Source organism: Nicotiana tabacum, chromosome 9 (assembly GCF_000715075.1).
Source record: "Nicotiana tabacum cultivar K326 chromosome 9, ASM71507v2, whole genome shotgun sequence".
NCBI classification, from domain to species: Eukaryota; Viridiplantae; Streptophyta; class Magnoliopsida; order Solanales; family Solanaceae; genus Nicotiana; species Nicotiana tabacum.
The window spans coordinates 112,606,669-112,678,757 of record NC_134088.1 but is presented as its reverse complement, the minus strand read 5'-3'; the positions used below and the strand labels follow the sequence as shown (position 1 = coordinate 112,678,757).

Sequence of the window (72,089 nt, the reverse complement as noted above, 5' to 3'; positions counted from 1 at the left end):
AGTCTTTCTTGGTGTGGATTCTTAAAACGATGTAAGAATTTCTACCTTTTATTTTCTTTTTTTTCTTTTTTTTGATGGTAGGAATGTGACACTAACTAGTAGAAAGCTAGAGACGAAAGGTTAGTTATTGACTATATTGTGTTCAACTTAGGCTATCATTCTCAACCTTGTCATTTTCTTTGGGAATGACTAGACTAAAAAAGGAAAAAGAAAGTAATAGGAGAAAAAAAATGTTTCGGCTAAATTGGCCTTCAATACTCACGAAGAACTTCTAGAATAGCTAGGCAACTTTCATGTCACCATTTTAGTCAATTTCCTTATAAAGAACTCTTATTTTAGGACGATTTTGGATATACATTTCACGACCATGTCAAATTTCTTTAAATGCCAATAAAATAATTGTGTTTCACGACTTATATTTCTTTTCAAATTCATTTTGAGTGGTAGCAGGGGTGTTTCTGATAAATCACTAATAATAACAAGTAATAATAAGTCGAACTTTTCTTGCACTCGTATCACCATCGATTCTCTACCTCTTAAAATTATATTATGCTAATTAATAGGGAATTTATAATTGCCTTCAATTTCAACAGTCCATCGATCAAGTTTCAATTTATTTGTGCTTCAGATAATGAATCAACTCAAAAATTATATATATCTTGATTCAAGTAAGAGAAACAAAATCTTATGAACCTAATGCATGTCACATTAATTTTTGGAAGAAAGAGACGAATTAAGAAATTAAACATGATAGATTTATCTATCTGTACCTCAATCCTCTGCTTGCTACTTACAACCCCGTTTCAACCGCCCATCCAAAAAAAATGCAAGTTGGAAGGGAAAAAAACTAAGAAGTGGAAAGCAGCTTTTAGAAATCAAAATTTAAGTTATACACTATTAATGTAATTTAACAAGTTATTTCTCCATCTTTTAAGTCGTCAGATCAGACTTGATTTGAAAATTATATATTTTATTGGTTAACTTAATCTAATAGTGTAAACAATTTCAAAATGTTGTATACAGAACATAAACTCATCAAAATTATAAAGAAAAAATATTGTAAATTAACATGACTCTAAGCTAACACTTAATTGTGGTCTAATTAAGTGTAGCTGATATATGTTAGCGGTTTCAATGGGAAACTGACTTCATCATCACCGTGCCTTTTTGCTTAAAACTCAAAAACGTGTGGACTTTCTTCCTTTTCTTCTTTCATTTTTTAAATTTTTTGCTGCAAATTATTTCAAAAAAAAGAAAAAGGAATTTAGATAGCAGCTATAGATCCTTTGTTAATTAATTCCAGTGAGTTGACAACTTAGTGGATTTTTTATTTTCTTTTGGGAAAAAGAAGAGAAAATGTTTGTAAACGAGTCTTGGTATGCATCTAGGATTTTGATGGAAATGAATATATTAACGATTACTATGAAGTAATTAGACCGTACGTTGTGAAGAAAGATACACCTAGAAAAAGAGATATAATTTTTAAAAATAAATTATACATGTAGTTTCTTTGCTGTTGTGGGGAAAAAAATCGATGCGATTAATTAATTATTTGAAATAATGGCAGATTTAGAATTAAGTGTCTTATTTTAGATTTAAAATGTCATTTTGAAATATATATTTAAATCCTATTTATACTTGCTTTTCACAAATATACAATTTCGAGTCAATCGTGAATTCTACTGAACTCGTGACTTTTAAATTAGATCCGCCGTTGAATCCTTGCGTCAAATACAATAATGAAGAGCTTAGACAATTTCATACGTAAGATGATACGTATTTGACATGAAATTAAAAGGCTCTAGAAATTAAACCCGACAGAATGGAAAATTTTCTGTATGAAGTGGAAGATGACTAGCTAATATTTGTAGGGGTCGTTTGGTTATCGTAATAAGAATATTAATCTCGCTATAAAATTTTGGATGATAGTTATTCAATATTTGGTTGTAGGTATTAATTAACTAATACCAATATAACTTTTTACCAAATTAAAATGATGATATTAACTATCTCATATATGAGGTGTATCATATATAACCATGGGTTATTTCAAAATTATAATCCCGTGGGTTATACCAGAACTGGACCAAACGACCCCTTAAAAGTATTAATGGAGTATTAATTGGTCTCTCTACACAGTATTAATTAGGTACACAGCTTAGCTTGAACTAATTGATAGTGATCATAATAACTATATATAGTCAAGAATGTTCGGTCTTAGCCATTGTCGTACACAAAATACTTTTCATTTTTCCACATTTAATACTTGATGATGCTTCACCTAATTAGAAAATAATAATTACATATAGTACAAATATACGACAAGTAAAGGGAGAAAATTGTATTCCTTTAATTTGGTCAATGCATTATTGTAGATTAAGACCGTATGCTAGCACTATATTAATTGAGTGTGCAGCCTAGTCGCTGTTTTTATTTGTTAAATAAATTTTGAATTCAGTTCTTGATGAAAAGAGAAAGGTTAGCAAAATATAATGTTTGGATTATAAACTACCAAAAAATTTCTTTTTTTGGTCTTTAAATTGTTTAGTGTCCCACAAAGATAATATTATGAGATTCATTATGATCAGCATTCGGGGCTTATTTGCTATTATTAATTCTTAATATTATTGTTTTTGTGTTATAGTTATTGTATATTGTTTTTTGAGATTAATAGATGATGTCATTAACTAAATTCTATATTGCATGAGAAAGAAAAATGATACGATTGTGATAAGTTTCTAACCTAGTAATTTCATGTATGTTAAAAATGAGATAAAACAATAAATTTAATTCAATTAAGATAATGCGGAAACTAAATATATACTTTCTCAAGAAAGAAAGTTGCCAAACTTTGACTATAAACTAGACCAGGAAAATGGTAAAATTGAGGATTTACAGAAAAAAGGTAAACACAAGCTGAAAGGAAATTGTTTTTCTACTTGCCATGATAAATTTCTACATTTTCAGTTTGACACATCTTCTCTTAACTCTTAAGATGCAAAAGAGTACTTGCAGCAAACTTTTGGACTAAAATAATTTTTAAAAGATAAAAATAAATTGGAAGGGGGGAATAATTAACGTCCCTATAATACAATAATATTAAAGTTGGCTTTGATATAAGTAGAGAAGACTCACGTATATGCAGGAGAGTGTGGAGGTCGATGATAGAGTTTAACAGGGAATCGAGCGTTTCCATTCCAGCAGTTTAGTATTATTTTGGTATTTTTTTATTCTTAGATTTTTATTACTACCTGATGTTGTTTATGCTTGGTTCTATTATTGCTACTATATTTCTTCTTTTTTACTGTTATGATTTTGGTTATCTTGAACTGAGAGTTTATCGAAAATAACTATTCTATCTATACAAGATAAGGGTAATATCTGCATAAATACTTTCAGACCACACTCGTAAAATTTCACTAGGTATGTCATTATTATTATTGTATTTACATATGCAGTACGTCATTCTAGTAGGAAATAGCAAAGTCTACTTGAAAGAAAAATTAAGTACAAAAACGAAGACATTCGTGTAAATAAGGCATTTGGTCCACAATCTCATGATATGGTGGCCTCCACTGTATTTTAGTTCTTGACCATTCTCTCTTAAGATTTTCAAGTCTACACTTCCGGATTTTTCTTTTCTATTTAGTTTTGAGTTTAATTAATTTGAAATCCAACTGCAAGAAACTATCTGAACCAGGAAACGCATTAAAAGTTAAGGTATACCCCCAAATCGATTAATGTAGTTGTCTAAAATTTAAATCTCAGAAAGTCAATCAAAATATATATCTGTTATTTAAAAAATATACACATATACATACATACATACATACATACATACATATTTTTGAAAGTTACTGGGAACCAATGATCGCCTATCCAAAAGAGTAGGCCCGCATCTGGTCCCAAGTAAGTATGGATAAATAACCTAAACGCATAATACCACATTATTCCTTAAATTTTGGTACAATTTATACAGTACACACCTGAACTTTTTATAGTCCTAATTACCTTCTATACTTCGCTATTTGATAGTCTTGACACTGCTGAACAATCTCATTTGATGGACATGAGAGCCACATGCTGCCATGTGGAATTTTTTGTATATATCCGCTAGCTAAAAATTATATATATATATATATATATATATATATATATATATATATATATATATATTTAATTATTTTATTCGGGCCAAATTTGTAAAGAAAAAAAAAAGTAAATTTCAATGGGGTGTAAAAAAATTTCATACAATCAGTGTAATTTGATTGATTGAAGTACTCTAAAAAGTTTCACTACATTGGTCAAAAGCTCGAGAATTAAGTAATGTCTCGTACATATCAAACTATTGGAACATGTAGAATTAAACACTGAATAAGCTAAAATAATAATTATATTACACTACTTATCAGTTTATATAAAATAAATTTCTTAATTTAAAATGATCAATGTGCATTAGTATTTCTTAACTGTCATCTATATATCGTTTCTTTTTAACCAGGTCCACACGCAAAAGACTAAATTGGAGACTGCATTTTCTTTTATTTTTCTTTCCTATTTTCAATGAGAATGGAATGACAGGAGTCCAACTGCTTCCACTAAGTTAATAAAGTTTGTATTGTATATTTTTCTATAATTGGGTTGAAAAGTTAGAAATAAAAGACATACCTTTGGCTGTATGAGCTATGCATATAACATGTCCATAATATATATGTTTAATAAATAAGGCTTCTTCCAAAAACCATAGGAGGGTCAAACATCTAATATTTTTGTGTGATTTCTGATGATATATATCTTGATTCTTTTTATTTAATTTGTATATCTAAGAGCTGCATAAAAACGGCTACTAATAAGAAAAGCAATAGTTAAAAACACTCTAAAAAGGTATTTCCAAAATTAAAGTCAATTAACTCCTCATATTGTTATCAACATTACTTACCTAACAAGCTGTGTAAACAGAGCGAAATCACTTGTGAGTTCACAAGGAAAAAAACTAGCTAGCCAACAACATTCTTTTGTTTCTTTTTTCCTCCCTTTATTTGTTATTGAATAGTCTATTTCAATACCATACACTATATGATCTATTTCAATAATATCATACGTAAAATCAATTTCCGCTTATAATAATTTACCTTAGACTCCTTTATTGCTTTTCAATAATATATGCATCTTTTTCAGAAAAATAATAATAATATCATACATAGTGAAGAACTATTATTAAATGCCTAAATTTAATCCTACCTAAGTTAGGTCTGATTATATGAATTCTTATTGTTTACATCACTTTAATTTCTGTATTAATATGTGAGAATTCAAAATCAAGCCATAACCGTCCGTCTTTATTCTAGGTTAAGATCACTAATGTGAATAAGCTTTGATTATATGAATTATTATAGTTTATATCACTTTAATTTTTATATTAACATGTGAGAATTTATCATAAATTGAGCCATAACCGTCCGTCTTTATTCTAGCTTAAGATCAGTAATGTGAATAAGTTAACACAAAGAACTTCATACATTGTGAACTAATTATTAAATTAAAAAATGTTAAGAAAGGTCATAATCAGGCAAAGAAAGGGAGCTAAAATTAAGAAGGTGTTTTCTAAAGCATGTGCCACACGAGCTGACCTTTGTCTCTTGCCCCAAACACATAGCCCACCAGCCACAAGAACAATATGATATTTCTTTGTCATTCTCCATTTCTAGACACGTAGTGAAATGGTGGTTAAAGTAGTAGGAAATATGCTTCTGTCTCACTAATTGTAGCAACCCACAATGCCACCTCTTATCAATTTATCATCCTTTCGTGTATTTGTTTAATTATTTTTCATTCGGCATTCAGTTTTTGTATTGGAACTCGATTAAATTTGAATTCGTCGCAAATCTCACATAAGAAAGTAAAACATTCCGTAACAAAGGCGATTTTATACTCAAGGCTCAAACTCGAAACCTCTAATTAAAAATAAAATAGTACTCACCACTCTACCATAACCCTGATTTGTTTGTATATACTTCATTTATCCTAATTTATGTGACAGTGTTGGAATTTTAAGAGTCAAACGAGTTGTATTTTGATCATGATCTTTATGTCTTTTAAATATTTGTAGATATTAATTATTGTGACTTATAGTACTTTTGCGTAGTTTTAAAATATGTAAATCATTAGTTTAAATTTAAAGATTATATATTCAAATGCATGGTCAAAATTAAGAAGTTTGAATCAGAAAAATAAAAAGTGTTATATAAATTGGGATAGAGAAAGTATCTTTTTATTATACATATTGTCACGATTCGAAATTCCCACCTTCGGGATCGTGATGGCGCCTAACATTTCACTTGCTAGGCAAGCTAACGTTAGAATAATCTTAACTATTTTTAAACAAATTAAATTAAACGGAAGTCAATTACTAAAATAAAGTGCGGAAGACCATAACTACCGAATTATCAAAATACATCTCCGAATCTGGTGTCACAAGTGCACGAGCTACTAGAATAATATAAATAAAGATCTGAATAAAATCCAATTTGTTTGAAAGATAATACAAAGCTAAGATAAGATAGAAGAGAACTTCAGAATTGCGGACGTTGTGCAATTATACCTCAAGTCTCCTTTGGGTAGCTGAATCCGAGCAAGTCTATAGTACGCCGCTGGGACCAACTCCAAATTCTGCACAAGAAGTGCAGAGTGTAGTATGAGTACAACCGATCTCATGTACTCCGTAAGTGTCGAGCCTAACCTCGACGAAGTAGGGACGAGGCTATGACAAGATACGTACGTAAACAACATGTACCAGTATATACAAATATGAAACAACAATAACACAATAAATAATAATTTATAAATTTGGGAGGGAACATGTGAAGGGGGATGATATAATAATTTCAACAGGAGAAGTGTCACGTAGCAGCCAATTAATTCATCAACAATAAAATGAGCAGCTGGTAATATGGAAATGGCACGGCACCACCCTTCATGCTTTTAGTCTCATTCTTTCCATAAATTTATAAATAAATAATAAAATTGGCACGGCATCACCCTTCGTGCTTTTACACTTTTTGAAAATGGCACGCCATCACCCTTCGTGCTTTTATACTCTTTCTTATCATGTCAAGGATAATATAAATAATATAAATGACACGACATCACCCTTCGTGCTTTTACACTCTTCCTTACCATGAAAATAATCATATAAATTCGAAAGAATATTAAAATACGGGAATATATACTTATCAATCAATTCAATACCAGAAGGTATTCTCACCTTCCAAAATATTCAATAATAATTAAACTAGCAATAATCTCATGAAAAATAATCAAATAAACAATAATAACTTAAGCAAGAATATCTTAATTAAATGGGCAATTATTCATAATAACCAAATTTCACCTGCATGCTTTGACTCAACCACAATGCATAAATACTCGTCACCTCACATATACATTATACCCGCACATTAAATTACGTAGCAAATAGACAAATAAGTCATACTCCCTCAAGTCAAGGTTAATGATAATAGGCTATATTTATGCAATTTAGACACTATCTATACTCTAAATTAGTCGCACTTTATTGATATTTGTATGCTAAAAGATAACAAAATGCTCTAATTAAGAATTTTATGCGTTGTAGGAGCCACTCCGAGCTAGGAGGAAGCTAAAGAGTATTTTGAAATCAATATGGAGTGTGGAAGGCCAATCGAAGGTTAGCCCGGTCAAAAAGGAGCGAGAAAAGCAAGCGGTGATGTTCCCTCCAGGTGCGCGGCCGCGGAGTCGACCGCGAATTGGACCGCGCACTGGAGGCAGAACACTGGCTGAAATCCGCGGCCGGATCCGCGGTCGAATCTGCAGCCGCGGACGGAGGCCAACAACTCAGGGGCAATTATGTAATTTCTAAGGCGACTAACTTAAACCTATATGAAGCCTAATTCGCCCAGAAGAGAAAGGAGGGCTATTTTTAGGAGTTTTTGGAGGCAAGAACAAGAGAGAGAAGACGGAGAATTTCCTAAGAGTTTTCATCTTCTTCTTTTTACTTTCATTGTTGATTATGAATTGTTATAGTGAATTTTTATCCATTAGCATGAGTAGCTAAACCTATCATCTAGGGTTGATGGAAGCAATTGTTGGATGAAATTTTAACTATGTTTAGATATAATTGAGTCGTTCTTATTCTATGATTGTTCAACTATGTGTTGTGTTGTGATTAATTGAAAGGGCCCTTGATTAATCGTGTCTAGTTACCTTGTGTTGCTTGAGAAAGAACACTTGGTTAGATTGTTGTTGAACAACACCACTTTCGGGTAAGTTAAGAGATTAATTACTTGAATTTAAAAGCGGGGGTAGAGATAACGAAGCTTTGGTGGGATAATTCTGAGTTGCATAAATTGTTAACTAGAGTAGTTCGACAGAATGCTTCTAGTAAATTATCGTAATTGATCGAGAGATAATTACGGTAGCCCAAAACTCATAATCCTCATTGAGTATTACGGCGAGATTATAGCTAACGTGTCAGGAATTAGTTCTGCAATTGGGGAATTCAATAGCCCTAGATCCTTTTTACCTTTGAATTCAACCTTATTCTTAATTATTGCTAATTTCGTTGTCATTTTTCATTAGATAAATAAATTTCACTTATACTCTATTAAAAATCTTGCATCCGAAACTTGTCTGAGCTTATCATTAGCATTGTTAAAAGTTATAGTAAATAGGTTAGTTCCCTGTGGGATTCGACTCCGGACTTGAACCGGATTATATTTGCAGCGACCGCTTAGTCCTTTTTACAAGGCATAGTTGGGCTTGATTAGTTAACCACGACACTTACCTCGCTTTGCAACCAACTCAAGATTCTAATAAACCTTTGCCTCACAAATTGTTGTCTGAATGCCTCAAATCTAGTCACAAACAATTCAATATAATCAATACGAATTATAGAAACTAATTCTATATGAAAATACTAAATTTTTCAATCAAAAATCCAAAATTCAAAATCAACAGTGGGACCCAAGTCTCGGAATCCGACAAAAGTTATAAAATATGAACGCTCATTCAACCACGAGTCCAACCATATAAATTTTACCAAATTCCGACATCAACTCGACCTTCAAATCCCCAAATCTTATTTTCAAATCCCTAGGCTCAAATCCTCGAATTTCACTTCAAAAATACGTAATCTAATCGGACTAATCGATGGTAATTCAATATTATTGACTAACAATGATCACAAGTAACTTACCTCAAGTTTTTCTATGAATTCTCGCTCAAAAATCGTCTCAACCCGTATTGTAAAATGTCCAAAATGACAAAAATATTGGAACCCTCTGTTTTTGTAATCTGTCGAGTACTTTCGCACCTGCGGACACTTAACCGCATATGCGGTTCCGCTTTTGCGGAGATTGCGGTCGCTTCTGCGGACAAGAGTCCGCTTCTGCGAAGAAGCGTCCGCTTCTGCGACGCCAGGCTCGCTTCTGCGAGCTCGCACCTGCGGTCAAAAATCTGCAGGTGCGATTACACTAGAAGGCCAAAATTTCAGATTTTCCTTAAGTCCAAATTTTGATCTGTTAACCATCCGGAATCTACCAGAGGCCCCCGGGATCTCAACCAAATACACCAACAAGTCCTAAAATATCATACGGATTTAGTCAAAACCTCAAATCACATCAAACAATGCTAAAACCACAAATCATACTCCAATTCAAGTTTAAGAAACTTAAGAATTTTTTACTTCTACATTCGATGTCGAAACCTATTAAATCAAGTCCGATTGACCTCAAATTTTGCACACAAGTCATAAATGACATAACAGACCTATGAAAATTTTCAGAACTGGATTTCGACCCCGATATCAATAAAAGTCAATTTGTGGTCAAACTTTAAAATCTTTAAACTTCTAGTTTTCGTCAAATGGCGATAATTCAAGTAAGGGACTTTCGAATTTTATTCCGGTCATACGCCCAGGTCTCAAATCACGATACAGACTTACCGGAACTATCAAAATACTGATCCGGGTCTGTTTGCTCAAAATATTGACCGAAATCAATTTAAGTGAGTTTTAAAGCACTACTTCACATCTTTATTAATTTTTTACATAAAAACTTTCCGGAAAAATATACGGATTTCTCACGCAAATAGAAAAATGTAAATGGTGTTATTTGAGGCCTCAGAATACAGAAATGAATATTAAATTTAAAGATGACATTTCGTGTCATCACACATATTCATATGTATATTTCTAGTCTCAGAAATTTACATCAAGAATATAAATTTGCTACTAATCGTTTATGTTTTCATATTTGAATCAGAATATTTGAATTTTGTTTTAATAGCTAAACCGTTTTAAAAGAGATACCTAATAGTCAAGCGTACATGAAGAAGGTTAATCAAGATTTACATCGAATAATCTCCTAAACATCTATAGAGCAATTATTCTAAGAATAGAGAACATGCTTTGGAAAATTGGATCTGCACCACTAAGTCGTAATTAATTATCAATTTCACCTGCTTTCCACATTCAAATTAATTTATGTTACATGTGGCTTGATTTAATTGCAAGGGGAAAAGTTAGTGTCAAAATACTGAAGCTTGATAAGGTCTATTTTTCGACGTATTTTACTTGTCATTTCAATCAAGAAGGAAAAAGAGCCAAAAACATCCAATTTGGATTATTAGTGGGTTATAAAGTCATCGATCGTATTTTCTATGTTAAGACTAATCTTTAATTAGTCATCCTTGACTTCCTTTTGGAGCGACTGACGTCCAAGAAAGCTGGAGATTAAGAAGAAAAAAAAAACAATTTCTTCAAATCGAGTTAAAATAAATAAGCTATACATAAAACAAATCTTCATTAATGTCATAAGATTAACCAATTTAGTAGCTAGTGCAACAACCAATCACATTTTTAGAAGATTATTTTTAAACTGATCGTAAAAACTTGTGCTAAATTATTTTCTCAAAATTTCACATCGGTATCATTAGATATTGCATACAAGTTTAAATTTTATATGTGTGTGTATGTACATATATATAATATTCAAGCAATCAAAAACTTAGCCAACTATTATTTTCACAATAATGACATGTAACGTTGGAACTGATCAACTTATACTGAGAGAGTAAAAGTTTTTACAACTTAAACTTAATTAAACTCTTCTATAGATCATCACTAGCTAATACAAAAAATTAATACGAAAAGACTCATGCAAATTTTTTGTTCGCATCTTTCCATCAAAAGGTGTAAGACCCAACTTTTGATCTTTTCTTTTTCTTTCTTCTATTGTCTAATTTTCTTGCGTGTTGGTTTGTTTTTAAAAAACAATTAATTAATGTTAAACTATAGGTCTGAGTTAAAGTCATGGAATTAGCCATGAATGTTTATATCAGGGTGTAGACTCTCTACGTCACATCGCTTGAATGTGATCCTTTTCTGGACCCTGCACAAATACCAGATATTTCGTGTGCCAAATTGCCTTTTGTTTTTAAATTAATGTTAGACTAAGTTGGATCAGTCGTTAGGAAGCACTTCCATGACTTACCCCCATCTTTTATTCTCATTCCATAATCATGACTTCCCATGCAATAATTTTTCCACGATCTCGACATAATATTCATCACAAAACCAAAGTCAAGAAGAGAAATATTATTTAATTTGCCATATATGTAGGAATAACGAAGAAGAAGTTCTGATTTGTAATCTCTTTAGTGGTTCGCAACATTTTCTGGCTTGATTAATTTTTTTGCATGAGGTTGGTTTACAACAACCATTTAATTAATCCCTGATTGATTAATATAATAATTCTTTTTACCAAAAAAATATATAATAATTCTCAGAAATTGGCTAAACTACGTTCAAAGCTAGTTTTGGGGTTTTCACATGCAAAACTCAAAAAGCAACGAACTCATAGCAGTTAGTACTAGTGAAAACGGAAGATCGCCGCAACCATGCAAGCAAACAAAAACTCTTCTTTTTATTTTAAATCTTTTTTATGATTAACTTATTTTATTATATACAATTACTTACAAAATTATCTTTTATGATATAATTGTTTGAAAATTCTTAAATTCAATTAATAATTATAGAGTTTAAGTTAAATATATCGTCAGTTTATGAAACTTTTACACCATTTGTTCACCTTTATAAGTTATAAATATCTTTTAAATGACCTGATAATATAAATAAAAATTATAAAAATTATAAGAAGAAAAAAATAAAGAAAAGGTTGACGTCATTTTCTTATTTATGACATCATCCCCGTTCTCACTATATTGTTCCCTTGGCTTATAAATATATCCTTAGTTCACTCCATTTTAAAGCATCCCAAGTATTCCTTTGTTTCCTTCGCTAAACATTTACACATTTCTACAAAGAGAGAAAAAGAAAATGGTGTACTCCAGTGATACAAAGGCGACAGTCATAAGTACTTCACCATCATCTTCTCGCTCCGTCTCGCCACCGTCGTCGTCGTCTTCTTCTCCTAACTCTCCACCACCACCGCCGATGGTGGTGGTCAGCCCTTGCGCCGCCTGTAAAATATTACGGCGGAGATGTGCAGAGAAATGTGTATTGGCACCTTATTTTCCTCCCAATGATCCTATCAAATTCACTACTGCTCATCGTGTCTTTGGTGCTAGTAACATTATCAAGTTCTTGCAGGTACATCTCTATTCTAGTTACGTACCTTCTTTTTTTTCACCTTTTCTTTCTTCCCTTTTTATAAAAAATAAATTACCTAGTATACTGATTATTTCACCTTCACGAGATGTACTTCTAGTGAATTTATTCAGAGTTTTTAGTGTTTATTTTCTGATAGTTTAAACGACGTTTTACACTATTATCAGGTTAGTTAAGAGATAATTATAGTTTTAGCCGCCTATAAAAATGAAATTAGTAAAACACACAGAAAATGTAAATATATCTTGTACACTGTTAGTATTAAGTTAAATCTGATATGGAAAAAAGGGTATATAGGGGTGTATTAGTCCACAAAAATAGGATGTTTTCTTAAAAAAATTAGTCCACTGTGAATTCTGTGATGGTTATTGGGAATAATTCAAAGTTTAGGAGGACTTGTTTAGGATAACAGAGTCTAATTTAATGCTTGAACGTCGACCATTTGGACATGTAGTAGTAGTAGTATTAGGTAGTTTCTAGTTGCAATTTGAAAAGCAAGAGGCTTACGCTACTTGATTGTTGAAATGGACAGAAGAAGTTGACAGGGTAATATCCCAAATATATTGCTCTTCTTAATTATTAGTGTATGGAGTTTGTTTCTCGAGCCAATAGGTATTCAAAGAATTTAGGTATTGACATCTATGACTATAATGAGAAGCAACAACCACAACTCCTTTACTTATAATTAGGAAAAGGTCTTTTCTTTCTTGCTTTAATCCCTATAGCACTACCTTTTTTCATTTATCTACATTTTTTTTGAGTTTAAATAATATACATCATCGTGCAAGGAATTCTACACCTGTTGTGGCAAATAATCTATCTTTTTTTACAATTATAAATCTCACATTTTAAGAAGGCTTATTTATAAATATTCTTTTATAAGTGATCTCATAGTATAATATTTTTTTTATATTGATGCTGCATATAATTTAAACTCTTTCTTTTTCTTACTATTCCGGGGTTATAAGGAGTGACTTCTCTTAATATTTCAAGTTTACATCATGTCATGTTGACACCAACTATTCATGACTTCTTGAACTAAAATTAGATCAAATTAAACCCTTTCTCTCTCTTTCTCATAATTACACTAGTTATCTTGACCAGATGAATGAATCTTAGCAATTATTCTCTATCACTTTGTATTATGAAATTCTAAACATCATTAACTCTTTTTTCAATCTTGTTGTTTAATTATTAGGAATTGCCAGAATCTCAAAGAGCAGATGCTGTGAGCAGCATGGTGTATGAAGCCAATGCTAGACTGAGAGATCCAGTCTATGGTTGTGCAGGGGCAATTTGTCAACTTCAAAAGCAAGTGAATGAGTTACAAGCACAGTTAGCAAAGGCACAAGCTGAGGTTGTCAACATGCAATGTCAACAAGCTAATCTCATGGCCCTAATTTGCATGGATATGAATCAATCTTCTCCACAAGCATCACCACAACAACAATCTAATTTGGAAAGTTTCACTAATAATATCCCACATAGCTTTCAGAACAGTATGAGTTTCCTAGATGATAACAATAACTTTGGATCGGTGTGGGAGCCCATGTGGACATGACTACATATAGAGGCGGATCTAAGATTTAATTTTAACTCTACGGATTCAGGTTCTAGTGAGTTTTACATAGACAAATTCAAATTTAGGCTAAGAGTTATCAGTTCAAATGAATCCACGTCTATATTGCTAGATCCGCCCCTAACTACGGAAACATGTTTCCTCAGATCAAAGGGCTCTCTACCATTAAGTTTGTCCATTCTAACTCTTTGAGAAATTTACTAAGTCAGCTTTGAGTAAAAAATATTAAATAATCGCCAATAAAATTGACGTGACGTATATCAGAGAAAGGAAAACAAAATGTAGTATAAATTGAGCCAAATCTTCAAAGATTTGTGTTCCAATGTCTAGTTAGGTAATTTCATTATTTTTGTAATGATTCTGAGAGAGCAAATGAAATTGACGGGTCTTTTGATCCCGCCATGTTATCTAAAGGCACTCGTAGAGTGAATCACCTTTATTTGTTTTTTTAATTTTTCGCAAAGCCTTATTACTCATTACATGGTTAAGATTAGTGCCATGCTGTAATAACACTTCTTAATTTTTTGCTTAATAATTATCACGGCCCAAAATACTAACTTGTCGTGATGGTGCCTATCAGTACTAGGCAAGCCGACAACATCAATAACCCACGATTTTCTTTAAATTTAAAAACGTAACGTTTAATACAATACCAATGATTTAGCAATTTCTGATACAACACTCCCAAAACCTGGTATCACTGAGTACATAAGCATCTAATATGAGTACAAGTCTGAAAAATACGGTCTATAATAGTCTGAGACCAAATATAGTAAACAAGGAGATAGAGAAGGAGAGGCAAGATCTACGAAACACGACAGCTACCTCAAAATCTCCTGAAAATCAACTGCGCGAAATGATCAACACCCGCTATGTTCAGGAACACCTGAATCTGCACACGAAGTACAGGGTGTAGTATGAGTACAATCAACTCTGCAAATAACAATAATAACTAAGGAACTGAAGATAATGACGAGCTACACAGTCATAGTTCACTTCAGTAGTTCCAGCAAAGAATAGACATGCTTTCAAATCCGGCATTTTAAGTCAAATCAATTTTATACAGTTCAATTTCAAGTAATCCAGATATAAATTCTTTCAGAGATTTCACAACAATGACAGATAACAACCAAGTGCAACAACAAATGCAAAGCAAGTATAGCCTCTCAGGCAACATTCACTCAGCTCATCACAACAGCTCAACCACTCGGCTCTCAGCACTCACATTCAATGGGTATCCGCTCTCACTGGGGGTGTGTACAGACTCCGGAGGGGCTCCTACAGCCCAAGCGCCATAATCTGCACGGACAACTCACGTGCTGCACAGACAACTCACGTGCTATAATATCCTGCACAGACAACTCACGTGCCATAATATCCTTACCTCACCGACAGGCCCTCGGCCTTACTCAGTCCTCAACCTCTCAAGTCTCTCGGGCTCTCAGGAATCACAAAGATCAGCCCAAACAAAGATAACATAGTATATCAACAAATATCCAGAAAGACTGAGGTATAATACGCAAGAAAAATCATGATTGAGTACAAGACAACAATTAGCAAATAATTCAACAAGTACGCGACCTCTACGGGTCTCAACAGTACTATAACATAGCCTAAGCATGATTTCTAATATGATTTATAGTCAAATTTCTTCAATACATAGAGATCATATAGCTAACAATAAATTATTCAATTTTACAGTTTTCCGGGACGGACCAAATCGTAATCCCCTCGGTGCACGCCCACACGCCCATCACCTAGCATGTGCGCCACCTCCAAAGTAATCACATGATACCAAAATCCGGGGTTTCATACCCTCATGACCAGATTTATAATTGTTACTTACCTCAACCCGTGTAATTATTTATTTCGCTATGCCCTTGCCACGAGAATTGGTCTCTGAAAGCCTCATATCTAGCCACAATTAATTCGATTCAGTCTACAAATTATTGTAATTAATTCCATAAGGAAATACTAATTTTTTCAATAAAATTCGAAATTAACTCAAAAATCGTCCGTAGAGACCACGTCTCGGAACACGACAAAAGTTACAGAATATGAACGCCCATCCAACCACGAGCCAACCATATAAATTTTACCAAAATCCGACATCAAATCGACCCTCAAATCTTCAATTAAAGTCTATGAAGATTTCTACCATTTTTAACCCAATCCTTACCCATTTGAACTTAACAATTCTTCCATAACCTTATTGGTATGTATGCATAATACTCTTACACCCAAGAATCATACTATTAATCACCCATCTTTACTCCAAACCCGAAATTGAAGAATTAGGGAAAGAAATTCTTACCTCTTTGAAGCCCTAGCAAGATCCTTGTGAAATCTTCAAACCTTGAACAAGAATTGATGGATAAATGACTAATTCTTCACTTTCTCTCTCTAAAATGCTCTCACCTCTCTCTAAAATATCAGATTTTGGCTCAAAAATAAGCTTCAAGGGCTATAAATCGAAGTTGGGTCGGGTCAAAAATGAGAAAGAATGGAAGCTCCGACGCAGTTATGCGGTCGCATAACAGATATGCGGTCCGCATACCGACCGCATAATTTAGCCTCCAAAGCTGGGCGTTACTGACCCGGTCTGCGGTCATTATGCGGCCCGCATACTTGTTCTGCGGTCGTATAATGTACCGCAAAACAGGTCTGCGATCACATAGTGCACCGCATATTTTTCTCAAATCTTGCCCCTCTCCTGATCCACTTTGCGACCATTATGCGGTCTGCAGAGTGATTCTGCGACCGCATAGTGGTCGCAGAAATGATCTTTTTCTGACAAAATTTTTCTTTACACATCGGTGCATTATTCAACCTAAAAAGTCCGAGCTTTCTATAATCTTTGTACTAATTGATCTACCTCGGCACCACCAAACCTTAATTTCCTTAGCAAAATTTCTCTGGGGTCGTTACACACAAGTTAACATCCGGTCAACCTTTTCAACTTAAATTCTAAACCTTGGAACTAAGCGCTCTAAATCATTTCAAAACCTCACCGAACCCAAACCAATTACCCCGGCAAGCCAAATAACAATTGTAATTCACAATTTGAGCAGTAAATGGGGAAACCGGATTGCAATAGTCAAAACGACCGGCCGAATCGTTACAATAATAAACTTATCTGATTAGCCAAAAAAAAGCAAATTTTTGCTTAAACATTCCTAATTAAATGTCCGCTTGTTCGACTAACTTGAATTTACATTGAATAGGTCCACTAAAATGGTGTGACACTCGTACAATCAAGAGATTTTTTCCGAATCTTAAACTTGAAACGTTAGGGATGAAGAAATCTCAACTATGTGACTAAGTTCTCAATTGTTGTTAGTGAACATTGAATTGATGTTCCATGTGAATTCCCTTTCAACGGAACCTTTGACTCATCTAGTCTTTGGTTTTGGTGACTTAATTTACCTTTCAAATGGGTTGGTGTCTTTCCACACTTTAATATATTCGTGTCTTGTCAAAAAACCAACAATGTCTTGTCACAACTAACTAGCAATTTTACTTACTCTATTAATAAAAAACTTTTTATAAAAGCAAAAGGAAAATAAATAAAATCACTTACGTACTATTTATTTTTCTGATTATCTTATGAAGAACTAACCATGCGTACTTTATTTTTCGTTTCGACCTAAATTTTATGGCTACATGAAAATTAATAAGAGGATATACTACCACTTGATCGTTCTTCATCAACACTTGAACTATATAAAGCCTCCTCAATTATGTTTTGTATTCTTTTTAATCGGAAATGAAGTCCATTTCAACAGGAGAAAAAGAAAACGAAGCAAAAAAGTCGATTCATGAGAAACGTAACGTTGCTATATATGTGTTTATTAAGGTCAGTTTCTTTTGAATTAGTATTAACTGATAATTAATATTATAATCTTCACATATGGAGGTAAAAGCTCAGTTGTTGGTATCCAGAAAATACAAGTCACCCTGAAGTAGAATGGAGGTAATAACGTAGTGATTATTTTCGGAGCAATTGGTACATAATTTAGAAATTAGTTTTGCGACTTTACTGGTATAACAGATAAAATTCGATGATCTTTATTAGAAAAGAAAAGTTTTACAATTATACTAATATAATGGGTAAAATTTAGTGATCATGAGTGAAATTAACATGCATAATTACTTTCTTTTTATTATTTATGTTCTTATTAATTTGAGAAATTAATTATTAAAAGAAAAACAATCTGTTTTTGTCAGCTTCCCAGATACGTATTGTAGTTTATTTAAAACTCTGTTGTGTCAGCGACAAAGATTTGTATAGTTTGGACATATTATTTGTGGATAAAAAGGAAAAGAAGATTTTGCTGCAATCCCCATATAGAGGATACACCTCACGTGCTTGTTTCCCTTTAAACGTTAACGCGTATTACCTTTTTAGTATTTCTTTGTTTGTCTTCAAATAAATCGATGATAAAGAAGAAAGATTGTGAATATACATTGTACTAATACTTCCCACGTATATTGATTATCCTTTGGCAAAATTTACCTGTCGGCAATGACGGGCTATATGGGATCTTTCCCTTTCGGGAAAGGAAACATTTATTTTAAAGGAAAACTCACAGTTTTAACTGAATTTAACTTATATATAATGACAGTATATTTAGTGATCGACTATAGGGGTGGAGTCGAAAGCTAATATACAAGTTTGATCGAATCAAGTAGTTTTTGGTCAAACAGTGTATAATGACTAGTCAGGATTTGAAGCTTGGAGATTCTATTCTTTATAAGTTATTAGGTTTTATATTAATAATGTGTACAAACTAATAAATTTTGTTTAGAAAAATACAAAAAATTTAGATCAAAATTATCGGGTTCGGTCGAATTCATATCATCAAGACTAGCTATGTCGTCTCTGATAGTGTATTTTTGTTAATAAAATTATTTAATTAATATGTATATATTAAATTTAGAAACTAATTATGAAGTTGAAATCGTGGCTCTGTTCCTTATTGACTACGTACGTTAATATAACTAAACTTCAAGGCGCATGCACTACAAGAGCATAATTAATTAAATGCAACAAAAAAGGTAATTTGACTAACAAATGAAATAACTTAACCATAATTTGTACGTAGGGAAGCAAAATGCGAGCCAAGACATTATTGTTGAAACTTGACCTTATATATGTGATATGTCTAGACAACCACTTACTACTTTTAAGTTTTATCTCAATTATCATAATGCCTAATGGGACCAACCGATCGAAAACACAAAAATCCTTTCATGATATCTCAAAATGTCTTCAAGTTCTAGCCACTTTATATTTATTTATATATAGTTAAAGTTATGTTCATGCAATCAAATTTTGTTGGAATATATTTCATCAATTTTGCGCAGTCTTTCAGAATATCCTTTTACATTAACACCCAATACACAAAACTCATGATGTAAAACCGACATTATTTTATTAACTTACGTTGACTGTCCATGTCTTTTTTATATAGAACTTAAGCATATTTTTTGGACTACAGCTGATTATACACGAGTGTGTGTGTGTGTTTATTATTTTGGCTGTCTTCTTTTTGGGACAAGAAAAAGAAGAAATTTTGATGAAAACGTAGTACCAGAAAGTGATTACATGGTTTTAATTTGCAAAAACGCGTTATGATTAATCTCTTATAGTTTCTCTTAAGTCAACATTCTTTTGTTACTTTTTCACTTTTAGGTTTGACAATGAGTGAAAATAAAAAAAGTTTAGATGTGATCGATATAACATCTTCAGATTGTTACATCATTGTAATCATGCAATATTATTATGTCTCGGCCGCTCTTTTTATATCAGTTAAAGTTAAAAAAATTATTTTAAGAAATTTTGGTCATACCTCCAAGTGAGGAAACTAGTAAACTTAGCAAATATGATACAATGTCATTTCTCCACTAGTTTAATATGATACAATGTAAGTTTTATATGTTGTATACCTTTTCACATAATTTAATTTGTGATTCTTTGAAATCGTAAGTTCTTTTCTTTGATATATAAAATAGTTGTTGGGCTAAAAAGGAAAAGTTTTCCTCCTGAACTAAGAACTACATGACCAATCACCATTCATATATATAGGTTTATTTGGAGATTAATTTTGTATCACCCACATTAGTCGAGTATTTATAGCCATCGATGCCCAAAGGTTATGTATGCATCTTTAAAGCTACAGGTAAAGGTGTTAAACCGACCATAGGCGGGCAAAGAGACTAAGTCGGGTCTCACGCCACATTTCGCTATCTACATACTCGTCCTGTCAAACTACTGGCTGTAATACTAGTTGTTGGTCTAAAACGACCCAAAGATATTATTAATATGTTGTTATATTATTCGTTTTGGACCAAGCCCGCACGATTTTTTCCAAAAAATCACATACCATTAAGAGTATATACCACTTTATGAGTAGACTGTTTTTTTCTTTATTACTTTTCACGTGCTACTTTGTTCACACATATTCAACAGTATCAAACACTTTATCCTATGTGCTTTAGAAACTTAATAAGAACCAAAACTAGAGAAATATACAGAAATATTGAAACAACCAAATGTGAGATTTTTTTTTTGAACAATTCAAAAATGTTATACCACGTCAAGTTTCCAATGGGATCATCAAAATAAAATAAGCTAAACTATTGTGAATGATAAGATAGTAAAAGTTGGAATGTCCAATTCTTTTCTTGCTAAAAAAAATATATTTATCCAAAAGCAATTATTTGGACGATCTACTTGTTCCATATGATAATATTTAAGTTATTGAATTGTCAAAATTTCAACATTAGCTAGAAATAATGGGTCTAGAAGAATTTACAAATTTAAGGCATATGATAAAATTCAGAGATAATGGCATGTACTGCCAAATGTGTGTACGTAATGACAAAATTTTCCAGTGTATCCGAGTTCTTATCTTTCTTTCTTGTTTCTCCTATGAATTTTCAACCCTATGGAACTAAAAAAATCCGTGTCTTTTGACTTACACTCACAAAATTATTTTATTTTTACAATAAAAAGAATGATGTGACACACTTATCTCAAACTTTTACTATTTTTATTTTCCATATGAATTTTTACTTGTCATGCCTATTTCTAGTCAACTTATTCTTGTCTTTGTTATTTGCCTAACGCATCTAGAAGACTTGGAAACAGCAAGATTGAAACTTAGTCCATTAATTTAGGCATTTGTAAAAGATTCAAAACTACAGACAACACACAGATATTATATACTGAAATACTTTAATACTACTTATTATATAAGGGCTAGTTTATTGTACAATTTTAACAGTATATATTCTTGGTTTTGCAATATTAGGATTCTTCCATTTATTTTTGGTCCAGATTTAATCCATATTGAAATGCTAAGTTTAAGGAATTCTTCCCTTAATTTTAGGTCCAGATTTAATAGAGATACATTTTCAATTAAAACTTTAAGTTTAATAGATTCCTTCCTTTCCAGATTTAAAAGAGATTTTGATGGATTTTGAAGATTAGACATAGGATGTAATTAGTTTATCATTACTTGATATAATCACATTAGCTGGGATAAACGTTGTAAAGGAATCTTATATATGGTATAATTATGAAAATTACCCTGGATTTCATTTGGATCCAATTTAGAATATTTTGGCCCACATTGTTCAGGTGGGAAGTAGTAGTAGGGGATCTTTATACAAATAGCCGGTCATATTCAATATTTAGTTTTTCTAACTATATACATAGATTATACATTGATTATATACAGTTATACATATATAATACATAAATTATGCATATATTATATTTCGCCGGCTATTTTTAGTTTAAGCGGTTGAGTGAGTGGTTATTTGGGTTAATTCCTCTATCTTTACATAAATAACCGGTCGACATTGTTTACTCTCTCTCTCTCTCTCTCTCTCTCTCTCTCTCTCTCTATATATATATATATATATATATATATATATATATATATATATATATATACACACACACACACACACACACACACACACACACACACACACACACACAATTATGCATATTTTATACCTCCATCAGTTATTTTTAGTTTAAGCGATTGAGTGGGTGGGCCTCGCCTTACTATTGGGCTCAACGTACTATTCGTCCGCCACCTCTGAGACTTTTCCCTACAACATGGGCCTCACCTTACTAGTCGGCCCATACTTCTGATTTTTTTTTTATTTTTTTTTTCTGAATTCATTAACTATCATTGCAAATGAATTAGCTTCATTTTTTCTTTTTCTTTTTTGTTGAAGGAATGTTCTAATGATTTAAAGTAATATAAGTTTCTCTTCGCGTCAAAAAGAATATAGATGCTTTTATGGTTGGTCAAGTTAAAGTACTCATTCCCTCAATGAATAGCTCACCTTTTATTTTTTATTTCTATAACATTTGAAAAAAGATTGATAACGATGAATAATCCAAAATATAAAGATGCCAATATCAAGACATCTTGCTTAAACATCAATTCGCAAGGATGTATTGCATGCCTCTATGACACGAGCAATCTCATCAACATAATTAGTCAAGTTATTTCTATTAAACAGCTATAGAAAATAAAATCCTAGACACAAAGGAGGAAAAATCGGAAAAGAAAAAACATTATTGAGAGAATAAAAAGAGAGAGATAGCGCCCTTGACAGGCACTTCAAAACTCGCCAACACTCATAAAAATCTGGGTCGGTCAGTCCTGAGGTAGGAATAACAAGGCCACTTTCACTATATATCTTCTAATAGAAATAGAAATTAATTATTATCTGAACTCAGGGTATTAAAACACATTAATTGTTTTAAGAAAGGGGACACCAACTGTTTGACAAATTTCTACCCAATGACAACCAATTACGATTCTCAGTTACATAGGATATCATGTCTTAAAGCAATCTATGTGAACTTGTTTCATCTAAATTAATAACAATTAGAACTATTACGTTCCTTTTACTAATATTTCACTTCGAATAGTTTTCCTTCAACACTGATAATTTAAGCATCAAAATAGGCTAAATCATGACCCACGATCTAAGGCATTGTATCGGGTAAAATATGTCACGGTATGTGGCCATCGAAGAAGGGGACACATGGAATCTAAGCTGGGAGGACGAAAAACCGGGCACATCTATCTCGCGTGTCACCGAGAAAGGCAAGTCCATAAAAGCATTGAGCATGTTGTGTCCGGTAGCATTCAATGAAGAATATTCTATAGCATTAAAGAATAACGACCCATTACAGGAATTTGGGCATTTATGTTTACCGTTAGGTTTTCATTATCGCACTTTAATAATTGACATTAGTGATGGGCCCGACCATAAATAATAGGCTCAACTATCATTGTAAGACACAATTTTCTAGGCATAAAAGAACATATTCTAATACAATATCTCAATATTATTTCTCTCTCTAGCTTGTTGTTCTTATCGTGCCCGAAAACCCTGTTCCTGAGCTCTCCAAATCTATCGTTCTATATGCATTTGAGCTAAGTATCTTGTACGAAAATTGATTAATTCATTATCTTTTGGGGTCAAATTGATTCATTTGTTTAGAAATCACGAACAAATTCAACTGTACCATTTTTTCGGATAAACATTTGGCGCCCACCGTGGGGCCTAGGCAGTCGTATGTTTAAGTTGATCCTTACCTCCTTCACTCACAAGCTTTGATCGTTCTTGACTTAGCAAAATCACAAAGAATGACAAACAATACCATTAACAACACTCACAATCCTGAGGTTCAAGAGGAACACCCCCATTTTGAGGACTCAATCAGCGACACTCGCAATGAGGGGGAAGATGCCATGCCGGTGTATCACGGGCGGTACCCCAGACGAGTACGAAAAGCGACCCCAGATGATGCTGACCAGGGGCACGTAGCAGACACGGTGAAGATCTTGCAAGAACAACAGGCAATCATCTTAGGCCACCTCACGCGACAAGATCAGGTTATGACGGAGTTAAAACAGGTGCTATCGGACGCTTCAAATAATGCAAATAGGCTAGATCTAGTTCCTCCTGTTGTTCCTACAAACCAAACAACGCAGAGAGTCGACAACAACACTCCTAGGGGCGAAGCTGGTTCCGACAAGACTGGGGGGAGTAGATATGGCCTCAACAGCGATAACAATCTGTTCAAGAAGGAACTCTTGCGGTTCATGAAGGAAGTAAATTCCCGCATGGATAAAATCCTGAGAGCACCCCCGGTATTGAAAGGCCCGAGCTCGAAGAAGTACATCCAATTACCATACAAACCGAGTGCGGCCCCGAAATTAATCCCAAAGCGATTCAGAATGCCTGAAGTGCCGAAATACGATGGGACCTCACATCCACAGGAACACATTACCACCTACACAACGACGGTGAAAGGAAATGATCTAGCTCCTCACGAAATCGAGTCCGTGTTATTGAAGAAATTCGGTGAGACTTTCACGGGGGGATCCTTGACATGGTACTCATTATTGCCCGAGCATTCCATAGATCTCGCGGATTCGTTTATCAAGGCCCATGCCGGCACTAAAAAGGTACAAGCCCGAAAGACCAATATATTCAGGATCGCATAGTGAGAATCTGAGCTATTACGAAGGTTCGTTAGCTGATTCCAGAAGGAAAGGATGTTGTTACCAGCCGTCCTGGACGAATGGGCAGCTGAAGTGTTCACTAAGGGTTTGAACATGAGGAGTTCATATGCTTCCCGAAAGTTGAAGGAAAGTCTACTTGAGTTTCAAGCAACAACTTGGGCGGATGTCCACAATCGGTACGAGTCAATAATAAGGATCGAAGACGATCAGGTTGACTTCCCGTCATCAACAAAGGGACGGGAGAAGAACAAAGAAAAATAAAGGACGATGTCGACTCACATAGACAACTTTCAAGGGGCCGGTTTCTGCCCTACGAGCGGACAAAAGGTCGTGACAGGATCTTCCGGACATCTGACAAGTTCACCGTTGACAGGAGGACCGGTCGTGGGCGGAACAACTGTTACACCCTGTGCATCTCAAGGTGACGTAATGAATATAAGACTTGTTAATCATAATTTAAATAATTTTAAAGTCATAATATGGCTATATGTGATGTTTGGATAGAAAATATGAAGTTTGGGAAAAATCGGATTAAAGTTGCAGAAAAACCGACTAAGGATTTGCCTTGTAACACAGCTTTTTGAGAAATAAATTTTGTGTTCTATATGAGGGTTTTTTGGGACATATTATATATCAAATTGAAGCTATTGGAATATAGTTTTTAACTCTCTTAACCGTTCGTTCATACGACACCCGAATAAAATGTTATAAGCGTTGGAAGAAGGGTCAATCATAGGGTGCCAAGTAGCACCTTTTTGACTTTTTAAAAAAATAGGATATTTACATCTCATCTCATCTCTTTCTCCATTTTTTCAGAGAACACACCCAAATAACACCCCCTAACTTTACTCTTAAGCTCTATGCAAGAGCTTCAAACTAGATTATCATCCCGGGCACAGAATCAAGAAGCGTTAACATTTAAATGATCCCTATGATGTAAGTATCGCTATATCGCCTCTCGTTTTCTTTGTAGTTTGAGTTTTGGAAGGTATTTCAGAGTTAGGAAAATGTGTACTTTCTGTATTTAAGTGTTTAAATATCAAGGAATGTTGATAAATTCGTTTCCTAATAGTTAGAACTCACGGGACGGTAATCGGAAGTCGTGAGTTCGAGTTATTTGACTTGTAGTGGGCTGTTTTGTGGGCTGTTTCATGTTGCCTTTGGGCTGTATATTTTGCTACTATTTAACGGAGTTTTAGAGGACAAATGGTGTATAGAAACACCACATAATGACGGAATGGTGGACTGGTCGTTCGTAGTTATATTATTTTAGGTAGTTTGACACTACTTTAGTTGTCGTTTTATGTATGAAATGATTAGGGTGTGTGAGCTGTTTTGTGATATATTGTGATGGAGATAAGATTGGAAAATGATACTTGCATGTTGTTATTGTTGTGTTCTTGTTGTTGTTGGTATATGGTAATTGGAGGAAGGCCTAGTTACAGGGAAGATGCTGCCCAAATTTACGTAAACGAGCTACTAGTTTAAGTTGCGGACTTAGCCTTTACCCAGCACTGATTTTGAATCTCCTTATGCTTTGGTAGAGTGAGTTGAGTTGTTTGAAGAATTTATTGGAAGGTATTAAGGACTCAGCGGAGTTAAGGTATGTTAAGGCTATCCATCCTTTCCTTTTTGCATGATCTGTACGATACAAACGAAACGAGCAAATGCACAACTTTCATAAATGACTCTATTCATAGAAGTATTAGAGATGCCTACAATCTTGATTCCCCATGTGAATTATTATTATATCTTTTGTTCATGGGTCTCAGAAAAATACGTAGTAGATAAAGTTTATTCGAAAGGTATATTGATCTTATTAACGTATTTCTTATGCATTTCATTCATTTATACATGTACATTGACTCATGACCAGATAGCATTATATACACATATATTAAATATATATGGGATATGGGAAAAGTTTACGGCATTATATACGCACCACCACTTGATCAGCTGGTATACATTGATGATTTTGCCCATAGTGGCAGAGATGATATGATGGGATGTCCTCAGATGCTTGATGATGTTATGTACGCATATACTTATGCATGGTATGGAATTTATATGCACATGCATGACATTATAAATTTTTTCATGATTCACAGAGTTATTCAGACTTACAGGTTGAGTTCTTTACTCCATGCTTCTTTCATGCCTTACATACTCGGTACTTTATTTGTACTGACGTCCCTTTTGCCTGGGGATGCTGCGTTTCATGCCCGCAGGTCCCGATAGACAGGTTGAGAGTTCTCCAAGTAGGCTATCAGCTCAACGAAAGATGTTGGTGCGCTCCATTTGCTCCGGAGTTGCTTATTTGGTCAGTATCATTTGGACGTGTATTGTTTAGTATGGCGGGGCCCTGTCGCGACCTTTATAGTATTTATCTACTCTTAGAGGCTTGTAGACATATGCCATGTACGTAAAAGATTGTATGAACTTGTCGGCCTATGTTTAGTGTATGAGTAATCATTTTGGTCTTATAAGCCCAAGTTGGTATTACATGTTTTATTCTAGTTATCCTACGACAACCTTTTCGTCTCATTTACCTATGATAGCATGATACAAAAAGATATGTTATGTTCGTATTCGGTTGAGTAAGGTATCGGGTGCCCATCGTGGCCCATCGGTTTGGGTCGTGACAACAACATATCGCTGCAGGATAGAGAAATCTCGGGACCACGAGGTTCTTCTTATCCAAAGTTATCAGAGTATAATTTCAACGTCAGCGTGGTGGAGTTAGTGTCGGTCATGAGAGATATCAAAGAGGCACGATTCCCGAGACCTATGAGGTTTGATCCCTGCCAGAGGGACCCAAATCTATGGTGTGAATATCACGGCACTAATGGCCAACGGACTAGAGACTGCCGGTACCTTCGGGAAGAAGTGGCAACGCTGTTGAAGAATGGTCACCTCAGAGAACTATTGAGTGACCGAGCCAAAAATAATTATGGTCGGGACAGGGGCGACCCGCAAACCTCGAATGTAGGAGAAGAACCTCCACGTCAAACGATCAACATGATCTTCGGAGGGGACGAGATTAATGGGGTCACTTTCTCGGCCGCAAAGAAGAATAAAGTATCGACAACCTATAGTAAGGGATTCCGGGAGGATGATATCACGTTCACGGATGAAGACGCGGATGGATTACTACTACCGCACAATGACGCACTGGTAATTTTATTAAATATGTTAAATTTTAAAATAAAACATATTTTAGTGGATCCAAGAAGTTTCGCCAATATCATACAATGGAGAGTTCTGGATCAAGCTAAACTCATCGGGAACATCGTCCCGGTAACAAAGCTCCTTGTCGGACTCAACCTCGCAAACGTGACAACCCGAGGGGAAATTTTACTGCTTACGGATGCCGAGGGCGTAACAAAGATAGCTCTCTTCGAAGTAGTAGATGGTGACATGGGATATAATATCATCCTGGGAAGGCCATGGCTGCACGAGATGAAAGTTGTTCCTTCAACGTACCACCAATTGCTGAAATTCCCGACACCCGAGGGGATCAAACGGATAAGAGGTGATTAACCGGCAGCAAGAGAGATGAATGCGATCTCAGTCTCTCATAGCAAGGGAAATGAACATGCGGCATAGTAGTTATCGAAATCGGCTGCCGACCTCGAACCAGAGGAAGTTTACCTGGGGGTAGGAAAGTCGAAGCAATATCAGAAAGGAAACTAGAGCAGGTTGCATTGTTTGAAAAATTCACGGCAGAAGAACTAGAGCAGGTTGCATTATTTGAAAAATTCTTAGAAAGGATATTCCATTTGGGAACAGGACTATACCCAGAACTCAGGTCAGATTTTATTGAATTCCTTAAAATTAATGCTGATTGTTTTGCATGGTCCCACGAGGATATGACAGGAATCCCAACAGAAATAGCCGTACACAAGTTAAGCTTGGACCCAAGCATACCTCCGGTAAGGCAAAATAAGTGCCCTATTGCCGAAGTAAGGAATAAATTCGTCAGAGAAGAGGTAACTTGTCTACTTAAATTGGTTCAATCCGAGAGGTAAGATATCCGGACTGGCTAGCTAATGTGGTAGTAATTCCTAAAAAGAACAATAAATTCTGCATGTGCATAGATTATAAAGATCTTAACAAGGCATGCCCTAAGGACTCGTTCCCATTGCCAAATACCGATCAAATGATCGATGCTACGACCGGGCACGAGTTAATGAGTTTTCTCGATACCTATTCTGGGTACAATCAGATAAAGATGAACCCGGAAGACCGAGAAAAGACCTCATTTATAACCATTTTTTTGTACATATTGTTACAACGTAATGCCCTTCGGATTAAAAAATGCCGAAGCCATGTACCAACGGCTCGTAAATAAGATGTTCGAAAAACAAATAAGAAGAACTATGGAAGTATATATAGACGATATGCTCGTTAAGTCTCTGCATGCATGTAATCACCTGAAACATCTGAAAGAAACGTTTGACACACTGAGGGAGCACAATATGAAGCTTAACCCCGAGAAGTGTGCGTTCGGGGTCAGATCAGGTAAATTCTTAGGATTCCTTGTCTCACAAAGAGGAATTGAGGTGAATCCCGACAAAATCAAGGCCATAGAGGACATCCCGGATCAACTATTCAGCGTAAAGGAAGTACAAAGACTCACAAGTATATTAACGGCTTTGAGCAGGTTCATTTCCCGATCAGCGGAGAAGTGTCATCGCTTCTTCGCGCTGCTCAAAAAGAAAAACAACTTTGAGTGGACGCCAGAGCGTCGACAAGCCTTGAAGGAATTGAAGAAATACTTGTCAAACCCTCTGTTACTCTCGAAACCTAAAGAAGGAGAATCATTGCTGGTCTACCTGGTGATCTTAGAAGTTGCGGTAGGCGCAGTTTTAGTCCGGGAGGAAAAAGGTACACAATTCCCCACATATTACGTTAGCAAAATTTTAACGGGAGCAGAAATACGCTACCCACATCTGGAAAAGCTGGCCTTAGCTCTCGTGGTAGCCGCTCGGAAGCTAAGGCCCTACTTCTAATGCCACCAGATAATGGTGGTGACTGCCTTTCCTTTGAGGAATATACTTTATAAACCCGAACTCTCTGGTAGATTGGCCAAATAGGTCGTTCAAATGAGCGAGTTCGACATAAAGTATAAACCGAGGACAACGATTAAATCACAAGTCCTGGCTGACTTCGTGGTCGATTTCAGCCCTAGACAATAGCCTCTGGCTGCCAAAGAGGCAACAATGGTGTCAGAGCAAGCACCGGGAGTCTGTACCTTATTCACGGATGGAGCTTCAAATGTAAAAGGGTCCGAACTCGGAATAGTCTTGATCATGCCTTCGGGGGAAACCTTAAGGCAAGCCATTAGAACGATCTCTCTCACTAACAATGAGGCAGAGTATGAAGCTTTGATTGCGGGGCTTGAATTAGTCCGGGGACTTGACTCCAAAGCCATCAAAGGAAAATGTGATTCACAGTTGGTGGTAAATCAGGTATATGGAATTTTTGACACCAAAGAAGAGCGTATGCAACAATACGTAGTAAGGGTTCAGGCTTTACTGACAAGATTCCGGGAGTGGTCAATAACCCATATCCCGAGGGAAAAAATGCGGAAGCAGATGCATTAGCAAATTTGGGCTCATCAACAGAAATCCAAGGACCGGAATCAGGTACGGTTGTACAACTGATGAACTCAGCCTTGGACACAGATGGTTATTACGAGGTAAATTCGACTAGTCTGGTTTGGGACTGAAGAAACGAGATAATTAATTACCTTGAGCATGGAAAGTTGCCCGAAGACTCCAAAACATCGAGAGCGTTGCGCGCCAAAGCCATACGCTATAGCTTTAAGAAAGGCCAATTCTACAGAACATATTTTCAAGGCCCGTTAGTCCGGTGCTTAGGTGCATTAGAAGCTAATTATGTCATGAGATAAGTCCATGAAGGGATATGCGGCAACCACTCGGGCGCAGATACTCTGGTACTGAAGTTAGTCCGAGCAGGATATTACTGGCCCCGTATGGAACAAGATGACAAACACTTTGTACAAAAATATGATAAGTTCCAACACCACGCACCACTAGTACATCGATCGGCGGAACCCCTGCATTCAGTTCTATCCCCATGGCCGTTCATGAAATAAGGGAATAGACATCGTTGCACCGTTACCACCGGCTCCTGGTAAGGTAAGGTTTCTTTTGATTTTGACTGACTATTTTTCAAAATTGGTAGAAAATGCTAAGTGGTCAACTTCCTGTGGGAAAACATAATTTGTAGGTTCGGAATACCGAAAGAGATTGCATGTGACAATGGGCCACAATTTATCGGTACAAAAGTCACAAAATTCCTGGAAGATTTGAAGATAAAAAAGATTACCTCTTCACCTTACCATCCGAGCGCAAACGGCCAACCAGAGTCAACAAATAAAACAATTATGCAAAACCTGAAGAAAAGGTTAGAAGCAGCAAAAGGCCATTGGGCAGAAGAATTACCTGGAGCGTTATGGGCCTACCAGACAACGGCCAAGTCAAGCACATGGGAAACCCATTTTTCCCTGGTGTACGACGCAGCATCTTTGATACCAGTAGAAGTAGGGGAACCAACCTTAAGGTATTTACAAGAAGACGAAGAGTCAAACAATGAGGCAATGCTAATCAACTTAGAAATGCTTGAGGAACGCAGAGACCTGGCACATGTAAGAATGGCAGCTCAAAAGCAGAGGATGGAGCGATATTATAATCAAAGAACCAACCTTAGTTACTTCAAAGTAGGAGACTTGGTCTTGAGGAAGGTGACTCAAAACACCCGAGAACTCAACGCCGGCAAGTTAACCTCTACATGGGAAAGCCCTTATCGGGTTTCAGCTATCACCGGTAAAGGGTCATACGAGTTGGAAAACCACAACAGAGACAAGTTGCCCAGCAAATGGAACGTGGCTCAGCTAAAAAAAAATTACTGACAAACAACAGTCAAACAACAGTCAGACGGAAACGGCAACAAGCATACAACAACAACAACAGTAATAATACCTTTGATGACAAGGCAAAACAAATAAGTCTCCACTCGAGAATGATAATGTAATCTTTGCTTCGGTAGCAAATTTCCACCGGGAAGTTAAGTTTGCTACTGAACAAGGGTTACACGATTGTTCACAAGCATAAACCACTGGGGATTGTCAGGTATTCTTTCGCTCGACAGCATGAATTCCTAAGGGAAAGCAAAATATGTTACCGAGCTAAGGATTACATAGAAATTCAACGGTGGAACCTTCGAAGATACATGACTTCCAGTATTCTAACTCGCATTCTTCGCATTAGAACACTTGGGGGATAATGATAAGGCAACTCTGAATGCCACGTCAACCGGGAACGAAAATCCGGCGAGGCAACACTGAATGCCACGTCAACCGGAATTGAAAATACGGCAAGGCAACACTGAATGCCACATCAACGGGAACAAAAATCCGGTAAGGCAGCACTGTATGCCACACATCATCGGGATCGGAGACTGCACAGCCAGCCCCGAAGAAACATGATAGCCACAAGTCATGGTAGCTTTTTTTCTACGTAGTAAAATGCCTATGTAAACTATGAAAACGGAAGGAATGAAATGAAATCCTTTTTCTTTTATCTTGTTTCTTGTCTACACGATGAATTAATTTTGTCATTTGAAAGTTAAACAAGTACTTCAAATGTTAGTGCCATAATGAACAGGAGACGTCCTCTTCAAGAGCACCGTAAACATAAGAGAGCCCTCTCTTATTAAAACCCTTATGTTAAAGGGTTTGTTCCTGAAGAATATATGCTCGAAACTGAAAATGCTATCGGGAAAAAATACACCCGAAGCTACATATGAAAAAGATGCAGAAACCAAACTTGCGCAAATACTTATTGAAACCCTCATGTAAAAGGGATAATTCTCGATAACAAAAATGCATCGAAGAAAATGCACCCGAGGCCACATGCAGAAAAACAGGAAAATATGCACAGACATTCAAGCAAAAGAAAGACTCAATCAAACATTTGAGCAAAAATATGTACTCATTTACAAGAATGTGCCAAAAGAAATACAAAACAGGGAAAGAAAAAGCTAAGCTATAACATCACTAGAATCGGGAGGAAGAGAAGCATCCATATCCCCGGGAGCAGTAGGTGGTGCCACTGATGGCTCAACATCTTCTCCAACTGGGTCTTCGGTATCATCTCCTTCTGATTCCTCTTCAGTATCAGAAATATCGAAACCATAATCAGAAGAACCGAGAGCATCAGACCGCGCCGGGAGTCCATTCTTTGCAGCCAACTCAAGCTTGCGTGTCTTAGCAATTTTGGCATCAATATCAATAATACCAGCTTTGGCTGCTTCCAAGGTTATTCTCCTCATGCTGTACATAGCGTAAGTTTTTTCAACAATGAGGGAAGCCTCTCGGCATCTGAGTTCTTCATTGAGCTGAGTGATATCGATAGAAAGATTATCCTAGGCGGACCTAGCAGATCGAAGACTGACATCGAGATCATGGACAGTTGAACTATAGAACCTGTTATGCTTGGTAGTTTTCTTATACTTCTCCTCCAACCGGGCATGACTCGCCCCTGCGACAACAAGTTCTTAGGCCTTAGAATTCAAGGTTGTTTCTAAATTAGTTATCCTTTCAGCATCAACAACCTCACGATCATTGGCAGCAAGAATGGCATTTTGGATATCAGCCCATTTAGCCTTGACTTCATCAAAGCCGGCCCTCAACGACACGACTTCCTGGCCAAGGGTTACCACTTCTTGCTCAATTTGCTGCAAACAGGTTTCCAAAAGATCGGCCTCAGTGGCCCTGGTTTCCAGTTCCGAGAGGCAAAGAATAGTCTGGTCCCGTTGCGCCAAAAGCTGATCCCGTTCAGAAGAGAGTTCTTCCTTCTCGTGGATTAACCTTTGTAGGCCCTCAGAAGCAAGAAAATTGGCCTGCAAGATAAACGAGGTAAAGCTTAAAATGCACTCATTCAGAATCTGAACAAAATAGCGGAGAAAGAAAGAAGCAAACCGCTACAGCATTGTGCATGGCATTGTTCAACAAACACTCTACCGAGAGTGACTGAATCTTTTCCCAATCCTTCTCTGAAGCCAAGGGCTTCAGATAATTTGCAAGCTTCACCAGCCGAGAAAGAAGGTTATATCTTGTAGAGACCTAGAGGGTAACATTCCTCCTCCTCTGAGGATCTTCAGAAGGGGCAGTATAATTTTGCCCCAAATTCCCATGAACAGAAGATTGAGGAAGAGGAATGCCTTCGACACGGTCAGGTGCGGCCGATGGAGGTGATATTGTTGGTGGAAGCGTGGATGAAGATGGAAATGATGTAGCAGCAACTGGTGGTGAAGAAGGAAGTGATAAAGCTGGTAAGGGAAAAGAACGGGAAACATCTGTATCGAAGGTAACACTGGTCGTTGGGTGCTCACCAACCAAGGACGGCAAGGACCCAGTACTCTACCTCGCAGTACCGGGCACAATGATTGGGGACCGAGAATGGGAGTTGGCATTTTCCACCAAATCAAACTCTCCCCAAAGTGCTGAGACATCATCCTCGGCGGGTGTGACCGCATCAACAGGTTGAGCATCCTGTTGAGAGGATAAGGATCGTTGTCTTCTATGAAGAGAAGCTCCCTCATCACTAGCTTCTTCATCATCAATCACTACGGTGTCTATGACAGGCCCGAAGGGAGGACCGGCCAACATCGCCATGTGGGATGAATCAGGGGTATCAACCTTTGCCCTCTTATTCTTCTCCCTGGATGCAAAGGAACGCCTTCTTTTTGGTTGATTGTTCTCTGGCCGGGGACTCCGTGAAGAAATATTTGTGCCCGAAGTAGACCCGGAGGCACCCATTCGAGCAAGCACCTCCTGGAGCAGCCTCGCCGCATCAACAGGGTTGGCCATAACATCCTCTTCGGGGATCTCGACTGAGCCCGAGGGTAGACCTAATTTGACAAACAAGTTAGGAGATTCAACCAAAATCCACATATGCAAAAACTAAAGCAAAGCAAATCATAGTTACCATGATTCTTGGCCTTCCACCCGTATTTGATGGACAGTTCTTTCCACAAGCGGATTTCGGGCGTGGTGATGCTCAAAATCTTTTGAACCCACCGGTCCAAGCCTTCTACCACCGGTGGGACCCATCAGGTCGCTATAACATACATGAGTTAAATAATTAATACAGGCGTGGAAAAGCATTTAGGAGGAAAGTATTGAAAGAAACTTACGAGAGCGGTTCCAAGCAACCGAAAAAGATGAAGCCGTTGTTGGAATAATGTTACCAGAGGCAACTGCAACGAACCGCTCCATCCACCCTCGGTCGTTGTCATCATCCATGCTGGATATCAAAGTATGGTGACCACGCTTGCAGAGATTTATCATTCCCCCCGCGGAAGACTTTGGGGGAGTATAAATTCATCATATAAGCCAATGATAGCTCTTCTTTGATTTCCAGACACAAGCGCCGAAGGCAGGTAACCGTCTTCCACACGGAAGGACTTACTTGTGCCAAACATACCTGATAACGGAGACAAAATTCTGCTATCACAGCATCAAGTTCTCCGTCCAAAGAAAATGCACCCAAAGTAAAAGGATACGTATAAAAATATGTGAAACCCTCTGTGGGAAGAGTCACTCGCTTCGATAGATCGGGAGCGATAATGTCTAAATCTTGGCAGCAGCAGTCTTCCTTCACAGTAGGGATACTAGAAGGACAAATGGAAGATGGGTACCTGCTAACCGCCCATGTACGGGGGTTATCAGTAGAAAATTTCTCCTCCAAATCCTTTAAAGTACTAAGCCTTCTAGGGATTATGGAACTTACTGTTAGAGGAACGGAATCCTCGTTCTTAATCTTGCTCTTCGAAGGACCAACACGTTTAGATGAAGAAGCCATTGGAGAAGAGAAAGAAAAAGTTCTGTGTTTGGAAGAAATTAGAGAAGAGATGTAGAACAGGGATGCAAGTTGGAAGTTCAAGTAACTGGTGAAACCTAAAGAAAAAGGGAGTCGATACATATAGGTGAAAATTTTGGGCGGCTAAAATACTTGGCCTCAATTACCTCGATAACCGACAAAAGGCGTGCTAAATCATAGGAGGACGCGTATTCAAGGCATTAAATGCGGAGAGACCGGCGTCTAATCAACCGTCAGTAACCTTGAAAAGAGATTATAGTAATTCCCGCCAAAAGAAGATTTTCACCAACTTTTCGGTAACATAAAGTTATGTCACTGGAAAGTAGGGGACTATCTGTATTGGGTAAAATATGTCACGGTACGTGGCCATTGAAGAAGGGGACACATGGAATCGAAGCCGGGAGGACAAAAAACTGGGCACATATAACTCGTGTGTCACCGAGAAAGGCAAGTCCATAAAAGCATTGAGCATGCTGCGCCCGGTAGCATTCAATGAAGAATATTCTATAGCATTAAAGAATAATGGCCCATTACAGGAATTTGAGCATTTATGTTACCATTAGGTTTCTATTATCGCACTTTAATAATTGACATTAGTGGTGGGTCCGACCATTACGCTTATTGAGCTATAAATAATAGGCTCAACTATCATTGTAAGACACGATTTTCTGGGCATAAAAGAACATATTCTAATACATCATCTCAATACTATTTCTCTCTAGCTTATTGTTCTTATCGTGCCCGAAAATTCTGTTCCTGGGCTCTCCAAATCTATCGTTTTATCTGCATTTGAACTAAGTATCTTGTACGAAAATTGATTAATTCATTATCTTTTGGGATCAAATTAATTAATCTGTCTAAAAATCACAAACAAATTCAACTGTATCATTTTCCGGGTAAACATGCGTAACATTCAAACCTCGTTTAAACCATTTGAGTCGCCAAAAATTTAGACTACTTCGTTGGCGAGCCGAGAACATTAGTACCTTTTATTATTTGAAATGACTTATAAACATATTATTTTAAAATAAAATTTAGTACTTCCTCCATTTCGATTTATCCAATTTTTTTAGTTTGTTTAAAATGATGACACCTTATTCACTTTGAAAATTATTTAATTTAAATTTCTCATTTTACCTAATAATAAGTTTCTATAACCACATTATTGTTAAAGTATATTCAATAACACAAGTTTCAAAAGTTTTTTAACTATACGAATATTATGACACGTTTAAAATCACAATTTTTTTTTTAATTTTTTAAACTTCGTGCATAATCAAAGGATTAGTAGTAGTACATAAAAGAGAGAATACTAACTTGATAGGTTTTTTCACCTATCTAACACCCTGTTTGGCAAAAATCAGCTTATTTTGAAAAGTATTTTTTTCTCAAAAGTATTTTTGGTGAAAGTCAGTTTGTGTTTGACTAATTAATTTAAAAATAACTTTTGAACAACAATTGGTGGTTGACCAAGCTTTTAAAAACTGTTTCTAAGTATATTTTTCTCAAAAGTGTTTTGCAAAAAAGTGTTAGTGGAGAGAAATTACTTTTTTCTGTTTCTCCAAAACTGCTTACGCTTCTCCTCAAAGTCACTTTTTTTCTTCCAAAGATTTGGCCAAATACTTTAATTTTGGAGGAAAAAAACACATTTAAAAAAATACTTTTAGGATTGGAGAAATTTTCAAACAAGCTATAAGTGTTGAATGGGACAGTGTTATTCAATTTGTGTGTTGATGAAAGATAATAAATATCTGTAAAATAAAAAGAAAAAGAGAAAAAGAGGGAGTACTAACTTTTTATGCATATTTGCGATTTGAGATTGTGGAAATATGGATAGATTACAGGTACATTCTAATAGAGGGAAAGTACACTAGTCCTTTGAGAGTCCAAATAAATTTCAAATATTGTATAGAAATATTATACTGTTGTAACAGCAACCATTTTTACTACTCCTAAAACGCAAATACTGCTTACTCCAACATGTCATTTGACGTAGACACTGAAGACCTCAAAACTCTCGCCGCCGAGCAGCGCCGTGAACTCATGGTGGCGCGTGACATCGACTCCGACTTGGACTTCGCCTTTCAACTCCAACTCCAAGAAGCTATTAGCGCCTCCCTCTCTCTTCAACCCTCAACCTCCACCTCCACACCAACCCCCACTCCACTCCCCTCCAACCCCAACCCAAATCCCTCTTTCGCAGAAGTACAGTCATCAGAACTCCTTGATCTCGAGCGAGAAATCGACGATCGCAAGCTCAGTGAATTGGAATTTCGGAAAATTCGCGACGATCTTCACCAGCGAATTCACGATCACCGTGTCGCTCAAGAGATACTTCGTATGCCGGAGGATGAGTGGGAAAATGATGGCGATAATTTCGAGCGTCCTTTCGGGGAAGGCACGTCGGAAAATGTGGATAAGGAGGTTTTTAGGGTTTATTTCAAGGGTTTGGTGGAGAATTATTCACCGAAGGTGGTTTTTGGTGGGATTGGAGTTGCCATTTGCGATTCGAGAGATGAATTGTTGTTCGAAATGAGGAAGCCTTTTTATGGAAGTGCGATGAATCGCCAGTGCATTGAGTTTAAAGCCCTTATTGAGGGTTTGAATGCTGCCATCGCTTTGGATTTGAAAAGGGTCGTTTTCTATTGTGATTACTTTCCCATTTTCCAATTTGTAAGTCCCGCACGCATGTTTCAGTTTATCAGTTAATTTTGCTTTGGTGTTTTAATATTGGCATTGAAATGTGATTTTCACTTAAGGAATTCAAAATATGAAGTAAACACATGAAGAAGAAGTCAAGGGAATTCAACATATATTATAAATTTTTGATAGATAATTCAACATATATTACATATACATTTAAAAACACAGAATTTTGGCCTATATACAGAATGTAATTTTCCCATGAAGGGGTAGGGTAACTCCGCTTGGTTTGTCCATAGGCTAGTTATACAAGGGATATAATGCAAGGATTGTTATAAGAATAATAATACCTGTACAGTATTGCTAATACTGCTATTAGTTATCTCATCACCTAACATTTTATCAGTTAATATTCATGGTGTTTCAATATTGGCATTGCAATGTGAGGTTTTGTGGTCCATAGGCTAGTTATACATAGATTAGATATCCCAGCACCTAACCTTTTTTTGCCAATGCCAAGATTTGAACCCTGGTCTCTTGAGATTCATTTATAATCATTGACCATTAAGTCACACCCTTGCATTGGCGGAACCAGAAATTCTTATAAGGGGATTGATACAAAATGTATAAATGCCACATCTAGTATTTTTGAACCACTTGCCGCTACACTAAAGGCCATTTTGTTTTACTTCATGAGGATTCAAAATATATATATATATATATATATACACAAAAAAAATTATGTTTCCCATGCTGCAGTGTAATATTTGGGTGAAGGGGATTCAAATCCCCACTTCCTTACATGTTGCTCTGCCATAGCACCCTTGGGTGCCCTTCCATTCCATTTTGTAGACAGTATTTGACTGGACAATAGAAGAAAGATTAAGACAATGGTTAAAAGATTAGTTAATTGAGAAAAAATACATCAAATTCAACATGTGAATAGTAACGAGTTTGAATTCTTGGAAGTTGTGAAAGTTGTATGCAAGTGGAATGATGTCAAATGATTCGTGACATCCCAAAAATGAATTAGTGTCATATAAATTGGGACGAAGGGAGTATTAAGCTTCACACCGTAAAGTCTAAGCAACTAGGATCAGTAAAGAGTTTTTGGGCTTTCAGGAAATCTATTTTTGACTTCTGGGACTCCAGAAGATTAGTGACTAGAGCTCATTCCTAGCTATCTAGGCACATTGTTCTTCTATTAACAAAACATATCAGGTTACATGGTTATCAAAAAATACATATCAGGATACATGTAAAATATAATGTTGGTCCAGGTTCATGAAGTAAATCAATACAAGGACATTTCTATGTGCTGGATTAAAGAGCTAAAGATTTTCCTGACATAAAAATAGTACGGGATTGCTGCATTGTCTGCCTGGTATTGTGAGAAGAATGATCTCACATGTGTAAGCCTACATAGATATCCGAGGAGCTGTTTACTTGGATGTTATCTCAATTTTACGATTTACACAAGTTAAGGTTTCCTTCTGCAGTCTTTTCTTTTAAGCTGCCCTACCTTGACAAAAGAATAATTTATGTTTCCGAAAAGTTATGGCTCAAACTGGTTAGTTGCCTTTGTTAATTGAATTTATTTTTGTCTATCAACAGTAAAGGGAAAAAGGGATTCTACACTTGGTAGGGTAAGTTTTAGCATAAAATACACTCAAGCTTTCTACAGTGCTTAATTTGCTGAAATCATGTGTTTTGGGAACTGTAGGTTACAGGCCGATGGTCAGCCAAACAGCGGAAGGTTGCTGCTTTACTAAATCAAGTGGTTCTGCTTCGACAAAAGTTTTTGTTTTGCCAGCCTTCGTTTGTGTCTCGAAATGAAATTATGTTTGCATTTAAATTTGCAAGAGAGGCGATGGTTTCCCAAATTAAGAAAGTAGCTGAGTCAGCTGCTTCTGGGAATGTGTACGAAACTTGTGTTATTTGTTTGGAAGAGACAGATATTGGCAAGATTTTCTCAGTTGATGGTTGTAGGCACCGGTATTGTGTCTCCTGTATGAAACAACATGTTGAAGTGAAGCTGCTTCATGGTATGCTGCCTAAGTGTCCTCATGCGGACTGCAATTCTGATCTAAAACTATCCAGCTGCAGTAAATTTTTGACACCCAAGTTAATTGATATGATGAAGCAACGCATTAAGGAAGCTTCTATCCCTGTGACTGAAAAAGTTTATTGCCCTTACCCAAAGTGCTCAGCATTAATGTCAAAATCTGATGTTTTAGAATATTCTAAGGGGGACTTTGTAGTAGCTGAAAGATGTGGAATCAGGAAATGTACAACATGCAATGGCCTGTTTTGCATCGATTGCAAAGTTCCTTGGCACTCGGGTATCACGTGCTTTGAGTATAGAAGGAGAAATCCTAATCCGCCAGAAGATGTTAAGTTGAAAAATCTGGCAGCAGTGAATTTGTGGCGCCAATGTATAAAGTGCAACCACATGATTGAACTTGCTGCAGGGTGCTATCACATGACTTGCAGGTAAAGACATGGGTGTTCAATTTCCATTTGTTTGACCCAAACATGAAATAAGTAAACTCTCAAATTGTGGGATCACGTTAGTCAAATGACATCCCTTTTTCTATGTCCTGTCAATATGTTTCATGCTATCTAAATTATTCTTCAGTTTGATGTGATTTTAGGATATGAACCCACTGCTAAACCAGCTTAACCCAAATATAACCATTTGCTATTTATGATCTCCATGATAGTTAGACTGGATCAAGTAAACACTATTAAACTATATGCTCCACTCTATCTGCTGCCTTGCATCATCATCACCCCCCCCCCCCCCCCAACCAAAGAAAAAAAGATCAAGAATAACCCAACTTGTTGCATGTTGTTGGACATGCCTATTGAACCGAACGATATGGCATCTATTATAGTCTGTTCTACATATTCATGCGTTGAACCAAACCCTGCTGATCTTTTTTTGGTTACTTTTTGGCAGTTCTTTCTTTTTCACTTGTACCCTCTATTGCAGTATCCATTATTTCTTAACGTGACTTTGTCGCATGCGAGGCCTCAGCGATAAAATACTTTGTTCTACATACTTATGCCTGCTATTGATCTTTTAAAAGATATTCATGCTAGCTATTTTTGCATTCTGATTACTTGTTCCATTCCAGGGACTATTTCAGTGATATTAATAGATCTTTCAACTGTGGTGTCCTGCTCTGGCATTACACTGTTCCTTTCTATTTCATCCCATATTGGTGGAGCGGAGGGCTTAGGTTATCCAGCTGGTTCAATATCTGCTGGACATATTCTTAAGTATTTTAGTGATTGTACTTATCAATAAAGAAAGTATTTTAGGCACCCTAGACAAGAGTGAGTTGCTCTAGTGGTGAGCACCCTCCACTTCCAACCAAGAGGTTGTGAGTTCGAGTCACCCCAAGAGCAAGGTGGGGAGTTCTTGTTTAGGGAGTCGAGGGTCTATCGGAAACAGCCTCTCTACCCCAGGGTAGGGATAAGGTCTGCGTACAAACTACCTTCCCTAGACCCCACTAGTGGAATTATACTGGGTTGTTGTTGTTTGTATTTTAGGCACCCCGCACTTGAGGGTGTCGCCTAGTGGTCACTGAAGCCTGAAAGAACCTTAAGCTCTCAGGTCAAATCAAAGCGGTGGCAATAAAACACTAGGTAATTTCTTCTCATTTGTTGAAGCCTTGGTAGGAGTTCCCCGATACCTATGTTGGTGGGAGGTAGTAGGTACCTAGTGAAATTAGTCGAGGTGCGCAAAAATGGTTGTACACCACCATCATCAGAAAAAGGAAGTACTTTAGTGAATATATTTGTGCCAACATTTTATTGGAAGTTTATTTTCCAAGTTCAGTGTAGAGGTACATGTTTCCAACGTAATGAAAGTGCTACCTCTGCTCTTTGCGGATAATGGGAGAATGACATCTCTTGTGTAAGCCTGGGTTCTTATACATACGACTACTCTCCATATTAATGTCATGACATTGGGTGAACTCAGAATAAGTATATCGGCTCTTTTTTTTTCTTTAACAATTCTGGCTAATATGTCTTGGTCTTTTTTTCCACTTATGGTAGTGACCACTTTCCAACTAACACTTGTATGCTTGGGTTAGTACCTGCACTTTCTGCTTTAATTGATCATATTAGTACCCCACAGATAATAAACATCTTCTATTCCTGCTCTGCATTGGGAGCCGAGGTCGATTGATTAATGCATATGAATTTATTTTTACCATTAAAAAGTACTCCTATGAGATCAGAATATGTGCTACAGTGCTAGAAGGACAACCAAAAGTCTGAGGGATTAGAGGTAGTGACTCTATTATCTTTTTTATTTTTCTGTGTAATAGAGCCGGAAGACGGAAGATGAACTAGTGATCTTGTTGTCTTGAGATGTTTCGCTCTTCCTCACACGTGACTCTATTAACAACATTTTTGCCTGTTTGTACAGATGTGGGTATGAATTTTGTTATACATGCGGGGCACCATGGAAGGACAAGAAAGCAACTTGCTCCTGTAAACTTTGGGACGAGGATTACATTTTAGATTCTGATGAAGATGGTGATGAATTTGATGATGATGAATTTGATGATGATGATTATGAATCCGATTCTGATGATTACTATGGAATCTTATAGTGGCCTGCTTCCTGTTGCATCATTCTTTATGGTGGTACTTGACTATTCTGAATATACATACTGTACTTATCTATTCTGAATATTTGGTCAAGCTGGGGAATTTGCTATAAAAATTAGTACATTTTGTGGTGTATTGTCTTATAAATTGATTATGTGACGTGAGTTATGGTCGCTCCATCTCTTTTTTCTTAGCGCTTTTAGATTTCCTTTGGTGGTGTATGAGAAAATTGTGTATTTTCTAAAGGAAGCTCGTACTTTTTATGTTCGAACCCAATCATATCCTTTGATTATCTATATTTATATATCTATCTATATATCTATTATAAAAGCACAAATGTTGCACTCTAAATGTTGAACGATAAAAATATTCTTGACATATTGATAGACTCTTTTAACCATAAGAAATTAAATTAAGCTTCATTGCATCTGGGATAAAATAGTAACAATTGCTAATTGAATTCCTAATATTTATGGTCTTTGAAGGCAAGTATGATTCAATTTGCATGGAATTCTAATACCAATCAAGTGTCCTGCCTATTAGCGAAGACACACAAATTCCATGCCATTAAACCACTATATAAAGTGATATAAATTACATTCCTCTTGTAGTTTTACAAGATGCAAGTTGTAACGATCTCTCCCCCAATTTGTACGAGACCAAGAGGTAGTGTATGTAGTGTTATAACTAAACTTCATATTTGTTATGTCATGTTATCTAAAAATTTTTTTCCATTGATGCTGCTAATTATACCTACTCGTGAGATTGTACTGTGTTGTTGTTATTGTTGTTGATACTGCTAATCATAGTCCCTTGTCACTTTATTATTATTTTTATTTAAGTAATTTTTGTTACAGTATTTGGGAGTTGAAGAACTTCTTCAATTGTTCACGGCCAAAATAACTTTAATAAACACGTCGTATAGCAACGGAAAAATCAATTCTAAATAAATAAACTTCCAAAGTTACTATTCATATGTATAATTACATTACCAAATTTTGTCTTCATAGAGGCAGTAATTTTTAATAAATTCACGTAATAAAACTGTTTTGGCAGAGAGTACTAGAATAAAAAATTACTATAATCACAAAATGGAATGAAAGGTCAAAATAGTACATTGATCTCTTTATAATATAGTCTAAACTCTAAAGTAATAGACAGAAAGAAAAACTTAAAATTACTTCGGATGAAAAAATCAAGCTCTACAGGGCAACGATTTTGACGGGACTCTTTCTGTAGAGTCACTATTTTTCGTTCTCTTATTTATATTCAGGAGCAAATATTTGCCTTTCTTTATTTGTTATGTTCTTAGGAATGGAACACGATTCTTTCTTAAGAAGGTAATTTCCTCTTTTATTTGCATTACGAATAAGAATTCTAGGAATTGAAAATATTTGATTCCTTCGTTAAAAATATATTTTCCTTTTTATTTGAGTTAGAAATTTTAGGGATGCTTTTAAAACCTTTTTATTCAGTTTAGGTTTGGAATTTTAGGAATGTATTTTCTTACTTTAAACACAATTTAATTCCTTCTTGAAAAATGTTACTTTATTAAAAAAAATCTTCTGCGAGTTTGCCTTTAAATATCCAAGATTAATTTTTTTTTTTAAATTTTGTGCTACGTAAATTTAATATTACTTGATCATTGCATGTTTTTAAAGTAAATAAATATATTAAATAAGACATGACCATATTGCATATTTCTACACTATCAATAAATATAAATACTATCTAACTTGATTAAATTGATTATATATGCAAGTTTAGACGATGTTTGATTTTTTTCCCCATGTAATGACAATGATTTTTTGCATTTAAAAGATTTTATTATTTTTTCCATATTAATTGCTTTACAACAAGTCATATATACATCTTTTATAAAAGATAATGCTTGTATTAGGGCAGGTTGTCTACATCACACCCGTTGAGGTGCGGTCCTTCTCTGGACCTTGCGTGAATGCAGGATGCCTTGTGCGCTGAGCTACCCTTTAATTGATTAAATATTTACGTGCAACGCACGTACATAGAGACTAGTTATTATAAAAACATGAATACAATATCGGTTTACAAATATAACCTTATAATATTAAGCATAATAACTTATAGTAAAAGGATATAACCGAAATTCTAGACATTAGCCTTGTAATCCTATTAGTTTTAGGATATAATACTACACGTTAGGAATCCTTCATAATTACCTTTAGGAATCCTATTAGTATAATTACTTTCGGGCATAGACATCTAATACTACAAGTTAGCCGGTAGTGTTAGAATTCAATCTCATTATCTCGAAATTACCTCAATCGATACTTTAAACATGTCAAAAAAGGATGTGTCTAATTAAAGCAAAAAACTAAGTGAATATGTATTAATGATTCCATGAATGGTTAGGAAACCAATTTTTAGAAGAAAAAACATACGTTAATAAATAACTCAATACATTACCACTCTATAATATTGCATACCAAGAAAAAATAAAAGTATTAATGTTAAATGGACTGCATAAATAAAGTATTGAAATTGAGAAAAAATTCCTATGATACTATATTATTATATTATATTTGAACTGCTTTCCTACTCAAATAATATTTTTTTATTATTAATTTTAGCCCTAAAATATTTTTTAGAAAATAATTCTATGTTGGATAAAAGTGTAATAGTTTAGTTCAGCTTAAAAATAGAATCCTTAAACTAACGTACTTGGTTGATATTTTGTAAAATAAATTTTACATGGTCAAGGACTCCTTCCTACTTATTATCGATCAAGTAAGATAAAAAGAATTTCTCTTAGCGCTTTAACCACTCAATTTGATTCCAATGAAGATTCAAAATTCAATTGGAGAAGCTTTAGTTCGTCTAGCTTTAATGGAGGTCCACACTGATTTACAATATCAGTATTCTTCCAAATATAACTTGCAATGAAAATGGTACTTTCCTTCCATAACTTTGAATCCATTTGGGGAGAAACCAATATCCACTTTGACTCTTGGACATGTCAGTGCCCATCTAACCGTCTATGAAATCAAAAAAAGTATTAATAATTTGCAAATTGACTTCTAAAAACTCTTTTTTTAAAGTGAAGCGTAATGATAATACATGATTTTCTTTTATTTAGAAATTTTAAAGGCCGATAAAAATGATAATAATGACTTATATGGTTGTTGCATATTTTCAGCCAAGAAAAAATAGTGTTATCTTATATTTAAGAATTTTAAATCAACTAAGATTATACTAGCAACTTTTAGAAAAGTGAAAAATTTATGTTCATAATGGAAACGTTTTTTTAAATGAGCTTTAGTTTGAAGAGAAATATAAAACACAATTTATAAAAACGAAGAAACCCCACCACGCATGAAAGATATAGATAATTGAGAAAAACTAGGCAAAAGAATCGTATGTGAAAAGAAATGATTGATACATAGTTAATTTTAAGGCATAAAACATTTGATACATTGTAGCTTACACTATATCCTTAAGGTAAATTATGGTTAAAGACGTTAAATTTAATATTTGTTAGTTTTTTGTTTGATATTTTTTGTTTTTATAATTTCGATCATTTTAATCATATAGTTGTATCAGTTATACTTATATGTTCATTTATGAGTTTAGAATCGATAGTTTATTGAAGATCCTTTGCATTTTGACATTTTAGTATCCCAATTTCCAAAAGCAAAATCCCAACTATAACGTTGTCCTATGAAACATTATATCCCATTTTTTTTTGTTAGTGACTTTTACTTTGCTCCGAAAGGAATTAAAATAAAAAGACAGCAGGTGACATTTTTCAAAATACTATTGAAAAGATAATTTTTTGCAATATTGATTGATGCAGTAAGTTAGAGTATTCAAGAAGAGATTTTGCAATATTTATTCACATATTGGGTTGGATATGGTTTATGAAGATAAACTCACTCAAAGCCACACACCTACATTCTCACAGATATATTGATGAACTTTATAAGCAACAAAATATTTTCACAAGGATTCATATCCTAATTGCGAGTTGTTATATACATTAATAGTCACTAATTCTAAGGTTTTACATTCAGTTAAAACTGCGACTATGTATCTCTCTTGCCATTACCATGTTTGAATCTTGAGATGAAATCTATAATTTAATTGTGTTAATATTATCCTTTGACAAATTTATTGGTCTTGGAAATACGATTTTTTAATGATTTAAACGGGATACTACGTGCAAATGCACATATATAGAAAAAAATTAGATCACAAAGTAAAAAAAAAAAGATTAGTATAATATTAAGAAGGTTATACAAGTGCTTAAGGAAGCACAATCAAAGCTAAATCTTGAACAAGAATGAACTTTCAAGACTATATTATAAAAAGTCGACTATGGTATAACAGGATTATCCTTTGTAGATGCCTTCAGCGGAATCAAAATAATATTCTTATATCATGCATTACTTGCAAATGTAAGATCAAGATGCATGATATTGTTAGCAATAAGAACAAGTAGTGTACCAACAACAATTTTATTATGAGGTCATACAACTCACTTTAGATTTGATATACCTCTTCAAATAACTAAAATAATCATCACAAATATATCAAAGCAGAGCAATAGTACTAAATTTATAAGGAGAGCAAAAGTGATAATAAGGAATAAAGCGCTTTTGGCTAAGCGTCAAATGATCGAAACAATCGCCCAGAGTTTTAGAGATATATTGGATATTAATGAACCGGTTGGTGGAAAAATAATAGTTTGGGAGGTCATTTATGTCAAGTACTATCAGTAATTCCAAAATCGACGAAAGCAGAAACTGTAAAAACTAGCTTGCCAAAATTATATTTATGGCCTCAAATGAAAAGGATTCAAATGACAAGAAATATAAAAGTAAGAACAGATCCAACATTCAGTGATTTCTTGCTTCGTGTCGTAAACGAAGAAGAGCATCCAATAAAAGATAATTTGGTTCTTCCAGAACACTTGGCTATCAATCCAAATGGTAATAGTAGTGCATTTAATAAGAAAAATATTTACACCATTAGATTAAAATGTAATTTGTGCAAATTACATGATAGAAATTAAAAAGCTATATTAGCTAGCAGAAATGAGTATGTTGATCAACTAAATAAAATGTTGATTGCTAAGTTTTATGGTAAAAATAAAATATTTTTCAGTTTTGACTCAGCAAAAGATGATACCAACAATTACTACCAAGAAGAATGCTTAAATACTTTAATACCAAATGGCCTTCTACCGTACATGTTTGTTGTCAAGTTATTTATTTCTTACGTATGTTAGTGTCACTATATATATAATAGACTAAGTTAAAATTGATCTTCCCTTGCATATAAGTTGATTTTGAAGAAAAATATGCCAGTCATGCTACTGAAATCTTAGATCCGTCGAATAGCTTATGTAATAGTACACATATGGTATATAGACAATAACGTCATACATGCAGAACTTATGATACTGGTCAATGTGCTTCTAAGTATGTGTTTATCCCCGAATTCAACTTTCGTCTTCCGAAACTAAAGAATATTATTTTGAATTTATGCGAAAATAATTTTCAGTATATTTATGTTTTGTAATTATAATAAATAAAGTACAAGGACAAACATCCTAAATATTGGACTATATTTACAACAATATGTTTGCTTACACGAATAACTATATGTTGCACTTTCAAGAGCGATATCAATATCGACAATAAAAGTTCTAGTTATGGTAGAGCAACCAAAGCATTAGAAGGAAACACACACAAAAAAACATCGTCTACAAAGAAGTGTTCGGTAAAATACCATCACATTAGATACCTTTAAACTAAAATACATAATTATCTAATTAACATGACTAGTGTCACGACCCAAAACTAACCCCTGTCGTGATGGCACCTATCGTGGAACTAAGCAAGCCTACTCATTTTCAAAACAACCGATATTCCATTTTAAAGATAATTTCAAGGTTATTTGACATAAAACCTCCATTAAAAGAGTTCAAATCAGAGGAAAAAAAATAGAAGTGCGGAAAAGAAAAGTCCGATATCGGGGTGTCACTAGTCATGAGCATCTGCTACGATCTGTCTAACAATATCAAGGCTAACTCAGCCTCGAAAATAGCTAAATACAACTAGAGGAAGATAAGATGGAGAAGAGCAGGGGTTGTGATCGCCAAACAGCTACCTTGCTATCTCCAAGAAAATCTGCAACTAGAACACTCAATAACCTCTACCATGTCTAACTATACCTGAATCTGCACACAAGGTGCAGGGAGTAACGTGAGTACGCCAACTCAGTAAGTAACAACAATAAATAAAGACTGAGCAGTAGTGACGAGCAATAAAACATATAATGTTCATATCAGAAAATCTCAGTAAAATACCACATGCTTTTAAAATCAGGATTTGAATCAACCATCTCGTTTAAACCCAGTTCCAGTAAAAATCATTTAAAGATATTTTTCCAACAGTTTTTCAAACGAAGGCTTAATGCAAAAGTGAGCAAAAATGATGAAATTATAAACAGCCCCTCGGGCAAAATATCACTCATATACAGCCCCTCGGGCAAACCTTACAGTCACTCATGCCACACGGGCATACCTCACAATCACTCTTCCCACTCCGGGGTTTCATACCCTCGGGACCAGATTTACAATCGTTACTTACCTCAAACCGGTCAAATCTCTAACCCGCAATGATCTTGCCTCTGGACTCGGCCTCCAAATGCTCCGAATCTATTCACAATCAGTACAATATCATCAATACGTGATAATGGAATGAATTCCACAAGAAAAACTATAAAATTAGATCAAAACCCGAAATTGGCTCAAACACGCCCCCCGGGCCCACGTCTCGAAATCCGACAAAATTTACAAAACTAGAAAGCTCATTCACTCACGAGTCTAACCATACCAAATTTATCAAAATCCGACATCGTTTGGTCTTTCAAATCCTTAAATTACTCTCCAAAAATTCCAAGCCCTAACCCCTCATTTCCACAAATTACCATGATTAAAACAACGGGAAATTACCATATATACAATTATTAGGGCTCAAGTAACTTACCTCAACGAAATCCCCTTGATTCCCTCTTCAAACCTCTCCCAAAAGCTCCAAAAATCGAGTTGAAATTGTGAAGAATGACCAAAATTCGCGAAGGGTTCTATTTATGGTTTCTGCCCAGGTTTTTCGCACCTGCGGCCATTTTCTCGCACCCGCACGACCGCACATGCACAACTCACTTAATCACCCAGATTCCGCACTTGCAGACCCCTTCCTCGCACCTGCGGACTCGCATCTGCGGTCCCAGGTGCGCATCTGCGAAACCAGTCCAAACTTCACATCTACGCATCTGCGCTCAAAGCCTCGCAGATGCGGCCAATTCTTCGCACCTGTGTTCCCAGACTCGGCCCACCGTCTCCCGCACCTGCGCACTCCCCACGCACACCAGCGGCCTCGCACCTGTGACCCTTTCTTCCGCAGGTGCGGAAATAGCAGAAGCAGCAGCTCCAGCTGCAATTTCCAACTTCAACAAATCCGTTAACCACCCGGAATCACCCCGAGGCCCTCGGAACCTCAACCAAAAATACCAAAAAGTCATATATCAACATACCAACTTAGTCGAACCTTCGAATCACTCAAAATAACATCAAATCATCAAACCACGTCCGAATGACCTCAAATTTTCCAAATTCGGCAACCGATGCCAAAACCAACCAAATTTGGCAACCGATACCAAAACTAACCAAACCACGTCCGAATGACCTCAAATTTTGTACGTTCGTCACAAATGACACTACGAACCTACTCCAACTTCCGAACTTCCATTCCGACCCCGATATCAAATTTTCCACTGCCGACTGAAATAGTCAAATTTCCAATTTTGCCAATTTAAGCCTAATTCTACCACGGACCTCCAAATCACATTCCGGATGCACTCCTAAGTCCAAAATCATCTAACAAAGCTAACGGAACCATCAGAATTCAAATCTGAGATCGTTTACATATAAGTCAACATCCGGTTGACTTTTCTAACTTAAGTTTCTACTTAAGAGACTAAGTGTCTCAATTCACTCTGAGTTTCTTCCGGACCTGAACCAACTAACCTGATATAATATAATATAGCTGAATAACACAAATAGAAGTAGAAATGGGGGAAAACGGGGCTATAACTCTCGAAACGACCAGCTGGGTCGTTACATCCTCTCTCTCTTAAACATCCGTTCGTCCTCGAACGGGTCTAGAAACATACCTGCAGTCTCGAATAGGCGTGGATATCTGCTCCGAATCTCCCGCTCGGTCTCCTAGGTGGCCTCCCCCACATGCTGACCTCTCCATTACACCTTCACTGAAGCTATATCCTTTGACCTCAACCTTTGAACCTGCCGATCCAAAATAGCCACCAGCTCCACATCATAAGTCATATCACCCTCCAACTGAACCGTACTGAAATACAAAACATGGGACGGATCTCCAATATACTTCCGGAACATGGAAACATGAAACACTGGATGCACACTCGACAAGCTGGTTGGCAAGGCAAGCTTATAGGCCACATCCCCTATTCTCTGAAGCACCTCAAAAGGCCCAATGAACCGGGGGCTCAACTTGCCCCTCTTCCCAAACCTCATAACACCCTTCATGGGTGATACCTTCAGCAAAACCCTCTCCCCAACCATAAAAGACACATCACGGACCTTCCTATCCGCGTAGCTCTTCTGCCTAGACTGCGCCGTGCGAAGCCGCTCCTGAATCAATTTCACCTTATCTAATGCGTCCTGAACCAAGTTTGTACCTAAGAGCCTAGCTTCACCCGGCTCAAACCATCCAATCGGAGATCTACATCTCCTCCCATACAAAGCCTCGTACGGAGCCATCTGAATGCTCGACTGATAACTGTTGTTATATGCAAACTCCGCGAGTGGCAGAAACTGGTCCCATGAACCCCCAAAGTCAATGACACAAGCACGCAACATGTCCTCCAATATCTGAATAGTGTGCTCGGACTGCCCGTACGTCTGAGGGTGAAAAGCTATGCTTAACTCAACCTGAGTACCCAACTCTCGCTGCACGGCCCTCCAAAACTGCGATGTGAACTGATTACCTCTATATGAAATGATGGAAACTGGGACACCATGTAGGCGAATGATCTCTCGGATGTAAACCTCAGCCAATCGCTCTGAAGAGTAAGTAATACCAACTGGAATGAAGTGCGCGGACTTGGTCAGCCGATCCACAATAACCCAAATAGCGTCGAACTTCCTCGAAGTCCATGGAAGCCCAACTATAAAGTCCATAGTGATCCGCTCCCACTTCCACTCTAGGATCTCTAATCTCTGAAGCAAGCCACCCGGTATCTGATGCTCATACTTAACTGCTGACAGTTGAGACACCGAGCCACAAACCCAACTATATCCTTCTTCATCCGCCTCTACCAATAGTGCTGCCTGAAATCCTGGTACATCTTCGCGACACCCGGATGGATGGAATACCACGAGCGGTGGGCCTCCTCAAGAATCAACTCTCGAAGCCCATCTACATTAGGCACACATATTAGGCCCTGCATTCTCAGCACGCCGTCATCAACAATAGTCACATCCCTAGCATCACGTCTCCGAACCCTGTCCTGAAGAACGAGCAAGTGGGGGTCATCATACTGACGCTCCCTGATACGATCATAAAGTGAAGACCTGGAGACCACACAAGCCAATACCCGGCTAGGCTCCGAAATATCTAATCTGACAAGCTGGCCCGTTAAGGTCTGAACATCCAATGCCAAAGGTCTCTCTGTTGCTGGAAGATGTGCTAAACTCCCCAAACTCTCTGCCCGGTGACTCAAAGCATCGGCCACCACATTGGCCTTCCCCGGATGGTACAAAATAGTGATATCATAGTCCTTGAGAAGCTCCAACCATCTCCGCTGACGCAAATTAAGATCCTTCTGCTTTAATAGATACTGCAGACTCCGGTGATCAGTATAGATCTCACAATGAACCCCATACAAATAATGACGCCAAAACTTCAAGGCGTGAATAATGGCTGCTAACTCAAGATCATGGACATGATAGTTCTTCTCATGGGTCTTCAACTGGCGCGAGGCATAGGCAATCACCCTACCCTCCTGTATCAAAACACAACCAATGCCTATCCTCGAGGCATCACAATACACGGTGTAAGAACCTGAAGATGATGGCAGAACTAACACTGGAGCTGTGGTCAAAGCAGTCTTGAGCTTCTGAAAGCTCTCCTCACATTCATCCGACCACCTGAATGGAGCACCCTTTTGGGTCAATTTGGTCAAGGGCGATGCAATAGATGAAAATCCCTCTACAAAGCGACGGTAATAACCCGCTAAACCAAGAAAGTTCCTAATCTCCGTGGCTGAGGACGGTCTAAGCCAACTCTGCACCGCCTCTATCTTCTTCGGATCCACCTGAATACCCTCGCTGGATACCACGTGCCCCAAGAATGCTATTGAACTTAGCCAAAACTCACATTTGGAGAACTTTGCATAAAGCTTCTCCTCCCTCAATCTCTGTAATGCAATCTTCAAATGCTGAGCGTGCTCCTCCTAGCTTCGAGAGTACACCAGGATGTCATCAATGAATACAATGATGAATGAGTCCAAATAGGGCTGGAATACACTGTTCATCAAATGCATGAATGCTGCTGGGGCATTGGTCAGCCCAAAAGACATCACCAAGAACTCATAATGGCCATATCGGGTCCTCAATGTTGTTTTAAGAATATCTGAATCCTGAATCTTCAACTGGTGATAACCGTACCTCAAATCGATCTTGGAGAACACCCTCGCTCCCTGAAGCCGGTCGAATAAATTATCAATACGAGGCAAAGGATACTTGTTCTTGACTATGACCTCGTTCAACTGCCTGTAATCAATACACATTCTCATGAAACCATCCTTATTCTTCACAAATAGAATGGGTGCACCCCAAGGTGACACACTAGGCCGAATAAACCCCTTATTGAGGAGTTCTTGAAGCTGTTCTTTCAATTCCTTCAACTCCACCGGTGCCATACGATACGGTGGAATAGAAATGGGCTGAGTGCCTGGCACCAAATCAATACCAAAGTCAATATCCCTGTCAGGCGGCATGCCCGGTAGGTCTGCAGGAAATACATCCGGAAAATCACGTACCACCGGAATAGAATCAATGACAGGAGTATCTACACTAACATCCCTCACAAAAGCCAAATAAGATAGGCAACCCTTCTCAACCATGCGCTGAGCCTTCAAATATGAAATCACCCTACTTGGTACATAATCTATAGAACCGCTCCACTCAACCCTCATAATTCCCGGCATAGCCAATGTCACCGTCTTAGCGTGATAATCTAGAACATCATGACATGGAGATAACCAATCCATACCCACTATCACATCAAAGTCAACCATACGGAGCAACAATAGATTCACTTGGGTCTTCAGACTCCCAATAGTCACCACACATGACCGATATACACGGTCCACATTAATAGTATCGCCCACAGGAGTAGATACATGTACAGATGAAACTAAGGACTCACGGGGCATATTCAGAAAACGGGCGAAATACGAAGAAACATATGAATACGTGGAATTAGGGTCAAATAATACTGAGGCATCTCTGTGGAAAACTGAGACAATACCTGTAATCACAACATCTGAAGCAGTAGCATCTGGTCTGGCAGGGGGAGCATAGAAACAGGCCTGACCACCCCCTGATCTGCCTCCCCCTCTAGGGAGACCCCTAGCTGACTGACCTCCACTCCGAGCTGACTGGGTGGATAGTGAGGTAACTAGTGCTGTAGTCGGAGGCTGACTCCTCTGCTGAGATAGACCTCCATGACGACGAGGACACTGCCTACACATATGCCCCAACTCCCCACATTCAAAATAACTCCCTGGTGCTGGCGGCGGAAACTGAAGGGAACCCCTAGCACCGGAATGACTGGTAGAAGAACCTGGCATGGAAGAGCCCTGAATAGGTAGAGCACGGGATGAACTCTGAACTGGAAGGGCACTAAGTGATGAGTAGCCCTGATGAGAACTGTGAGAACCATGGCCAGATGATGTACCCCGATGAAATGGCCGAGCTGACTGAGCCTGTCTGAAATGACGACCTCTACTGTGCTGGAACTGACCCCCAAAAGGAGCACCGATGAATCCACCCTAACCACGAGGACTCTTGGCCTCTCTCTCAACCCTCTCCTGACCACGAACCATCTCAATCTGCCAAGCAATGTCGACAACCTCATCAAATGTAGCACCCGAAACCCGCTCCTGGTCACGAGCAACTGTAGCTGATAAGTGAGGCTATCAATAAACCTCATGATCCTCTCTCTGTCCGTGGGTACCAACCAGATAGCATGACGGGCCAACTCGGAGAACCGTATCTCATACTGCATCACAGACATATCACCCTGGCGGAGCCGCTCAAACTGTCTATGTAGCTCCTCTTTGTGGGATCGAGGCATGAAATTCTCCAAAAAGACCACGGAGAACTGCTGCCAAGTAAGGGGTGCTGTGCCAACAGGCCTACGCCTCTCGTAAGTCTCCCACCATCTGAGTGCAGCCCTAGAAAAATGAAAGGTAGTGAATGAGACCCCACAAGTCTCCAAAATACCAGCAGTACGGAGTATCCTCTGACACCTGTCCAAAAAGTCCTGAGCATCCTCTCTCTCTGTACCACTGAAAGGTGGTGGCTGAAGTCTCCCAAACCTCTCCAACCTATGCTGATCATCCCCAGGCATAGCAGGAACCACATAATCCTGAGCAACAATAACCGGCTGGGCTGGTGGTGCCTCCGGTGTCTGAAGTCCCTGAATAACCTACTCGGGTGTGCGAGCGACGGGAGTCTGAGTGCCTCCCCTGGCCTGAGAAGTGGTTGCGGCCGTCGAAATAGAGACCACCTGAGCAAGGCCAGTACACGCTGTCAGAATCTGAGCTAGGGCCTCCTGAAGTCCTGGAATCACAATAGGCACAAGTGGTGCCTGAGATGGTGCATCAACAACTGGAACTTGGTCCTGATGTGGGACAACCGGTGGATCTGTAGGTACTGCCCCAACTGCTGTACGGGCTGTACCTCTACCCCTACCACGACCTCTACCGCGGCCTCGGCCTCTCACGACCCTGGCTGGTGGTACTGGTGGCTGGCCCTCCTGACCGGTAGTACGAGTCCTCACCATCTGTGAGAGAATGAAACAACAGATGTTTAGTTACTAGAATCAACAGATTTGCATGACAAGAATTCAAGAATGTGGAGTTTTCTAAAGGTTCTGCAGCCTCTCGAGGATAAGTACAGACATCTCCGTACCGATCCGCAAGACTCTACTAAACCCACTCATGACTCGTGAGACCTATGTAACCTAGGCTCTGATACCAATCTGTCACGACCCAAAACTAACCCCTGTCAAGATGGCGTCTATCGTGGAACAAGGCAAGCCGACTCATTTCCAAAACAACCGATATTCCATTTTAAAGATAATTTCAAGGTTGTTTGACATAAAACCTCCATTAAAAGAGTTCAAATCAAAGAAAAAAAATAGAAGTGCGGAAAAGAAAATCCCGACATCGGGGTGTCACTAGTCATGAGCATCTGCTACAATCTGTCTAACAATATCAAGGCTAACTCAGCCTGGAAAATAGCTAAATACAACTGGAGGAAGATAAGAGGGAGAAGAACAGGGGCTACGATCGCCAAACAACTACCTTGCTATCTCCAAGAAAATCTGCAACCAGAACACTCAATAATCGCTATCGTGTCCAGCTATACTTGAATCTGCACACAAGGTGCAGGGAGTAACATGAGTACGCCAACTCAGTAAGTAATAACAATAAAAAAAGACTGAACAGTAGTGACGAGCAATAAAGCATATAACGTTCATATCAGGAAATCTCAGTAAAATACCACATGCTTTTAAAATCAGGATTTGAATCAAACATTTCGTTTAAACCCAGTTCCAGTAAAAATCATTTAAAGATATTTTTCCAACAGTTTTTCAAATGAAGGCTCAATGCAAAATTGAGCAAAAATGATGAAATCATAAACAGCCCCTCGGGCAAAACATCACTCATATACAGCCCCTCGGAAAAACCTCACAGTCACTCGTGCCACTCGGGCATACCTCACAATCACTCATGCCTCCCAGTCACTCAGCACTCAGCACTCGCACTCAGTAGGTACCTGCGCTCACTGGGGATGTGTACAGACTCCGGAGGGGCTCCTTTAGCCCAAGAGCTATAATCTGCATGGACAACTCACGAGCGATAATAATAAAGTATGCTGCAGGCGGGAAGCCCTGATCCACACTCATCCTCACAAATCAGGCCCTCGGCCTCACTCAGTCATAAGTATGCTGCAGGCGGGCAGCCCCGATCCACACTCATCCTCACAAATCAGGCCCTCGGCCTCACTCAGTCATAAATATCTCAAGCCTCTCGGGCATTTCAGTAAAATAGGGCATTCGGCCCAAAACATTTATATGCATCAAAATAGAGTCATAAAGCTGAGTTATGCGGTAAACAAGTATAAACATGACTGAGTATAGATTTTCAATCGAAAATAATGAGAGGATGGTAAGAAACAACCCCTAAGGTTCCAAACAGCATTGGCGCAAGGCCCAAACATGGCATTCAACCCAATTTACAGAAATTCTTTCTAAAACATATAAGTATCAAATGGTTTCAACAAAGTATACAACTTTACAGTTGCTACGGGATGGAGCAAGTCACAATTCCCCAACAGTGCGCGCCTACACACCCGTCACGTAGCATGTGCGTCACTAAAGATAGTAGAATGATATGAAATTCGGGGTTTTATACCCTCAGGACCAGATTTACAATCGTTACTTACCTCAAACCGGTCAAATCTCTAACCCACAATGATATTGCCTCTGGACTCGGCCTCCAAATGCTCCGAATCTATTCACAATCAGTACAATACCATCAATACGCGCTAATGGAATGAATTCCACAAGAAAAACTATAAAACTAGACCAAAACCCGAAATTGGCTCAAACACGGCCCCCGATCCCACGTCTCGAAATCCGACAAAATTTACAAAACTAGAAAGCTCATTCACTCATGAGTCTAACCATACCAAATTCATCAAAATACGACATCTTTTGGTCCTTCAAATCCTTAAATTACTCTCCAAAAATTCCAAGCTCTAACCCCTAATTTCCACAAATTACCATGATTAAAACAACGGGAAATAACCATATATACAAGTATTAGGGCTCAAGTAACTTACCTCAATGAAATCCCCTTGATTCCCTCTTCAAACCTCTCCCAAAAGCTCCAAAAACCGAGTTGAAATTGTGAAGAATGACCAAAATTCGCGAAGGGTTCTATTTATGGTTTCTGCCCAGGTTTTTCGCACCTGCGGCCATTTTATCGCACCCGCGCGACCGCACCTGCGCAACTCACTTAATCACCCAGATTCCGCACCTACAAACCCCTTCCTCGCACCTGCGGACTCGCATCTGCGGTCCCAGGTGCGCATCTGCGAAACCAGTCCAAACTTCTCATCTCCGTATCTGCGCTCAAAGTCTCGCACCTGCGGGCTCGCAGATGCGGCCAGTTCTTCGCACCTGCGTTCCTAGCCTTGGCCCAGTGTCTCCTGCACCTGCGCACTCCCCACGCACACCAGCGGCCTCGCACCTACGACCCTTTCTTCCGCAGGTGCGGAAATAGTAGAAGCAGCAGCTCCAGCTGCAATTTCCAACTTCAACAAATCCGTTAACCACCCGGAATCACCCCGAGGCCCTCGGGACCTCAACCAAAAATACCAACAAGTCATATAACAACATACCAACTTAGTCGAACCTTCGAATCACTCAAAACAACATCAAATCATCAAATTACCGTCAGATTCAAGCTTAAGAACTTCTAAATTTCCAAATTCGGCAACCGATACCAAAACCAACCAAACCACATCCGAATGACTTCAAATTTTTCACACACGTCACAAATGACACTACAAACCTACTCCAACTTTCGGAATTCCATTCCGACCCCTATATCAAATTTTCCACTGCCGAGTGAAATCGTCAAATTTCCAATTTTGCTAATTCAAGCCTTATTCTACCATGGTCCTCCAAATCACATTCCCGACACACTCCGAAGTCCAAAATCACCCAACGGAGCTAATAGAACCATCAGAATTCAAATCCGAGATTGTTTACATATAAGTCAATATCCGATTGACTTTTCCAACTTAAGTTTCTACTTAAGAGACTAAGTGTCTCAATTCACTCCGAGTTCCTTCCGGACCCGAACCAACTAATCCGATATAACATAATATAGCTGAATAACACAAAAAATAAGTAAAAATGGGAAAACGGGGCTATAACTCTCAAAACGACCGGCCGGGTCGTTACAACTAGATTGATCATTTGTATAAGTTCTGATGATGTCTTTTCATTTTGAATTCACGTATTATGCTAATGTAATAATATTTTTCGGCATTTAGATGATTATTGTATTATTATATATAAAAATTTTCTAATCAATTAAATTTTGTTGTTCCTTCATACAAATAAATATTTAAACAATCATGTGTCATTATTAACATACAACGCAAGTTTATAAATACTATTAAAAGACTAAAAGTACCAACTACTTATTCAATTCTCTTTCTCGTTCGTTTCCCATATTTGCAATCCATTAACAAAATTCTATTTGGCATATGCTCTTGCGCCTCAGGTCTCTAGCTGTTGGTATACTTAGCACTACTCAAGGGCAGAGTCGGACCCAGAATCTTTACGCGACGGGGGCACATTATTCTGCTCAACCAGTGCTCCCTAATTACCTTTAGTGTTCAGGGTGCCAACTGTTTTAAATTAACTATTTTCAAGGTATATACATATATATATACAAGATTTCGGCCGAAATTTACAGGGTCCGGTGACCCCTCACCCATACACATGGGTCCGCCTCTGCTCAAGGGCATTTTTGACCATTATCCAAGCAATGAAAAAGATGATCCTTTATGTTTGGGAGTAGGTTTAAAGGCGATCCTTTATATTTACATTAAACATGTTTGGTCCTTTAAGTTTACCTAAGCATATCACTTTTAGTCTCCGTTAAATTTTAAACAAATAGTGTTAACCAACTTTAAAAGACCCAAAAAGTGTTAAATTCTATAATCATATTTTCCATTAAAAGAAAATATGATTGTAGGAGATTTAACAAGAGTCATTCGATCATGTGGATCCAACAGTTGGGATTAAAGCCCGGCGAAATTAAAAGTATAAGAAAAGGAGTGACTAATCTTGACCGTTGATGAATTTGATCAACGATCACTGATAAGTGTGTTTCTTCTGAGGGTTTCAACTGACATGGCGCGAAATGATTGGTGGAAAAGGGATGGCATGATGTGATGATCCAAAATATCATCTTTAAATTTAATAAGTAATTATGTGTTCTAAGACCTCGAAAAGCACCATTTATCATTCCTCGACTTGTGTGCGCAGTTCGTACAATTTTCCGGAGAGTGTTATGTGAAAAATGGATTAAAATGTGAAATAGAGCTTTAAAAACACAACTGAGTTGACTTTAGTCAATAGTTTTAGCAAACGGACCCAGATCAGTATTTTGACAATTCCGATAGATTCGTATCATGATTTGGGACTTGGGCGTATACCCGAAATCGAATTTCGAGGTCCCTTGCTCGAGATATGAAATTTTGAAGAAAAATTAAAAGCATGAAAGCTTAATAATTTTTAAGAAATTACTGATATTGAATTTATTGACCGCGGGTCCATATTTTGGCTTTTGGAGTCTGGTATAGGTCCACTATAATATTTATGACTTGTTTCCGAATTTGGTGAGAATCATAGTTGATTTGACGTGATTCGGACGTCCGGTTGTAAAAATATAAGTTTTAAAGTTTTCTTAAAAACTTCCTTTGATTGGTGCTAAATTCGCAATTCTAGGTGTTATTTTGGCGATTTGATCGCGCGAGAAAGTTCATATGATGTTTATAGACTTGTGTGCATGTTTGGTTTGGAGCCCCGAGGGCTCGGGTGAGTTTCGGATAGGTCACAGGATGTTTTGGGTTTTGAAAATCTGGTGTTTTGCTGCAGCAGGTGTTCTCGCATGTCCTTCTTCGCGTTCGCGAAGGTACTCTCGCGAACGCGAAGAGTAAACTGGGCAGCTGAAGTCTTCTTCTTCGCGAACGCGAAGGCTTGGTCGCGAACGCGAAGCGATGGGGGCATTACCCTTCGCAAACGCGACCAGCTGCTCGCGAACGCATAGTGTTAGGCACACCTGGGGGAGGGTTGATCATTCCTTCATCGCGAACGCGAGCCATGCCTCGCGAACGCGAAGACCAGGGGGGAGGGGGGGAAAGACTTCGCGAACATCAAAGAGGACTCGCGAACGCGAAAGCCACGGGCTGCTACTTATCGCGAACGCGACAGGCCCTTCGCGAACGCGACAGGCCCTTCGCGAATGCGAAGAAGGCCTGACCCCTGTGACTTAAAACATAACCAAAACGGGATTTTTTCCATTTTTCACAAAACCCTCAATTATAACTCGGTTTAGGGGCGATTTCAAAGGAATTTTTCACGATTTCGAGCTGGATAAGTGTTCTTTATCATATAGTGATTGTATTTCATAAATGTAAGCCTATATTCATCATTTATTTCAAATTTAGATGGAAGAAATTAGAATTTTTGTAAAACATTCCAAAAAGGAAAAATTAAGATTTGAAGGTCCATTTGATATCGGAATTGGACAAATTTTGTATGGTTGAACTCGTATCGGAACGAGTGTTCGGATTTCGCGAGTTTTTTGAGATTTGAGACGTGGGTCCCACTGTCGAATATTTTAATGAATTTCGGATTTTTATCCAAAAAATATGTAAATTCATATGGAATTAATTCCTATGATTAGTATTGAATATATCGAATTGTTTGTGAATAAATTTGAAACTTTCGAAGACAAATTTAAAAGGAAAAGCCGTGGTTGAATAATTGATTGGAATTTGCAAAGCGAGGTAAGTGTCATGGTTAACCTTGACTTGAGGGAATAGAACCCTTAAATTATTTGTTATGTGAATTGCATGTGAACGACGTATAGGCGAGGTGACGAGTGTCTATACGTCGTCAAATTAATTGTTTGCCTGCTTACTTGAAAAATCATAAATTATTTTTAATCATAAATTAATTATTATAATAATTATTTTTCTCTTATTCTTTATCAAATATTAATTCTTCAAATTCCTGCATTAATTGTTACATGGTATTTGAATTTTGTGCCTTAATTGTTATTTGACATTTAGCATATTAAATATTAAACTGCCTATTTGCTCCCTGATTTCCATAATGATTTGCTATTTGTAATTGTTTGCTTCATAATTAAACCATAATTATTGTATGCTTGTTGTCTTATAATATTATATTAATTGTTATATTTATTGGAAAAATTTCTTCTATAAGAATTGGTAAATGAATATGTTGGAGGAGCGGGTTGCACGCCGCAACAGGATTGATTATAATGAATATATTGGAGGATCGGGTTGCATGCCGCAACAGGATTGATTATAATGAATATATTGGAGGATCGGGTTGCACACCGCAACAGACTTTTTAAAAGTCTATATTGGAGGATCGGGTTGCACGCCGCAACAGACTTATTAAAAGTCTATATTGGAGGATCGGGTTGCACGCCGCAACAGACTTATTAAAAGTCTATATTGGAGGATCGGGTTGCACGCCGCAACAGACTTATTAAAAGTCTATATTGGAGGATCGGGTTGCACGCCGCAACAGACTTATTAAGAGTCCATATTGGAGGATCGGGTTGCCCGCAACAGACTTGATATATATATATATATATATATATATTGGGGGATCGGGTTGCACGCCGCAACAAATTTGATTAAAAATAAATATATTGTGAGAGCGGGTTGTACGCTGCAACAGAATTGAATGTGAATATATTGTGAGAGCGGGTTGCACGCTGCAACAGAATTGATGGAAATGATAATTGGTTATGACTGCTGTGTTGGCTTCAATTATTATAAATGAGTTACCTGATTTATTTCTATTATTGTTGCTATTACTAATATTGCGTACATATAATATAAGTGACCCGTCTTAGCCTCGTCACTACTTCGTCGAGGTTAGGCTCAGCACTTACCAGTACATGGGCGGTTGTACTGATACTATACTCTGCACGTTTTGTGTAGATTTTAGAGTTGGTCCCAGCGGCGTACCGTAGACTAGCTCGAATTTCAGCTACCAGAGGAGACTTGAGGTATAGCTGCATGGCGTCCGTAGTTCTGGAGTCCCCGTCTATTTTACTTTAGCTGTGTGATTATTTCCAGACAACTTTATTTTATTCAGACCTTATTTATATTTATTCTAGAAGCTCGTGCACTTGTGACACCAATTCTGGGATGGTATTTAGACACCGTTATTTTTATGGATTATTCACTATATTTCAAACTTGCTTCCGCATTTGTTCTTGGATTATTAATAATTTAAAAATTGTTTAAAAATTGATTAATATTATTCTAACGTTGGCTTGCCTAGCAAGTAAAATGTTAGGCGCCATCACGATCCGAAGGTGGAAATTTCGGATCGTGACACATGAATTGCCATGTAGGTAGGGGTGTTGGTTTAGTCTTGGGCCTGGATGGGTCAAAGGTGTATTGGGCCATTTCATTGGACCTATAGAGATGATTTGGGTGGGATATAGCAATTTCACACATAGCCACTTCGATTAAAAATTGACAATTGCAAGAGCCCCTTGAAGATTTTTGCCCCCTTTTAAATTAATTTAATTAAGCTTCCTTAATTCTAACCATTTATAAATGAACTAACATATACATATTGTATATGATTTTCAAGGAACTTCCGCAGTTAAATTGGTTTTCATGCATATGATTTGGGTACATCACATGGTTTGGTTCGCTCGGGTCGGGTAGTGCGGCGGGTGCCGGTCACGTGATTTTGGGTCGTGACAATGACATATAAAGGTCTTGTAATAGATAGAAAAATACACATAATTGAAGAAGAAATAAGAATCTCTCCTCTCTTTCTCTTTATATCTCTTAGCTTATTTTTCCCTGTTCTATATTGTTACTTTGAGTTATATTTCATAACATATTTTAAATTATCTTTTGAAGAATTATTTAAATTACTTATTCACATTTTGCCAAAATATATATAATAATTATTATTATTATAATTATTAACATTAATTATAAGTCTATAATAGGCAACTAATCTTAAATATTATGATTATATCACCTTTAGTTTCAAATAGATTAACCAATCGACCATTTGCTTAAGTTCTAATATATATGTGTGTGTGTGTACTAATTTTATATTTTAAGGAAGTTAAAACTTATACATATATTAGAACTTAAGCAAATGGTCGATTGGTTAATCTATTTGAAACTAAAGGTGATATAATCATAATATTTAAGATTAGTTGCCTATTATAGACTTATAATTAATGTTAATAATTATAATAATAATAATTATTATATATATTTTGGCAAAATGTGAATAAGTAATTTAAATAATTCTTCAAAAGATAATTTAAAATATGTTATGAAATATAACTCAAAGTAACAATATAGAACAGGGAAAAATAAGCTAAGAGATATAAAGAGAAAGAGAGGAGAGATTCTTATTTCTTCTTCAATTATGTGTATTTTTCTATCTATTACAAGACCTTTATATGTCATTGTCACGACCCAAAATCACGTGACCGGCACCCGCCGCACTACCCGACCCGAGCGAACCAAACCATGTGATGTACCCAAATCATATGCATGAAAACCAATTTAACTGCGGAAGTTCCTTGAAAATCATATACATTTTCAAGTTAAATGATAAAATATTTTCCAATTCAAAATCACACATGACGCTTTTCATGATAATAACAATTAGACTAAGTAAAATAAATATACTTTCATATATGTCGTGTACAACTCCGTTACTACAACCTTTCACAACTATTTATGGAGACTCTATACCAAAGAATAGAACCAACGGTTGGAGTAATTCCAACAAAATAAAATAAGGAAGAACATGATATCTACCGCGAAATAAAAGTGGTGCTTCATAATACCTCGGAAAGAGAGTCATCCTAGCTTGACCGCATGCCACGTATCATATATCATCCTGAAATATGTAAAGTAAGCAGGGCCTTGGAGGGGGGCCCTAAGGGCTAAGTACACCATATCGGTACTCAATAAGTGTCATAGACTCTCTCTAACTTAAGTTCTTGGGATAAACTTTTTAAAAATAATGCAGCAATATTTGATATAAAATAATAAGAAATTTTATCAACTCACGCCCCTTGTTATTTTAAATAACAACCAAGTGAAATATAACCCACAATATAAACGTTTAAAACATTTACATCAATCCAAGATTTTGGATAGAATCATATAAAATCATTCCATTTGCTTTAAGTCATCGAAATCACTTTCGGCTTCTTAGGCCTAAACATAAGAAAATTATCCTTACCTTTCACTGGGAGTACTATACCATCGTCGACATAAGAAGGTCAACTAGGTTATGTACCTTGCGGCAAGTACCATATACCCTACCTGCTCAGGTCGTCTCATCGTAGTGCCGTACAAATCGACTCAACCATGTTAATAATAGCACAAAATAGTACTCTCTCGAGGGATAGCACTCTGCCGTAGTCTATACCACAAAGTGACCATCTACGCCTACATCGACACGTGTAATTTCATGACAATGAACACGATATATCCGAAGCCAATCTCGGTGAACACAAGTAATTCCCAAAATATTTGATACTTCAAAAATAGATTCATAGCATAGCAGCCTCAAAGGATCTATTTTTATCAAATCATAGCATTTATAGAAAATCTAAATCACTTGAACAAAATTTAAATAAATAACCTTTTTCATGTTAAAGCCTTTAGCAATTTAACATCAATCTTTAAAAGATACTACATGTGCCATTCTGTTCGTCAATTTCCAAAAGAAATACTTTCCACAAAAATTTATCTTTAGCACTCAAATATGTATACTCTTGTAAATATGTAAGTTTTGACAAAAACTTATAACATTTACCTTGAGTGTCATTTTGCCAACAAGATTTAAAATAGAATTTTTATAAAACAACATGACACTACATATGTAACATAATATTTTAATACATGGAGACATCCGTACTTGTTTGTCCCCACAAGCCCGAAAGCACATTTGCAAACAACTTAAGTATTAACTCGAAACATGCTTTTAGAGAAATTCCCTCAATAAGAGTAAGTTTTAATCAACTTACCTCGCTTTCGCTTTATTAATATTCACAAGCTTTCAATCCTCCTCCACCATTCCAATGTTGATTAAAGTACTCAACATCACCAACAAGTCAATATCTACAATTAGATATCCTAATTACATCAAAATATGACCTAAGATATTGATCAACCTCCATATATGGCTCATAAATTTGCTACAAGTATCCAAGAACTCAAATCGCCAAATAGTTTTACATGCTAGACCATTCAACTTCATTCTTACGGTTTAATACCCATTCGAAGTCATTAATGATACTACTCATCATCTTCCATAATCAACACTTGCAAAATATACAATTCTGATGATAACTTAGTTGATCACTTCTATCTTTTGCTAACAAATAATTTCATAGGTTCATTGTATTCATAAATTTCATCGCCAAGATTACCATTCATCTTCTCTCTTATTTTCTCAAAAGTACTATTCGTGCCATGAATTAGAGTTTTATAATCCAATCTTTGAACAATTAAAACGTATAACAATTGCTTCAAATACTTCTAACTAATCATAATAAATGCGTTTTAAGCATTGGAATCACCTCTAGTAGATCAATCTTGAAAAATCACAACTTTGGTGATTTTTGTGTTCTTGAGGATTTGATAATGAAATCTAGTATTTGGATGTAAGAATGATGTTAGGACTCATGTATATTGAGTAAGAATCAACCCAAAACATAATTAATAACTTACCTTAGTTGATTGGACTTGATTTGAGCTCAAAATCGTCTCTTCACCATCAAGAACCCTAACCCACAATACAGAAAATACTCTCTTCCCCCGATTTTGTATTTATAAGCCTAGATTTTTAGGTTTCAGATGCGGCCCTGGATGCTTCGCATCCCCACTTCACTCCTCTTTGAAGCTCGGATGAGGACCTGGATGCTATGGCAGCACTTCATTGCTAGCCTTTCTTTCGGACGCGGCCCCGGATGCTTCGTATCCGCAAACTCCTCTACCATCCTTTAGTAATTTAGCCATAACTTCTTGTAGGAATATCCAAATGACAAACGGTTTAAAGTGCTAGAAACTAGACTCGAATATCTTTCATTTAATAGTTTTTCCATCATATAACTTCTTATATATATATATAGATATGCTCGTCCAGAGTTGGGTCTTGTGCATACTCATTTGAAACTTTAGTCTATCATGTAATTTCCAACTTGACTTGGACTTAGGGCCATCCTTAGTCCCCACATAACTTATAATATGTCTAGTTTACTTATTATCATATCCAATTGATATTCATCATATTAATAGTCCTCGTCTGCACATAAAATAATATAATTAGCGCACATCAACTTTCTTAATAGCGCTTAAGTACTTCAAAATCTTCCGGGGTGTTACAATCATGACCCAAAATCCACTATAGATGTGATGGCGCCTAACATCGCCGTCAGGTAAGCCAACAGTAGTTTACTAAATTAAGTACTCATTTCTATTACTTTTGAAATCATAATTTTTATTAATTAAATAGTATGAAATAGAATTTACAGGGTGAAACAGTGCTAATTACGTGAACTACCATACTAAACATCTAGTAGGAACCCCCAAAATCCGGTATCACGAGTGCATGAGCATCAACTAAGGAATATGATAAAAATACAACCTCTATCTGAAATACAAATTAGAAAGGAGAATTTAAATAACTTTGATGAAGACTCTATATACTACAGATTCGTAACATGGAATGCAGCTCACCGTAAGTCCATGCAATAGCCGCGCCTCTGTGCCCAGAAGACCACTAGACTTATATGTATCTGCACAAAATATGCAGCAAGTGTAGTATGAGTACATAAATTAACGCGTACCCAGTAAGTATCAAGTCTAACCTCGAAGAAGTAGTGACGAGAGGTCGGCATCGACACTTACTAAATGCCCAATAAAGCAATATAATAAAGCATAAGTAGGTATGAAGTGCACAACAATAGTGGGGTAAATCTGTAAGGTTTATAATCTTCCAATTATTTCTTTTAAATCCTAAGATTCTCGATCTTGTATTCTACATTAATATCTTAGAAATATACCAAGTGTCGATACCAATTAAGTAAGAAATGCCATAAAATGCCGGGCTTCAGTGGAAGGTTTATCTTGTGAATATTCGAACTACTAGCGATAACACACGATTCTGCGGATGTCGTTCCGCCCGATACAGAATAATGTGTACACTGCCTAGGGACGTGTGGCACAATCTATAGATACATCTATACTGCCGAGGCATTCGGCCCGCTCCACATGAAAGGAGGACACTTTATGAACCTCCAGAATGAGAAGCTATCACAAGGCTAACACGTAGGGATGTACAATTTCTATTAACGGTTGATTAATTCACATAAAAATTCAAATATGTGAAATTTTGGTCCTTTACTAATTCCTCTAACAAATTTCCAGTATGATTCAGGTACTTCAATTAACAAAGGATGCAAACATTACACGCAATTCATGATTTGGGTCCTAAACTACCCGGACATAAGCATAATTAGTAGACACGCACGGAATCTCGTCACCTCATGCGTACGTAGCCCCCACAATTAGTAGCAGATATTAATTTAAATCACCTATGGGGGGAAATACCCTCTTACAAGGTTAGACAAGAGACTTATCTCGCTCCGAAGTTTCATAGCCGGCTCCAACGTCACTCTAACACCTCAAACCAATACTTGTTGATCCAAAATTATGCATACAATGTGCAAACCAATCAAAAAGTGTTCTAATACCCATAATTAATCAATTTAAACAATTTCCAACTCCGCTCAAAAAATCAATAAAATTCGCCCTCGGTCCCACTTGCCCGGATTCCAAAATCGTTTGAAGATAAACTTTACCCATAACACTGCGAACTCAAATATATCATTTATTCTGAGTTCTATGTCCAATTTCGTGGCCAAAATCCAAAATATATCAATTTCTAGGTTTTTCTTCAAAATTCCAATTTTTACTAATTTTCATGCCTAAACCATATACAAACTATGTATTTAACTTGTAATAAGTGGGAATCACTTAACTCATGTTACTTGATGAAGATCCCTCCTTGAAGCTCTCCAAAAATCGCCCCAACCAAGTGAAAATGGGCCAAAATCCCGTACTTAAGCAAACCTTCTGCCCAGCGATCACCGCACCTGCGGTCACTTGGCCGCTTCTGCGGTTCCGCAGGTGCGGCCACAAACTCTGCTTCTACGGTTTCCTCTAAGGCCTCATGCCTTCGCATCTGTGGAGTCGCACCTACGATCAGAAATCCGCTTCTGCGATCTCGCAGGTGCGGCCAAAACTTCACATCTGCGCCTCCAACCCAGCTCCCCTCTAGCCGCTTCTGCGGTCCCCTTCCTCGCTTCTGCGAGGTCGCTTCTGTGATGAATCTTCCACATAAGCGGTTACACCAGCAATAGAAATTCCAACAACTTCAACAAGGCTCCAATCGATCCGAACCCCGTCCGAAACTAACCCGAGCCACTCGGGGCATTAACCAAATATACCAACACGTCCCAAAATACCACACAAACTTAGTCGACCTTCAAATCACGTCAATTACCATCAAAATCATGAATCACACCTCGAATCAAACTTATAAACTTTCAAATTTCAACATTCTATATCTTATGTCAAAACATATCAGATCAAGTCCGATTGACCTCAAATGTTTCACACAAGTCATAATTGATATTACGGACCTACTCCCACTTCCGGATTTGAAATACAATTCCGATATCAAAAAGTCCATTCCCTGTCAAACTTCCTAAAAAATCATCAAATTTCCAACTTTCACCAATTGATGCCGAAATGACCTACATACTTCCAAATCAACAGCCGGACATGCTCCTAAGACCAAAATCACCATACGAAACTATTCCCAGACTGGAAATCGCAAACGGACACCGATAACATCTAAATCCATTGCAAACCAAACTTAGAAAATTCTTAAACCTTCAAAATACCAACCTTCCATAGTAAGCGCCAAAATATTTTCGGGCTACCCGACACTCGACCCGGACATGTGCCCAAGTCCGAAATCATCATTCAAACCTATTAGAATCTTCAAATCCTGATTTTGAGGTCATTTATTAAAAATCCAAACCTTAGTCAATTTTTCCAACTTAAAACTTCCGAATTTAGATTTTTTTTCTTTCCAAATGAACTCCGAACTTCTCAACCCTGAAGTGAAGCTACTCAAGGCCTCAAATCACCGTCCGACGCGTTAGAGGTCAAAATCACCGGTCGATTCGTTACATTCTCCCCCACTTAAACATACGTTCGTTCTCGAACGTATTAAGAATTTCCCCGGAGTTGTCCTAAATTACTATTTAATACATTGTGCACCTACCCGTGCCATCACAATCCCAGTTTGGAACCTTGTCCTCCCTTTTATTCATTCAATAAGCCTTAGAACCAAATTCCAACCTCCGAATTTCTTTACAAAACCCGATTTTAACATACCAACACCGTATCAATCACTACACACTGTACTAAAATATGATTGTGCACTTGTGCTAAAATCACACCATGCACCACATAAGTCGGTTGCCCATAGTAACATCCCCCAATCACAATAGCTGAAATTTTATGAAGCTGATGCCCACAATACACTTCATAATACATATAAGCCCGGTTTCAATCCTCACGATACATCTGTGATGAAAGAGACGTGTAAAACTCATAACCTCTTGCCGAATCAATGATTCGTGGAGTCTCTCCTCATGACAAGAACCATTACCTCATTCTGAACTGAATAATGATATTTTCTCTTTAATGTACCTTATATAAACCTGATCATACTAAATTCAGGTCCAATAACCTCGTCTCACCCAGTACAAATTGCTCTGGCAACAAGCCACCTTAGACACTGCCAAAAGTCTCATATGATGCCCATAATGTGCCAACAAGCTACGAACTCGAATATAACTGTAATGACCCAACCAATCATTTTAACTTTTAGAACCCCGTTCCCTAAAATAAAACTTCCCGTAGGTGCTTGTAATGATTTATGACTTGCGGGGATGATTGGTTTGGGATTTGGAAGTGTTTGGGGTGAAATCGGAACATTTGGTCCCTTAAGTTGGCCTTAAAGTGCTAAGTTTGACTTCAGTCAACATTTTTAGAAAATGACCCCGGAATAGAATTTTGATGATTTCAACAGCTCCGTATGGTGATTTTGGACTTAGGAGCGTGCTCGGAATTTTATTTGGAAGTCCGTAGTTAAATTAGGCATGAAATGGCTAAAAACAAGAATTTCAATTTGGAAGTTTGACCGATGAGTTGACTATTTGATACCGGAGTCGGAATCTAGTTCCGAAAATTTTCATAGCTCCGTTATGTAATTTATGACTTATGTGTAAAATTTGAGGTCAATCTTAGTTGATTTGATAGGTTCCGACATTGAATGTAGAAGTTGAAAACTCTTACTTTCATTAAGCTTGAATTGGGGTATGATTCATGGTTTTAGCATTGTTTGATGTGATTTAGAGGTTTGACTAAGTTTGTATGATATTGTAGGACTTGTTGGTATATTTGGTTGAGGTCACGAGGGCCTCGGGTGAGTTTCGGATGGTTAACGGATCAAAAATTTGAGTTAAAAAGCTGCTGCAATTTTTCCTCTTCTGTTGGACAGTCTGGGCTGTGATCGAGCCCAGATATCGAGCCCAGGGTTGATGAGGTACGGGCTCGAGCTAGTGTATCGAAGCCATGATCGAAGGTCCAGCTTGAGGGCCATGATCGAAGGTCCAGCTCGAGGGCCATGATCGAAGGCAAGGCTCGAGGGCCAGGATCGAGACCCAAGATCGAGGGTCACAATCGAAGGCTCAAGCTCGATGCCATGATTGAGGCTATGATCGAAGGC

General features: G+C 37.1%; 3 protein-coding genes across 3 annotated transcripts; all 3 read left to right on the top strand.

Moving 5' to 3' along the window:
• The first annotated feature begins 12,315 nt into the window (after positions 1–12,315).
• On the top strand, positions 12,316–14,693 carry LOC107807609 (LOB domain-containing protein 1). Its single transcript, XM_016632033.2, has 2 exons — positions 12,316–12,646; positions 13,863–14,693. Exons 1-2 carry the CDS (start codon positions 12,374–12,376, stop codon positions 14,223–14,225), a joined length of 636 nt encoding a protein of 211 aa, XP_016487519.1. The 5' UTR covers positions 12,316–12,373; the 3' UTR covers positions 14,226–14,693.
• A 16,533-nt stretch (positions 14,694–31,226) lies between these two features.
• Positions 31,227–31,751, top strand: LOC142164093 (uncharacterized). The gene has a single exon (XM_075221270.1). It carries the CDS (start codon positions 31,227–31,229, stop codon positions 31,749–31,751), a length of 525 nt encoding a protein of 174 aa, XP_075077371.1.
• Positions 31,752–37,611: 5,860 nt separating this feature from the next.
• Positions 37,612–43,272, top strand: LOC107807602 (E3 ubiquitin-protein ligase RSL1). Its single transcript, XM_016632024.2, has 3 exons — positions 37,612–38,397; positions 40,091–40,860; positions 42,812–43,272. Exons 1-3 carry the CDS (start codon positions 37,705–37,707, stop codon positions 42,996–42,998), a joined length of 1,650 nt encoding a protein of 549 aa, XP_016487510.1. The 5' UTR covers positions 37,612–37,704; the 3' UTR covers positions 42,999–43,272.
• Positions 43,273–72,089: the final 28,817 nt, after the last annotated feature.

What these genes read in the sequence shown, in the direction of transcription:
- LOC107807609 (XM_016632033.2), top strand. Translation starts at nt 12,374, where the DNA reads ATGGTGTACTCCAGTGATACAAAGGCGACAGTCATAAGTACTTCACCA. An exon ending in ACATTATCAAGTTCTTGCAG is followed by an intron (nt 12,647 to 13,862) that starts GTACATCTCTAT and finishes TTTAATTATTAG; the next exon opens with GAATTGCCAGAATCTCAAAG.
- LOC142164093 (XM_075221270.1), top strand. Translation starts at nt 31,227, where the DNA reads ATGCAAAACCTGAAGAAAAGGTTAGAAGCAGCAAAAGGCCATTGGGCA.
- LOC107807602 (XM_016632024.2), top strand. Translation starts at nt 37,705, where the DNA reads ATGTCATTTGACGTAGACACTGAAGACCTCAAAACTCTCGCCGCCGAG. An exon ending in ACTTTCCCATTTTCCAATTT is followed by an intron (nt 38,398 to 40,090) that starts GTAAGTCCCGCA and finishes TGGGAACTGTAG; the next exon opens with GTTACAGGCCGATGGTCAGC. An exon ending in TGCTATCACATGACTTGCAG is followed by an intron (nt 40,861 to 42,811) that starts GTAAAGACATGG and finishes CTGTTTGTACAG; the next exon opens with ATGTGGGTATGAATTTTGTT.